At 37.3% G+C, this 72,089-nt stretch overlaps 1 protein-coding gene and 1 non-coding gene across 6 annotated transcripts; one reads left to right on the forward strand and one right to left on the reverse strand.

The window, feature by feature from the left end:
* Window positions 1-23,109: 23,109 nt before the first annotated feature.
* On the reverse strand, window positions 23,110-55,257 carry Vstm2a (V-set and transmembrane domain containing 2A). 5 transcript variants are annotated; one of them, XM_069995967.1, is made up of 5 exons: window positions 54,831-55,256; window positions 52,788-52,954; window positions 51,491-51,541; window positions 48,102-48,438; window positions 23,110-24,850 (listed from the first exon to the last, which is right to left on the reverse strand). In XM_069995967.1, the coding sequence occupies exons 1-5, from the start codon at window positions 54,907-54,909 to the stop codon at window positions 24,762-24,764; spliced, it is 723 nt and encodes a 240-aa protein (XP_069852068.1). In that variant the 5' UTR covers window positions 54,910-55,256; the 3' UTR covers window positions 23,110-24,761. The 5 variants fall into 5 exon arrangements, with proteins under 5 accessions (XP_069852068.1, XP_069852069.1, XP_069852072.1 ...); XM_069995968.1 differs by having other exon boundaries at window positions 24,758-24,972; window positions 54,831-55,257; XM_069995971.1 differs by lacking the exon at window positions 23,110-24,850 and adding an exon at window positions 24,997-25,032 and having other exon boundaries at window positions 54,831-55,257.
* LOC138810303 (U6 spliceosomal RNA) lies at window positions 41,792-41,895 on the forward strand. The gene has a single exon (XR_011367100.1). It is a non-coding gene; the product is annotated as a U6 spliceosomal RNA (small nuclear RNA).
* Window positions 55,258-72,089: the final 16,832 nt, after the last annotated feature.

The following is a 72,089-nucleotide window of genomic DNA, read 5'->3' on the forward strand; positions in this document are numbered from 1 at the left end:
TGGATATTAGAGTCTTACCGGGATTTTTCTACATGGGCTTGTTTCAAACTGTGGCTCTCAGATCTCAGCCTTTTGAGTAGCCGGGATTTCAGGCATGAGCCACTGGCATCCAGCTTCCCTTAACTTATATAGTGCAGGTTAGTGTTTTACCATGTAAACTACAGCACCCCCCTTTTGGACTTATGGTTGTTAATTAGAGATGAGAGTCTCACAGAATTTCCTACTCAGGTTGGTTTTGAGCTATAAGCCCTCAAATTTCAGCCTTCCTGAGTAGCTAGGATTACAGATGTAAGCCCCTCCTGCCTTTTTTGGTAAGGCCTTTTTTTGTCTTCATATATATATGAAAAAACATTAATATTAAATGAAAGTGTTCATAGTTTCCACATCAGTGTACCAGAACTACATATGTGGCTTTGCTTTCTCTTACTGAATTCTCTCTGCTTATGTAATCAAACCCCAATTTCTATTCTGTCTTTGAGTCAATCACACACTTAAATCATCTCCATTTTCAACAAAAAATTATTTCTGTTTCCCTGTTTGTTGGACCATCCCAATATCATACACTCATAATTTTTTTTTTTTGGTCGGTCGTGAGGCTTGAACTCTGGGCCTGGGCGTTGTCCCTCAGCTCTTCAGCTCAAGGCAAGCGCTCTACCACTTGAGCTACAGTGCCACTTCCTACACTCATAATTTTATGCTTCAAAAAAGAAATCAATTTTGATTCTATGTCCCCCTCCAGAGATGCATTACTTCTCTGCTCAGCTTTTAGCAAAAATTTTTATGATTCTTACATGTTACATTCTCTCATTCATTTTTAAATTTTTTTGCTGGTACTGGTGCTTGAACTCAGGGCCTGGGTATAGTTCCTTAGATATTTTTGCTTAAAGATGAGCTTTAGGCTTGAGCTTGAGCCACTATTTCACTTCTGACTTTTTTGGTGGTTAATTGAAGATAAAAGTCTCATATCTGGGATGTTTTAGGATAGAAATCTTCCAATCTCAGCCTCTTGAGTAGCTAAGATTATGGGCATGAACCACTGGTGCTTTGCCTCTCATTTCTTCTTGAACTCATTCCCACTCTTCTTGTTCTACTGTGACCTTTCTTAACTGACTGACCTGTGATCTCTGTGCTTCCATATCTAATAAGAAGTGTTTCATGGTCATCTTCTTTGTACACGTGACACCAGAATGTAACACAACTCAATCTGCTGTATTCTTTAAGAAGTTTCTTGTCTTCTGGGAATCATTCCAATTTATTCCCTTGCTAAGGTGTTTCTGCTACTGTAGAATCTCTTGGGAGAAAATGAAGTCATGTACATCTAGGGAATTATTAGCGAGAGGTTATTTTTTAAATCAATTATTTATATTCATTTAAAATGGAGGAGCTGAATAGCTATTATTTTTGCTTCTAATTACATCTTCTCGCCCATTTATCCATGTCTGTTAAGACTTCTCTATTTAGCTTAAAATGTTCTCATTTGTATTAAGACTAAGAAATTTTGTGGGTAGGTAAGATTTCTGTTGCTTTACCTGTGTACTTTTTATAGTAAGAATTTATAGTGGCTGGAGATATTACTCAGTTCAGTAGTAAAAGACTCACCTCCCATGCTGAAGGCTCTAGATTTGATCCCCAGCACCACAATAAAAACAAAACAAAAATCACTTAAAATTTATAAATGCATAGGGTGGCTTCTAATTTATTGTTCAAAAAAGATAGGTTCTAAATGGTTGAAGAGTTTTGGGTGTACACTGTGCTCTCCTTCAAAACAGCCACTTGCTGAAACATTTAATTACACAAAAGATTAGTAGCAATTTACAACTAAAATTAAAATCCAAGAAGAAAATAAATGAAATAAAGAAAGTGAAAGTGACAAATGATAATAAACCATGGTGAAAAAAATGGCATCAGAATGGAGGCAAAGTTGAATAAACTGGACCAGCCACAAACTATCTAGGAGATAAAGCAAAAAAAGAAAATCTGTCACTTATATAACTCTGCATACATGAGCTAAAAGTAAACTAAATTTTCATAAGATGTACAGCTAATTTTTGTGAGCACCAAAGAGGACTTCCTCTCAGGAGGAATTACTGCATGATGTACATAAAATTATCCTTGACGGCATCATTTACATAAGCTCCATTAATGTGCTCACAGCTTCTTCTTTTTTCATATTTATAGGCAGTGTGACATGGGGCTAGGTACCTGCTCCCTGCTCTGCTCTGACTAAGATACGAAGAGTTATTTTTCAGGGGAAGACAGCAATTCTTTCCTGGAAATGTGGGTTATAGCAACAAAGTTTTTGATAAGTACTAGGAACCAATGTGCTTAAGATAATGTTTCTTGTCATACAGCGTGACTGTGCTAATCTGCATATCCCAGTGGCTCCGGTCTGTAGAAAGACAGATAATAATGTGTGGGTAAAGTTGGAATTGTTTTTGGAACTTTGTAAGTAATCATTTACTTCAAGGAGACTATCTTTTACAGATGGGAAAAGTATTCAAGGAAATCAGAAGGACAGAAGGAGCCAGGGTCACTGAGTAAGAGCAAAACCTTAAGAGCTGTGTTAAGAGCTAGGAATGCACAGGCATGAGGTACATACGTATAATCTCAGCTACTCAGGAGGCAGAAGGAGGACAATCACAAGTTCAAGGCTAACCTGCACTAAGAAGTGGTAAGACCCCATCTCAAGAACAAAATAAAACAGAAAAGCTGAGGGCATAGTTCAAGTGGTAGAATCCTTGTCTGGCAATGCAATTAAAAGTTGGTTGTCTTTTCTGCTGGTGCATTTTCCATTGTCTCATGTTCCCTTCTTATTTTCAAATACATGCAAATGGTGGCTGCGGATATGTATTTTCAATATTGGAGTCTTCTAGATTGTGTTCAATTAAACAAATCACCAGTGCATAACAAACACAGCCTCCAATCACATAAAATCACTCCTGCCTTATTAAAATCTCATTTGTTACAGGAACTCTTAGAAAAAAATGTAAGGCGCCTCCAAGGAAAAATTATTACTCCTCCTATTGCAACAGGAAATAATGTTCACTATAAATCAAGGCCAGCAGGGATGTTCCTGTTAAAAAGGGATCCACAGGTCAATGGCTAATTTTTAGTTGACAGTATAATTTAAAAAGGCATACCCTTATCATAGCTTGCAATCATCTTTAGAAAAGAGCAGGAGTTGTTTTCACCAGGGTCCACTAGAAGCAATTTGTAATCAAAATAAAATAGAGTCAAAATTTTAGGCCATAACGTGTAGGTTTTTTTGTTTTATTTATTTTCAGCTTTGGAAATGTGAATGAACTATGAGAAAACCAGTGACAGTGACAAACCAGCGATTGTCTTGTACAGGCCAAGTTTTATTGAAGGCATATGATTCTTGGACTCTTCAGAGACCTAGAAAAGAGTACAAAGAGCTAGGGCACATGGTCCTGGTTTCTGACTTGAGGAATTTAGGACAAATCACTTAAGAACCCACAGTTTTTATCATCTCAGACACGACTCAGATTCATGTCATTTTGCTCCTTGGGAGAGAGCCTGTTAAAATACAGACTTTGATTCAGAGTTGTAGATATTTTGAATTTCTGAATTTCTAAATACCAAAGAAGATGCTGTTCACCTAAGTGCATTTTGAATAGAAAATTAAACTCTTCTTTAATCATCTCATTTTTATCCAAGGCAGCCAGCCCTTTGTCCACAGGAGCAAACATTGTGGAAAAGGGCATACATTGTTTCATTTCCTAAAATAACAGTAGTTAATATCACTTGAGCTCTTACTATGTAACACATATCATTCAAATTAAAAGCTCCATACTGACATGACCTGTTACTTGTATGACACCTCATGGAATCCCCTGACCCAGGTCTGATGATCACTTAGCTTAGTGAGGAAGGTATTGATATATGGAGGTTAATAAATTTGTCCAGGACATCCAGTCAATGGTAGGATCTAAAATTATTAGCCTGTATGTACACAGTTAGTGGTTTTATGGGCAAACTCCTAAGAGGATAGTTTAGGCTTGTAATAATTACATAATCTTGAAGCACTATGTATACTATATTTCCTCTCAGTATTGACATCGTGTTCTACTTAATTAAATATTATTATTGACTGTATGTTGATTATATTTATTCTTTCACTTTTTTTTAAACTTTTTTATTGTGAAAATACCTTGCAGAGGGGTTACAATTACATGAGCAAGGTAATGAGTACATTTCTTATGAAGCATTGTTGCCTCCTCCTTTGCTTCCCCTTCCCATCCCTTTCCATCTCCCCCTACCACCTTACTTTATTATTGATTTTTAAAATCTTCTCTGGCTTTAAAAATTATGCTGCCATTATCTCACTGATACTGAGAACTTCTATCTATCTATCTATGCATCAATTTACCTGACAATTTAAAATTATAATTAAAGAAATAAAGAATAAAAAGAGTAGCAACATAAGAATGTGAGTCACCTAAGGTAGATGGTTGGCAACAGCCTATCACTGAACAAACATATACTCTTGTAAGAAGAATAAAATCTCAGTTGGGCAACACGATTACATGGATTTTTTTTAACATGTTTTACATTCACCCCATCAATCATACCTACTAAAATGGATGGTAATATTTTTAAAGATAAACCACTAAAGTCATTACTATTTTAGAAGTAACAGAGTTTTATAGATAAAATTGATTAAATTGTAAGGAAAGCTCTAAATCTTTGGCTTAGTAATATTATGTCATAGATCATCCTAGACTTATACAACATACCTACCCACACACACGTTGTGTTGTTGGTATATATTAGTGTTATCATAAGTTAGGAATCTTAAGTCCTGAATCTGTTATATACTGTCTTCATGATAGTGAGTAAATTGACCATTTCCTTAACTTTTTTGAATCTAAGTTTCTTCAAAAAACTAAAAAACAGTAGTGTCTATTAATAAATCATGGAATAAAGCAAGTTTATAAGTCTAATGCCATAGAAATATGCCTAGCCTATGGTAAATGTCTATTTTGAGGACCATTGCTTAACTCTCATTGCAATTTATTTAAAATCTCATATTTAATATCTCTGAAAAACATTTGATATGTTATAAGCAGTTCTTTTACATAGGAAAAGCACTTGGTTATATAATCATTGATATTTGTTAATTATTTTATTCATATTTAAAGTTATTCATTTTGGGGCTGGGAAGGTGTTTCAGTGGTAGAGTGCTTGCCTAGCATGCATGAAGCCCTGGGTTCAATTCCTCAGTACCACATAAATAGAAAAAGCTGGAAGTGGTATTGTGGCTCAAATGGTAGGGTGCCAGCCTTGAGCAAAAGCTCAGGGACAGTGCCCATGCTCCGAGTTCAAGCCCCTGAACTGGCAAAAAAAATGATTCATTTTGGAGTAGACTATTAAAAATGTCTGCAAAAGATTAAATACTTTATGTATTATCACACTTATTTAAAAGTGACATTTATATCTGATTGATATTGTGACCCACATGAACTCTATTACATTCCACTAGTTTTGGTTCATTTGTTCTCAATTTATTTATACACAAGAGTTTTCTCCTTTTTGAAAAATCTGAATTATATGAAGCACTCTATGAACACTTGATATTTGTTTTCAGGTTATATAATTTGTGCTTGGACCTTCTAATATCATTGAGATCTCTCGAACATTTCAATCTCTATAATCTGTAGCTGTCCAATAAGACATTCAAAAAACCTGTATATAAATAACCAGGGATGAATCTACAGTGGTTTTTTTTTTTCAATAGGTCTATTTTCTATTATACATTAGCTTGAAGGCCTTTGAAAACATAAAGATACCACTAGTGGATGAATGCATATGAAGCATCATTCACTATTTACAAAGGAAGGAAATAGTGTAATATGTAATCATGAGGTTGAATCTTTCCTTTTTAATGATGTTCTATGCATGAAGTTTCATTTATAGTTATTTCATGTTGGTCTTGAATATAGCATTCACCATATACTCAACATATTAATACAGGATATATATATATTTCTAATAATTATTTAAAGGTAAGGTATTTCTATTTCTGAATTGCATATATTCACATATTTCTTTATATTTAAAGGTATATTCTTTTGTGCAAATGTCTGTATCTGAATTCTTTTATCTAAGATCAGAAATTAACATCTTTTATTTACTCAGTAAATGTGACACACAGGTCATATATTAAAAAGCCATATATCATAATTAGTGGAAACATTAATCAATTCAGAAATAACCCAAAACAGAATGCAAACATTAGATAGATCTTGTTTTTTTGATAGAATCTATTCTTTTGACTGGGGAATTGAGTCCATTAATATTTAGAGTTCTTATGGAGAGATATATCATGTTTCCTGCCATTTTCTTGATTTCCTGTATTTTGTTTCTTTCCTCTTCCTTGAACCTATGATAGTTCTGATGGATTGAAATAAGATTGTCCTTCAATATCATCTTGGTTGTGTATAAAAAAACCCAAGATGTGGTAGCAGAGATGTGACCTGTTGTTACCAGATAGGCTTTAAATTGGACTTCTTGTCTTCCCCTGACCTAGTCCTTTGATTTGGGATGTCTGTTTCTCTGGCAATGTCAGTAGACACGTTTCATCCAAGGCCTGGCTGCTTTTTACATGAAGGCACAGCTATTGTAATTTGTGAGCCAAGTCCCTGAAGTTTGGAGAGATGTTCTGTTTTGTGTGGAAAGACTACAGAGAACATATCTAAATCCCGCTAAACATAAAATACCTGTAACTTCTGGCAAGACACCAACCATCAATCTCTGCTTTTGAAAAATGGTATGCTTCATTCATTTTAGATAGCATCTTGGAGTTTTCTAAGGAGGTTAATCTAGGCATCATCAAGTTTTCTTTCTCAAAACCCTACAGCATATACTTGTTGGGAAAATAAACTTTGCAAGAATTCTTAAACACGTAATCTTTCTCAAATTTACTACTTCATTTGGCATCCTAGAAGCTATTTGGGTTGGACATTGGGGAAGTATGAATTGGCATCCGTTTCATACAAAGGTGGACTGTGTGTTCATTGTGTGTTCATTTTGCTCAACATTTTTGTTTCAAAGTTTGGAACACTATTCAGTCACAAATGTGTTCATTATTTGCCATGGCAACCAAGGTAGTAAGAGGTTAAATCTGGTATTTCAAATCCCAGAGCTTCTTCTGTTATCTATGTGATAGGAATAAAATGATACTTTTAATTTTTTATTAGCACTTCAGAAATGTCTTCACATTTATGATCTTTCTTATTTGCTTCTTGCAGCTGCAAATGAGAGAGGCAGAGCAAGATTCATGATTCACAGTGACAGATGAAGAAACTGGGGGCCAAGGAGGTTAAGTGGCTCATCACCGTCATATTCCTTCCTTAGTGAAAGGCATCATTTTTGGTATGAGATAGGAGTGTGTGATAGAAGTATGGGCGAGAGGGAGACACCTGCTCAGAAAGCCATGACTTAGAATTCTGTCTCCTCCTATCTTCTGTTCTGTCTTTTCGCTGTCATTTAAATTATCTGGAATCTGTGTTATTAAATGAAGCACACATCAAGTAACAGTAGCACTAAGTATAAACTGGCATGGGTCATTTGAAGCTCAAGATAGTGATAATGATGAACATGGAGTGGTTACACAAGGCAAAGGCTGGACCAGGACAAGGACAAATACTGAACTGAAGTAGAAATGTCTTTGTTGAGACATGTGTCTGGGTATATAATTGTTTTATGTGTGTGCTGGTACTATCCCTTAACTTTTTTACTCAAAGCTCTATCTACCACTTGAGCCATAGTTCCACTTCAAGCTTTTTTGTTTGTCAATTGGAGATAAGAATCACAAGATAGGGACACAAGAGGTCTTATTTTTCTTGCTGTTGTTTTTAATATATTTATAATGTACTATGTGATTTTTCTGTTTCTTTTATATGTTCTTCCCCCATGGTGTCACCCCTGTTTTCACTGTATTTGATTCCGGTGCCCTGCATTTTGTATATACATTTTTTTCTAATTTGGGGAGGGGAAGGGAAATAAAATGCTGAAATAAGGATACAGGTCGACCCATTGCAAAAATGAGATGAATAAGAAACTATGTTGAAAATGAACTTTACAACTTTGGAAGGGAAGAGGGAGGAGTTGAGGAGGTGGAGAGCAAAGGGATGGTGGGGAAAAACAAAGGCGGGGTAACAATGCTTGACAGGAAATGAATTCATTACCTTGCTCACATAACTTTAAATCCTCTGTACAGTATCTTTACAATAAAAATATATTAAAAAAAGAATCTCACAGTCGTTTCTGCATTGGTTGGTTTTGAATTGTGATTCTCAGATTTTTGCCTCCTGAGTAGCTAGAATTACAGGTAAGACTCACTGGTGCCTGCCTTTGGGTATATCATTGGTCAAAGATCCAATGTGTTTTTAGTAGTGAGAACATGTGAAACTTGACTGGACATGATGACTCTTTCTATACCATCTGCCACTACGTTGAAAAGATTTAGATGAGTGGGAGAAGATACTAAGGTAAGATACTAAGACTCTAAGGCTTACAAAAATAAAACAAAAGCAAACAAACTAAAAAGCACTTAAAATAGCCTGAAATGTTTAGTGATGCTTGACTCATGTATTACTGGTTGTATTAATAATATTAAAGTGCAACAAATATGTTTTTGGGGCCTGGAATGTGGGATGAGGCTGAGATGATGGGTTAATTCTAGGCTTGGTGACTTCTAAAAGTCTACTTAGGTAATTTATGCTCACTATGCAAATTGGAGTGATTTTTCTAGGAAAATACTGAGCAGAATTATATTTTGCATTTGTTAGAGAAATTTATGGGCTTCTAACAAGATTTAGAGGGTTTGGAGTATATGCCACTATAATTGTGCGCATATCCACTGATCATTAGATGTTTACAATAAATATGTAGATATGACAAAGAATATAATACCTTATGGGAGTTGTTCATGAACATCTTTAATATATTTTCTATTGTAAATTTTAAGGAGAATAGCAATAGTTTGGAAATCAATGGGAGTGCTGTTACTTCAGATTCTAATTTTTCTGAGAATTGAGAGGTGACATTAATAACATTATCTCTTCTATTTCTACTATTAACATTATTAGTATTTTTTGGAGATTTTTGATTGAGTTATTTCCTATAATACTTCAAAATTTGTCTCCTAGAGCTGTTTTTACTGTTGCCTAGTGCCAAGAGTACATGCTTTTCTGTGAAATTTTATTTCTTTGTCCAAATGATCATGCATGTATTCTTTCAAATTTAAGAGAGTTTCTGCCTTCCACCTTTCCACTCTCTTGTAGAGACTGAAAGAAAAAGAAAAAGAAAACAAAGTGGATGATCAAGTGTAGCACTGGTGGCTAGAAGTATTCTAGATATCCAGAAAGCTGAAGTCCAGAGAATCATGGTTTAAAACTAGGCCAGGAAGAAAATTTCACAAAACCTTGACTCTAAAATAACCAGTTGAAAGCTAGGCTGATCATGTGTTTTATGTGGTAGAACACCAGCTTCAATAAAATCAACCAAATAAGAAGACAGGACAGAGGAGTCTAAATCCTAGAATCCCTTTCCAAATACTAATGATCAAATTGCTATGCAACAGAACAATAAATTACTGTCATTTCTAATATGGCAAGAGTGTATATATATTATATAATATCACTAAAGCTTATATAAACTATTATATCAGAGCTTACATAAATTACTTCTCTACATCACAGATAGTAACATGAAAGATATATGTAATAAACATCTAAAATGATGTGACAATATTGTCAATTCTGACTTACAATATTCTTATGCAAAAGGGAGCTAGTATGTGTAGGGCCAAGAAATAGGAAAATCCATGTTGCAAATTTAAAAATAAAATACAGTTCTTGTTTAAAAAAATAAGCCTTCCTGTCTTAGCTCATTAAAATCTTGGGTATGCCAGCTTCATACTTAACTGTCATTAAAGCAAACACATAAATACATACATACATACATACATACATACATACATACATACATACATTCAGGCTTTACAAAACGCCTGAATGTGTTACAGGGAAAATAAGTTTAGTATCCAGGCAACCAACAGTGCACCTAACAATTCCTGATGTCCTTAGAAGTTTTAATTTATTAGTCAGATGCCTAATAGTGTAGCTTTATGATTCCTCAAAGTTTATAGGATGTTAAAAGGATGGTGGTGTAAAGAATTAGAATGATCAGAATCCCACAGAGCTTAGACAAAAATTTGGGCATTTTCACACACAATTCATAAATCTTTTTCTAAGCTCCTCTTATTTTCTGTTTCTTTACTGATCTGAATTGCAAGGGCGCACACTGCTAGAAAAACAAGAGTTTAGGAAATATGTCACTGGCCTCTGCTCACAAACCCATGATTCACATTTTAAAATTGTTGCATCTAGATGCAGGTACACGTAATCTTGTAGAAAATTAATTCCTAGCCAAGCACAGGTAGAAAATATGTACAACGTTAAGCTTTAAGGGCTCATTGATTTTATTATAGCTTTCTTTATATAATCTACATAATGACATTTTAGTAGTATAAGGTCTAATGTATACTTTGCATGTTGGAGTGTGAAGATTTAATTATTGTTTTTCTTCAATTTTAGTCAAAATACTGACCTTTAACCTATTTGGTAAGCCTAGCATTCAATATAAAAAGCACAATAATAGCAAAGTGATTCTTACAACTCTATCAAAATTCTTGACTCAGATTCAGATAAGTCATTGGAGTAGCTCCAATATATTTTGGAATAGAGCAAAGAATTCTGATAAAGTTTTAGCATTCTAGTCCTTTTATTAAAGTAAACATTATTTTAGAGCATGTATAGGTTTACAGAAAACATGAACATAAATTTGAGTGCTCTGTTATGTCCTCATACACACTTATTTTCCTTCATGTTTTTGTAACAATTGATGAATTAATACTAATAATAATTATTGTTAAAGCCAGTTTATTTCTCTCAGCTACATAAATTTAATAAATTCATGTCTTTTTGGAACTTTACAGCTCATTTTTTCTCATTTTTTAAAGGAGGTTTTACTTTTAGGTTGACAACAAAACTGAGAAGTTCAAACTTTTCTATACCTTTTAAGTTCAAAGTATTATACATTTGATCAAATATGTACTTTGAAAACAGTTTCTGTCTATGACTTAGCCTTTTACTACTGCCATTACAATAAGTAGAAGGTTTGTTTTGTTGCTGGTACAGAGGCTTATACTCAGGGCATACTTGCTTGGTTTTTTTGCTCAAGGCTAGAGTTTTACCACTTGAGCCATGCCTCCAGTTCTGTTTTATGCTGCTTAATTGGAGATGCAGTATTTTGGACTTTTTTGCCTAGGCTGGAGTCAAACCACAGTTCTCTGGGTCACAGCCTCCTGAGTCAGCTAGCCTGAAAGAAGTTTTTTTTATGTTAATAAAGTTAACTTGTGTTATATGTAAAACCCATAATTAAATCCCAGATTATCTAGCTTTTTCTTTTCTTTACTTCTAGATGTTTTATTGTTTTGTATATCCTAATTCAGTCTTACACTGAGATAATTGAATCAGTTTTGTCAGAGAAATAAGTTAAGTGTAATTCATTTTTTAATTTTTTGTTTGGTCGTGGGGCTTGAACTCTGGGCCTGGGCGTTGTCCCTCAGCTCTTCAGCTCCAGGTGAGCACTCTACCACTTTCAGTTTCCTGGTGGTTTATTGGAGATAAGAGTCTCACGGACTTTCCTGCCTGGGCTGGCTTTGAGCTGTGATCCTCAGATCTCAGCCTTCTGAGTAGCTAGGATTACAGGCTAGAGTCACCAGCGCCCAGCCTGTAATTCATTTCTTTTTTTTTTTTCCTCTTTTGGCCAGCAAGTTTCCAATTGTTCCAGCATCAAATGTAGAAAAAAGATTCCCTTTCCCTATTGAACTACCTTTCTTTGTTAAAAGATCAGTTCACCATAATTGTATGGGTCTCTTTCTGGGTTCCTTTTTCCATTCTATTGACCTTTTTGCCTATTTTGCCAATACAACACCAGCTTGGTTCTTATCACCTTATTATGTCATGAAGTTGAATACTGTAAGTCCTCCAAATTTACTCTTCCCTTGAGTGACCCTTCTGTTCATTTGTGTTACATGGATCTGTCCATCATATCTGAAGATGATCCTTATGTTCCACAATGTGAGTAAAAACTGTTACATGAAATGATCTTGTGTAAACAATGCCACGCCTGGGTTATGTTGATGAATTCCTTATTGTTAGTCGGGTGCTTAATTGTTTTATGATTGATTGTATAGGTTTCTGGATACAGAGTTTTCTGCCTGCTTTAGTCAATTTTGCATTTCTGTCACTGTTAATTTCCCCCATGGTTCTGATGGCTGGGAAGTCCAAGAGCACTGCATTGGCATCTGGTGGGGCTGCTTCCCCCTCACAACATGGAAGACAGAATTAGAAGATGAGAGAAAGCAAATAGGCCAGAAGGCACCCCCTTTTAGAACAAAGCCACTTCCTTAATAGAACAACAGTCTACAAATGGGTTAATCCATTCATCAGGGCAGAACTTTCATGACTCAAGCACTTCCCAAGGTCATACCTCCACCTACCATTCATAAATGAACCATGAGCATGAAATTTCTCACATATGAAATTTGGAGACACATTCAAAGTATTGAACCATCAAAAGGTTTTAAAATACTATATTTCATAGCAAAAAAAATGACAAAGTGAAGAGATTTAACTGAAGATATAATAATTTGCATGAGGAGAGAAATATCTTTGCAAGAATATTTAATCTTAAGAAATAAATACCACTTGTTAATGAAAGAGGCACTCATTATAGCCATATTATAGTCTCTCATATTATCTTATTTTAACTTAAAGTACTTGTCTCAAAATACTACATATGCTTGGGTTCAGTGGTGGGGACTTTAGTTAGTTCCCAAGGGATATATGCTTCTACCAAGTGCACAAGTAGTTTCGTTGAGTTCCAACCTGACATTGCTATCTGCCAATTGTCAGCTTTATTCTATGTTAGGTCTTTCAAATTTTCTATTAAGTATTTCTGTTAAGTACTCATTCTTTTTGGCTCTAATGTTATTGTTTCTTACCTTTTGTTTCATTTAAATGATAATTTTACTTGTTGGGTTGAAAACATTTTTACACAATTTCTTGTTTGCTATCAAAGCACTGAAGAACATCTGCTTTCTGAAATTGTGATTGGCTGTGTTAATTCATCTGAGTTGCTAAGGAAGCACAGACTTGGTGAGTTAAACCACAAACATTTATTTACCACAGTGGTGGAGATGTGGATGTTGGGTATCAGAATAATGGCAGATTTGTTGAGGGCTCATTTTTTGGTTCTGAGATGGTTCTTCTCTTGCTGTGCCCTTATCTAATTAGAGGAGCAAATGCACTCTCTAGTGTAAGGGCACTAATCCTGTTTATGGAGCTTCACCTCATTGGCTGACAACAACTCCCCTTCTAAATACTCTAAACTGCAGTTAGGATATCAACATACAAAGGTTGGAGATCACAAACAGTGCTCTAGACCTTAAAGTCTTGTCTTAATTGCTTTCCTTCATTTTCATTGTACTAAGGTTGAATATTTTCATGCAGTTTGGTTATTTATACTACTTTGTACAAAAGTAATTTTTTTATTTGTCTGGTGGCTTATTAGTTAGTGAACTAACTTTTTTAATTCACACCAGCTAGTTATACATTAGCTTGAAACGTCCTATATGCATACAACGTATCTTGAGCAGGTTCACACTGTGACTCTCCCTCACCTCTCTCTCCTTTCCACACCAATCTCATCAAGCTTCATAATTCCATTTTCCTACGTGTACCTAAAGGGTTTTGAGCACATTCATCCTTCTTTATTCTCCTTGCTTGCCCTTCCCCTCACACTAGTACTCACATCCTGGGCGGGCTCTATTTTACCTTCCTGATATGCATTTTTATTAAAGTGCATATTAATGGTTCAGTGTTTTCACTATGACATTTCATAGTTCATAATTATGTATACATATATATATAATACTTTAATCAGATTGGTTTAAAATGTTCTAAACTGTTTTTTTAAATATTCAGGTTATTGATCCTTTACAATTATTCATTGTGTAGTTGGTTTTACCTTGCTTTATGTTGAATGCTAATCCTTACCTTCATGGAACTTATTTCATGCTATGATTTCCTCTTTCCTCACTTAGATTTTTTTTTGGTCGGTTGTGGGGCTTGAACTCTGCACCTAGGCACTGTTCTTCAACTCTTCAGCTCAAGGTGAGTACTCTACCACTTGATCTACAGTGCTACTGATGCTTTTCTGGTGATTAACGAGATGAGAGTGTCATGGACTTTCCTTGCCTGGGCTGGCTTTGAACCATGATCCTCAGATCTCAGTCGCCTGAGTAGCTAGGATTATAAGTTTGCTTGATTCCCCACCCCCACCAAATAGTCAACAACTTACTTTTCAGTTGCTTACAGAAGGAGTTTCTCAATCATTTGCAATGAGGTCATTATTCTTTCCCCCATCCACCCACATACTCAATGTGTACCATATATGGATGGTATATGTGGTATATGTAACATATATACTATATATATATATATATATATATATATATAACTTAGATTGTTGAAGATCTGCTGTTGAATACTTCAAAGTCATATTTTACAAGTCGTTTAGATATTTGCAAAGAAGGAACTTTTCTGGTTGCAAGGGCATCCACAGGTCAAACAAACTATTTCCTCCTCAGAGAACAAATTCCTGTGATTGTATGAGGTGGAAGAGGACTGACATTGGAGCAGGAAGAGAGAATGTGAGAAGTTTGACATTTTTTGTGTGAAAAATGACTTGCATCTTCAGAGTCAGCTGCTCTCTTGCTTTTACTTGATGGTGGACTTTTGTAGCAAATCTGAATTTATGGATAACACTAGTTCTGGGTAGGCTGCATGATTGCCTGCCATCACATCGTTATTTCCTTTTCCACAAAGGGCCAATGGTAAGCTAGTCATTTAATTACATCAGTTATTCACCACAGAAGGCATGGCTGTGCTATTAAAGTATAGTGACCTTCATAGTGATTTTTCTACTAGAATTTTCAATAGGTATCACAGACATTTCTTAACACGTTACTCTTTGATTCCACTGGTCCTTCAGGGTTAAGTTAGTGAAAGGGGAGAACTAGTTTTATTACAACCCGAGACAGATAAAATACCTTATTTTCCCCTTGCTACTTAAACTTGAACTCTGCAAGTGATTCAATAAATAAATCAGACCACTCATCTGACTGTACTATGTGTGGCTGATGTATTCCAGAGAGACCCATTAGATGTGGATTTCTCTTTTTCTTGTAGAGAGGATGAGATATCATGTATTTCTTCATTGGGAAGGACTTTTCTAACATTCTTCACACACTGATTCAACTTTGCTTGTTCATAGATTCTTTTCATAAAAGGAATCTTATTTTACCTATGGCTTTAGGATTTACTCATAATGCTGTAAGTTGCCATAATTTAATTACCTTGCTTTCTAATCTTCTGTGAACGCACTAAATATTCTCCTATAAAGGTCATTTGCAAATTCTATTTAATCATGGGTTATTAAGTACATCTGACACATTTTTAAATGGGAGATAGATATGAAACATGCACACCTTTGCCTGTTCCTTGCTCATCCTTATGAAAGAACATCATCTTATCATAAGGGGTATTGAATTTCATCAAATTCTTTTCTTTCCTTCACCAATAATCTCTTCTGTTCTGTGAATGGTTTTACAACAGAGACTGCCTTGGACCTTATCTGCTTCAGCACTCCTATATTTTCAAGCCTATTTCCTGCTACCAGCATCTTCATTTCCTGAAGACTGTCATTGAAGTTGAGGAAAGCTGCCCTGCCTCTGTGAAAGTATGGCTTTCAGTATGTGGGAGTCAACCCAATGGCCAAACACTATCTGACAGGAGTTAGTCTTTAAGTAAATCATCTCCTTTGGCTGGGGATAAGTTTGATGTGTGTGTGTCTTATGCTATTTAGTTTTGTCATGTAGTAAAGTGCCAGCTCCTGGTATTGCTAGTTACATTCTGCCTTTTTTTTTTTTTTTTTGCTTCCTCTGCTGATGGATTCTGAAGTTTCTAAAATCATTACTTAGAACCAAATTTTTATTTTGTGTCTGCTCTTTAGGTAATGAACCTAGAATGTGAGAATGTCATTGTCAGTCTTACCAAATTTGTGTTCCCGGAATAAATCATGTTTGTTTCATCTGCTATATTCTATTTTGCAGGATTTAGTTTGTAGTATTATTTTGTAGGTGAGTTTTGTGCCCATAGTCATGAGTTTGGTTAGCCAGTACTCACTCTTTTTCACACATTGATACTGATACTGTCATTTTTCTTTAGCAAATTAATATTAGTTCTATCAAATATACAATACAATGCTCAACAAGAAATGTACTCATTGTTTTATTCATGTAACTGTAACCCCCCCTTTTTCTTTTGATTGGTCATGGGGCTTGAACTCTGGGCCTGGGTACTGTCCCTCAGCTCTTCAGCTCAAGGCTAGCACTCTATCACTTGAGCCATAGCTCTACTTCCACTGTACTGCTCTGTACAGCATCTTTACAATAAAATAAAACTTAAAAATATGCAATATTGCCAGGCGCTGGTGGCTCACGCCTGTAATCCTAGTTACTCAGGAGGCTGAGATCTGAGGATCGTGGTTCAAAGCCAGACAGGGCAGGAGAGACCGTGAGACTCCTATCTCCAATAAACCACCAGAAAATCGGAAGTGGCACTGTAGCTCAAGTGGTAGAGCGCTCGCCTTGAGCTGAAGAGCTGAGGGACAGCACCCAGGCCCAGAGTTCAAGCCCCTACAGCCGACCAAAAAAACAACAACAACAACAATATTTTAAACATTGGGTTAGTTTGTGAAAGCCTAGAATTAGTATGTCTTTGGCTGATAAGAGGTATGTTTGACACTATTCATGCTTCATAGTTTTTAAAGTTTATATCTTATTTTGTAGATATTATAGTGTGTCTATCAATTTATCTTTCTATTTATCTATCTATTCATCTATATCTATATAATCTGTTTGCCTCTTCTTTCTCTCTCTCATATATACATATATATAATTCTGTATCTTATAATCCTAACTACTTAGGAGGCTGAAATCTGAGAATCGAGGTTAAAAGCCAGTCCAGGCAGGAAAGTCCATGAGATTCTTGTCTTTAATTACCCAACAAAAAGCCACAAATTCCCTTATCAAAGATTAGATGGCTATAGGTCTGTAGGTTCATTTCTGGGTTTTCAATTCTATTCCATTGGTCCCGAGGTCTGTTCTTATGCCAGTACCAAGCTGTTTTGATTACTATGGCTTTGTAGTAGAGTTTGAAATTTGGTATTGATATTCCTCCAGCACTGTTCTTTCTGTTACGGATGCCCCTCAGTGGATGAATGGATCATGAAAATGTGGTATATATACACAATGGAATTCTATGCCTCCATCAGAAAGAATGACCTTGCCCCATTTGTTAGGAAATGGAAAGACTTGGAAAAAATTATATTAAGTGAAGTAAGCCAGGCCCAAAGAAACATAGGTCCCATGGTTTCCCTTATTTGCAATAACTAGTGTATATCTGAGACAAGCAGACAATGTCAGATGAGTTGATGTTAGGTGAAATGAACCCCAAGATAAGTATTCAAATGTTTTTTTTTTCTTTCATGCAATTGTTTCTAACATATTTATAAGATGATTTCTTTGTTGCTTTGTATGTCCTTGCTCTCACTGTATTTGATGTTGGTATAATTTCTGGAGGGGAAGGGTAAAAACAAGTCGTTTAAATAGGGATACAGGTGGACCCATTGCAACAATGAGATGTACAAGTCGTTATGTGGAAAAACGGGCTTTACAACTTTGGCTCGGGGTGGGGTTAGAGAGGTTGGGGGTGGGCAGGGTGGGGGAGATGGGAAGGGATGGGAAGGGGAAACAAAGGAGGAGATGACAATGCTTGTAATGTTTGTAACAATGCTTGCCCATGTAATTGTAACCCCTCTGTACGGTATTTTCACAATTTAAAAAAAAGCCACAGGTGGACCTATGGCTCAATTGTTAGATTGCCATCCTCAAGCACAAAGGCTCAGGGACAGTGCCCAGGCCTCGAGTTCAAGCCTCAGAACCAGCTCAAAAGGACAAAAAACTCAAAATATTCTGATTGCAATAAAGAGACAGGTATCAAACTGTGCATTGCATGACAGGTTCTAGACATCCTAATTTTCTCCAGGAAGTATCCCACATGTGACCCAGCAGCCACAACTGCACTCAACACTAATGATGCTCATGATTATCCAGACCCAAGACTCAGCTTCCTTCTGTATGATCAACAAATGAGGTAAATATTTCACCCGTGTGTGACAGTGATCACTGTTTCTCTCTATGTACTCTAGGCTTAGATTATCAAAATGGCACAGTGGAAAAACTCCAGGGCTCTTCATAGACTTGTAGTTTCTACCTTACAGGAGAGAAAAGCAATGTGGAATTCATCTCCTCCATAAAGTTGTGCATTTAGAATCTGGAGAAAAGATTACAGGTGGGTACAGTATCTCATCAGGCCTATAATGACTCTGAAATTCTGTCACCTGTCCTCTAAGCCTGTGAATGGGATCTCCACATATTTAATCATAGGAATGAGCATTTCATTTCCTCTGATTTCTCCAGCTTCATTTTGAAGAAAGCTAGTGGTAATATTTTCAGTATGTCAAAAAATAATACTGACTCTGGAAGTGGGTTTGTATTATGGTGGCTTAATACTCTGTTTTCAGGGAACAGAGGAAGGACTTTTCTTATACAGCCATATAAATCAAGTGTGAGTTCATGAAGGAAATTCTGTTTCCTCCCTCAAGACTCTATGGTGAATCCTCCATTAAGACTGAGTCTGAACTTCTCTGGGTGCCAGGAAAAAACTCAGAAATGAGGCTCATGTTCTGACATGCCCCCGTGTGTGTTTCTCAAAGCTGAGAAGAAGGAACTTCAAATAATAACCCAGAAAAGAACGTTATGATTTGGAATGAAACACAAAGATTATAGGCATAAAAGACAGCCCATTGCCTCTTCAACCCTGGCCACTGCTACATGATTAGAAGATAATGAAAATAGTTTGTTCTTCTTTGGCTCATCCTTTAATCTTTTTTTTTTTTACTTTTTTTAACAATATAATAAGACTTTAGAATTAAATAAGTTATATTTTATATTATATTGTTTTATATTACACACTTCCATTGAACTTACGTTTGCTATTTGTATTATCCTGTGGAATAAAATACATCTGCAATTATTTTTATCCCCAACTGTGGGTTGGAAATTTAATGTGTTGTGAAAAGCATAAACAACAAAGAGTGAAAGAGTAACAAAACAAAATAATAAAAGGCATTGCATACCAACAATAAGAGTGTTGTTTTGTGAAGCTTTACCTTTCATATGCAGTAAAATGCAACAATACATTCCGCCATTTTTTAGATTTATCGTAACTTTAAAGCCCACATGATAGACAGTTTAGAGTATTATTTATTGATACCTCATGTTTATTCCTCTCTTTCTTGGGACAAGAAAGAAAACTGTTTTTCTCTGGACCTGTCTACCTCCCTCAGAATAATTTTTATTTACTTATCAATGAACGTTCCTAAGTATCAAATGAGTTTGCCTCAATCTACATGTGTGAATACATGATTATAGAAAGAAATTTCCCTTTTTCTATACTGTTCATTCAAATATACAGTGTTTTCCATACAATTTCTGGGAGTGAGTCTCTTTTCCTCTAATCTCTTTGCTCTTTCATTTCAAAGAAAATAGTCTCCACTTATTCACAGGAGGATTTGTTATAAATCTCCCCTAAAATCACAGGCAATATCATACCCAATATATACTATGTTTTTTTACACCCTTCAGGTAAAATTGAGAATTTTTGCCATTTCAGTGAAATAAAGAACTTTATGCTTTCTGTTTGGAATATTTGAATTGCTAGTACCACTACTCTTGTGCTTTGGGGCCAGTATTAAGTAAAACAAGAGTTACCTGAACACAAGCACTGTGAAAGTAGCTTAGTCCATCTTACAACCAAAACAGTAACTAAGTCACCCAGAGGCAGGTAGGTAGCATATACAGAGTGGATACACTGGACAAAGGGTGATTAACATCTCAGGTTGATGAAGCAGAATGAATGAGACTTAGCACATGAATCAGGACCACATGCACTTTACAACTTATGAATTATTTATTTCTGAAATTGTTCACTAAATATTTTCAGAGCATGGTTGCTGCAGGTAACCAAAAGCAGAAGAAAGCAAAGAAACATAGGTAATGGGAAAATGACTAAACTCCAGCTTTGATTTTGAATTACATTTGTAATTATTCTTGCTAGTTCCATTACCACATTCAGAAAAGTTCCAGTTATCTTTACCTTATCATTTCTACCTCTATTGTTCATCAAGTTTATCCCGACTGTCAATGAGCATGAAAATGTGGGTTTATTTCTCATGCCTAGCACACCAGGGCAGCATCGATACAAAAGTGAAACTTCACTGCTAAGTTTCAGCATCATTCCTAAAATCTGAGCTTCACCTAAGAGTTAGGCTCGAGAAAGACCACATGGCCTGATTTTACTGTTGTTCACACTGGAATTTTCCCAGGCTGTTGTTCTATACTGTTTTCTCTTCTAGCCTCAGTCCTGTCGGATGCCACCTTGCCAAACTGAACTTCCGCCACTCTTCCTGTCCCTTGAACATGCCTACCTGGACCTACCTTTCAGAAGTTTAGATCAAGTTTTTACATTTTCCTGAAACCTCTTTTCTCCAAAAGCTCTTCTTTTGGCTGGCTTACTACCATTGATTTGCTGGTCTTGCAGCTGTAAAGCAACAACTTATTGGGTTTTCTTAGAACTTTTCAGTGCCCCACATTTTCTTGCTTTTGTTTACTCTCTCTCTCTCTCTCTCTCTCTCTCTCTCTATATATATATATATATATATTATATATATATATATATATATATGAATATTCAGGAATCTGTTAACTCTTTCATGGCTGAAATCCTTAAAATTTTCACATTGTCCTAGAAGACAGTGTTCCTTTATTAAACAGTTCTAAAAAGAAAATTATTTGGCCTTACTACATGAAATTATGCACACACATACTTTGTAAGTTCATATTCATAACTCCATGATACAATTATTAGACTTTTAATACAAAGATTATAGATTACATTTACCTCCTGCAATTATACTTTCTTATAAAAATGAAGTTATATTTAATGTGTTTTAATATAAGATCAATGCCAGGATCATTCATATGAATGGTATTTGTGTGCCCTTTGAAGAGTTAGATTAAACTCAGTGTCTGTCTCTCTGACTCTTGACAGGCTTGCACTATGTTGTCTAAGTTGGCCTAGAACTCATGTTCTTCCTATCTCTGATACTCAAGTGCTTGAATTGTAGTGGTGAGCCATTGTGCCTGGCTTTGTTGGCATCTGTTACAAAAATTCAACAAACACCATCTCATATCTACTCCATTTCATCTATAACAAATTTAAAGGATATTTCAGATTTAAAAATATATATTTTTTCTTTATGTGTGTTTCCCAATATATGTATTTCCCTGAACACATCTTGCTTCCAAGACTTTTAAGGCAAATCACTTCAAACATAATAGTCAGAACATCTTAGTTTTCCAGAAATCTATCTACTCTTTTCTAGGCCAGAAAAACCATAATTAATTCACTTTCAGGATCAATGAATGTGAAGATTCACTTCCATAGAACAAATAACACACATGCAACAATAGACATGGATTGCAATCTGCAGTATTTGCATGACTGGCTCTATAAACGCCCTTCAATATCATATCTGTGGATAATTTGCTCTTACACAATGGCATATATAACACTTGTATACAACATATACACATCTGTTGTCTACTTTATTTTGCTTTATAATTTTGTGTCAGTACTTTGGCTTGAACACCAGGCCTTGAGCTCTTTCTCAGCTTTTATTGGCTAATAGCTGTTGCTCCACCATTTGGGCCACACCTCCATTTACAGCTATTTTGCTAATTAATTGGAGATAAGAATCTTAGGGAATTATCTGTCTGGAATAACTTCAATCCCAGATTCTCAGATCTTTACCCTTCTAATACCTATGATTATAGAGATGAGCCACAGGTGTCACCTTTTCCTATATACTTTAAATTGTCTTTAGATTACTCATGAAACTATACATGATGTAAATGTCAGGTGGTGTTAAAGGACATGAAAGGTCAAATGTAACTTCAGTATGTTCTTAAACTCTACCAATTTACTAATCCATATTAAGTGAATAAGATAATTTTGTTGTCTTGTGTTTTTCTTAAGTGTTTACATTTGTATTGTTCTATTTTTAAGCAGACTGTAGATCTTTAAGAAAGAATGAAGGATCAGACCCAAATTCATCTAAGCAATTCATTTTTTAAAATACTTCTGTCTTAGAAAAGTCAGTAAATCATAGCATAACCTTGGAAACAAAGTTCCAAAAGCCAGATAAACGATTTTCCTACCTTTATTTACTTTTATTGATTGTCATGATTAACTACAAAGTTATAGTCCCAAAGGTCTAGGAGGTAAAAACTCTCAAAGATCTCCTTAATGTAATATAGTTCCAATATTTAAGGTTCAATATTAGTTTTTTGAGTTTGGAGCTAACAGATTTTGCTAAGTTCTTTCTCAAAGTGCTTAGTGACATGGACTTTTAGCAACATAGTGACAAATCTTTATTATTTTGGATGCTGATACAATGAATCCAGTAAGTCTTCTCCCAAAACTAGCTAGCACATATTCTTTCATGACAAACATGTGTACATCATTGATAAAGGTACAAATCTGTCTTGCATTAGACTTGACTAATTTCATTATGTGGACCTCAAGTGAAATTATATTACATGATGGATTTTCCCAGCTTGATGGAATTGTACCTTATATACTAATTTTCTACTCTATGTTTTAATGTGTGTTATCTTTAAAGTTCATATAGATTTAACAAATGATATTTAACTTGCTATAATTTTATGCTTCTTAAAACTTTGAAAAAATCATTTCTAGGTTAGCAAAATAGCGCAATCAAAACCTTTATTTTTTCATCAGACTCAAATAATAAACCAAATGAATAGGGAACATGGCAAGGAAAGATTTAGCATGAAACATTATTTCTCAAAAGATAATGCTAAGAATATTATGAAAATGTGCATAATGGCAGAAAGTCAATGCATTTACCTTTGAAAATCAGAGGTATTCATTACCTTCAAGCTTCAGTCTAGGACCTTAGGCTTGGGGTAGATGCTTGCCACAAGACAGAGGATCTTCTGGCTTTGTAATGAAAGAAAATGGAAGAATCTCTGGAAGGAAAACATGTCATTTCTTTCTCAAGGCATATCTATTCCATAGTGTAGGTGGAACACATTAATAATTCTTTCATTGCCAGAGTATAGAACATGTCCTAAATAAAATAGTCAAAATAAATGCAGAGTCCAAAATAAGAATGGAATATTTAGTCATAATTCATTTAGTGAAAGTTGAATATGTGTCTTCTTTAGTTAGAGATTTGCAGTCACCATGTTCATATTGTATTTAGCCAGGAACTTTTCCCTCACTCACCTCTAGGGCAGAATTTCGAGATGTGACATTCTCTTATGGCCATAGAATAAGAACAACAGAGGAACAGTTTCAAGACCAGAGTATGCATTCTGCATTGTCTGGAACCTCAATAAATACCATACATAAATGAACATAGCAAATCCCAACAGAGCATATGCATGACAAAATTAATTCATTTATCAGAGACAGGTACAATTTTGAATATGCATTTTCCCAGAAGGGAGCAGAGGACAACAGAGGCCACCAGCAGCTGTCAAACCTGTGAGAGTCGAACAGTGAACTACAGAATTCATGTAGTGCAAGAGTTACGAATGAAAAATAAATGCTTTATCCAAAAAAGCCAGTTGGTGGCCTAACAGATATTTTCATGTTTATATATCGAATGATAAAAACCAGCTTGCATGAGGGTCATAGTATATCTACCTCGAAGTTATATCACACATACTATAAGCAATTTACAGAATTTGTCGGGTTTGCATATACAGGAATTGCTCAATGACTTAAAATACATTGAAATATAGAACACTCAAAATGTAATGATATAAACCTCCCAGGATTGACAGGGATTGGCCGTAATCAGAACTTGCCACCATCGAACAAGAACAGTACTCAAAAAAAAAAAAAAAAAAAAGAAAAAAAATAATCCAAGAAAAAGGGAGTTTTTGTGTTCTCTTTTTGTATGAAGCACTTTCTTTGATTATTCCTTATGTAAAGTAGTGTTCTCCTTATTGATGAGCAGTGCTGATAATTTTGTTCTTGCCTCCAGATGGGATTTTTCTTTGATGGTAGTTTATGCTCTCTAGGCTTTTGATCTCCATTTGGTTCCTCCAGACAATGGTTCCCTTAGTAGGAACTCTGTGGTATCCATAGTGGAAATTTATTTATGCCGGTGACTTTCAGGCCAATCCCTGAACAGTCAGTCAGATGATGATTCCGTTTGCAGAAAGGAAACAAAAAATAAATCTTGCTATTAAAAAATGTCCCTAACACTTCACACTAACTTCTCTTGAAATAAAATATCAGTGATTTGCCAAAGAAAACATTATCAACAAAGCGTGTGATAGCTTCTTCCTTTATGCTTCCGGAAGCAGATGCTCCTTGTGTAGGTAACTAGAGTACAGAGGGTGCAGAATGGTGCTTGGAGTTTAGGGTCAACTTTGCTGTCCGCTCCGTAGATTTTACAGGCGATTTGCTCTTTGCTTTAAGAAGAGAAAGTGATATTGGAAAAAAGTCAGCACTTTAGATTAAAGCAAAGCACCCTTCACAAAGCCACAAACAAGAAGCAGGACAGAAAGTCCATGGCTTGTAGCTATCCTCGCACCTGCGGAAGAAGTTATAAGATATTCGCTCATCTTGAAGATTTCCAATGCTCCTTATTAGGCTGTTTTAAACACATACATATATATATATTTAATTAGCTTGCCAGCTTGGCTCTGGTGCTCATGAATGTCTTGGCATGCACTGTAAATAACAACACATACAAAGTATTTCAGTCCCAGGAAGCTGGTGGTGTTTGCTTTCAAACAATGCCATCCCATAGTTGGGAACTCGGAAAGGAACAAACCCAGATGCTTTTCCTCAAAGAATCCTTGAGAGTCAACCCCTATAACCATATAGATCATGCCCTATTCAGTGGTTTCTATATTGGTACCTAAACACCACAGGCCCTGCAATCAGCATAAAATCTGAGGAAACCCTGAGACTTCAGACTTCTCAGAGATGTGGAAAGTGTTTGAGGTGGGTAAGTATAGGTATGTCTCACCATGTCCTTTCAGTGTGAGATTTTTCTCAGCATTTCGTCCTTCAGATCTCAGGACGAATTGGTGCCATTAAGAATTGGAAATTCTTGGAAGAGCTCCAAGACTATTGAAAAGGGGGATTAAATGGTATTTGTCCATTTCTTTTGCTTCATCTATGTATTCAGCTTATAGCTATGAATGACATATTTAGTACCTTATTAGGAAAATTACTAAAAATGTGATGAAGCCCAAGACATTTTTCTTTCTCCTGTTTTTTTTTTCTTTTTAAATTGGAGATTGGTTATATAGATTTGAAAGAAAATAAAGATGGGAAAAGTCAATTGTGTCAATATTTCAACCAAACTATATTTGGCTTCATAGTGAAAACAATAACAAAAATAGCAGCAGAACCATAGTTGCTCATAGTTGCTCACTCCTGTAATCCCAGTGCTCAGAAGGCTGAGAAAGGCAGATCACAAGTTTTAGGGCAGCCTGGGCTTTCCTAGTGAGACCCTGTGCCAAACAAATCAAATTTGAAGTGCTGAGACAGAATATTTATCAATCAAAAAGCCACTATATAGTAAATAATTGGGGCTTTACAATGGGCATTTATTTAGTGGATTCACATGGCTATTTTCTGGTAAATTTCTATGGGTTGTATCGTTGGTTTGTCTTATTGGTAAGTGAGCTGTTTATGTAACACAGTATTTCTTCCTGGAGTCCTAAGGACTGGAGACTTTGAAGCCAGTGAGAATCTCTAAGGATTCTCCCATATTCAAGCTGGTGACAAGCTTCAGATACACAAATACCCTTCTGTCCACATGCAGCAATCATGCAAAGAAAACAAAACATGACCTATTCAGAACAATTAGCTATCTATAACTGTATTCGTGTTAGGTTTTGAAGAGGGTTTCTTTGGTAAGGATTCATTTGATTTGGTGTAAAAATAAACACAAAAACACAGTGACAAAGAAATTTTTGCATGGCTCCCTAAATAGCCATGGAAGTTAGCTTAATACAAAATGTGTAGCAAGGAAGTTAAAAAACAATGCTGAAGGCAGCAACGCTCGGTCAGATATATTTTGTGAAATGGTAGTTTCCTTCCCATTGTGAGCATAGTAGATGAGCTCTAATTGGCTGTAATTGCATCGTGTTTTATCTTGTCTCTTTCCTAGTTAATTGGTCAACATTTCTTAGGACATAAACCTTGTAGTATATTAAGGAAGCAAGTACTTCCATTTGGCCCAACATTTCCCGTCATATGTCTAGTATGTGCAAGTTAAAGCATATTTGACAGTATGTGTTACACTGTTGTGAGTATTTTAAGGTCACTGAAAGTTTGAGCAGCATTGAGAAATACAGTCAACCATTACAACATAATACGCCCTCCAAGATTACAATCTTTAATCCATCCTAGCATGCATCTACTAGCATTTTAAATAAATGTAATCTATTCTGTAAGACAATTATAATTTTTTGTAACTAATCATAAATTGTAAAGCTACTCTATCTCCCCACCAAATCACCAGAGCTTTTTCACGTCTTTCAGTTTTGTATTTGTGTCTTGAGGGAAGAGTCATATTTCTTCCTCATTGAAGTCTCCAAAACTTTTAGACAACAGTGAGATCTCACAACCTAAAATGCTATAATTTACCCTTTAACAAATAATTACCATTACCATTGTCACTCAGATTTGTATTATTTACATACAATGTTACTGCTTACCAAATGTCCTATGATTTATTAAATAGAGATAATAAAATTCTTTTTTGTGTGAAGAGAAAACTTAGGCACTCCTCATGCTCGAATCTCATTTTATACTCGTAGAAACATTTCATTTTCGTGAGATCATTAGAGGCAAGATTGCTACGAGGCGTCCTGAGTTCTAATTTCTCCCGTTGCCACACAAATTGGAGATCCCAAAGAACATACTGATTTCTGCTTTCTAAAATGTCGTAACTGTGTAATTTCATATTAGGAAGTCAGACCTTGCCATCGAGTAGGTTAACCTGTTTGATTTTTATCTGGTTTCACTTATTCTAAGTCAGGGACATATAGACAATCTACTACTCCCCTAATCATCCATTTAAGCAACCACTGTTCTCTGATAACCTTAAATCCATTTGTGCCATCTGTCCAAGGGGTGGGCTTTCTCTTCTGTGAATGCCACAAGTATATTTTGGGTGTCTCCTCTTGGGGCCTTGACCTGGATTATTTTCTTTGTACTTTGTTAACATTATGTTTTATCTCATCAATTACACAATCAGCTCATGAAAAGCAAAGACTGCATTTTCATAAGATCTTTTAAAACTAATTTATCAAAAACAAGGCTTTGAGTGTTTTAATCCCCTTCCCCTGCCCCCACAGAAAGTACCCTGTGAAGATAAAAGGGAGATGCAATTATCTTGAGTAGCTGGGGGAAATGGGCAGAGAGCTTGCCTACAGGGAGAGTAACCAAAAGACTTTCCATAGACTTAGAAGATCACGATATGATGTTCCTCAGCGTGTCATGAATCATGATGATGCTTGCTTGATTTTGTGTGTTTGACTTTCTTGTGTGTCATTGGAATATTCTGCCTGCCTTGGGCAAGGCAGAGGAGATACTTTCTCCATTGTGTAAAGGGAAGAGTCTAAGAAGTCTTAGAAGTGTGAGTAGGGTAGAATCTCAACTCCTCCTTCCATGACTGGAGATAGTATCACTTCCTCTGCTGTGTAAACAAGTAGGCATGTCTCAGGAGGGTGAATAATAAAAATCTGACCAAACAACAATTGAAAAAAGCCTCTAAGATGCGATCTCCACTGCCATCATTACTTCAAAAAATAACACAAATTTTGCTTTCATTTTCTTTTTTTTGGTCGGTTGTGGCACTTGTCCCTGAGCTCTTTTGGTCAAGACTAGCGGATCTACCACTTTGAGCTACAGCTCCACTTCTAGTTTTTGAGTGGTTAATTGAAAATAAGAATCTCAAGAGGACTTTTCTACCCAGGGTTGGCTTCAAAATGCAATCCTCAGATTTCAGCCTCCTGAGTAGCTAGGATTACAGGCGTGAGCCACTGGCGCCCACCTACTTACTTCTTAGTCAGGAGGCTTCCAAGGGTGTAACCACTTTGCACAACTAACTTAGAGCTTATCAAAATGAAAACCACAAAGCTGGAATATGTGTAATCAGGGAAGGAGTGTGGGGAGGAGGTAGACACTTGGAGAGAGGAAGGGTGAATGGGTACAGTCATCACATTCAATTGTAGATATGTGAAAATGGAACCAGGTACATTGACCTAAACTTCCCAGACTTGAAAGTCTGCCACAACAGTTCCTAGAACTTCCCTCCTTCTGCTCCTTGCCCCTCTCCTCGCCTGTTGGATTTCAGCCTTAGCTCTCTTTCAGTACTTCTCATTTCAGAGTTCCACCTGTGCTGCCAGTTAGCTTTAGGCAGGAAGACAGTGCATGTACCGAGCAATCTTTCTTCCCTTGTCTTTCTCACATTATCTCTGGAATGTCTAAATCTGCTATGCACAGGCATTATGCAAGAGATACTCGGTGTACATCATCTTAGCTCCCTCAACCACCCTGGAGAGAAATTTTTCACATCAAGAATCTGTAAGACAGGAAGTCATACACCCAGCCTGCATGGAAAACACGGAATGGAGCAAAGACATAGAAATGACACAGCGTGGAAGCATGGACCTGCTTCTTTCTGAAGTGCAAAGCAACAGTGCTGTTCAACTTCCTCCTGTTAAGTTTGTTTGTTTGTTTGCTCGGAATGTATACAAATATTTGCAGAGAAATATGTGTTGGATAAAAGGTGCCTCAGGGAAAAACTTTACAGAAAATTTAACTTTTTGCCAATTCTGAGCTGAATAAATACTGGATATGAAGCCGAGTTTTCCTAAGAGCTAATAAATTAATGAAGTTTGTTTTGCTCCCCATAATGTACCAAATGCTTAATTATATAACAACATCTTGAACTTTTCCAATTATAGATTTTTACAGCTTACCAACTGTGCTGAAGACATTTAAATATTTGACTAATACCTAGCTCCATTATTGTTCCAACTTGCCCTCTTCTTTCTAAGAATTTCTCTTGTCCAAGCTTTGAATTGAGTCTGATAGCTAGCCTGGGACCAAGAAAGGTTGCTGGCGATTCACTAATAGCATCATGAGTTATGAGATGGGGAGTCTGCAAAGCAAACTTGGTAATTAGGAAAACTCAGTAAAGATCATGAGTATTTAACCCAAATACTCTACCTGAACAGTTTATCTCCTGTCAATTTTACTTGCAGTCACTTTCTATTGGCTTTGAATACTTTCTGATGCATCCATTTCCTATGTGAGCTCAACTTTACTTGGGTTAGATATGGCAACTACTACTGGACGTCAGGTGACTCACATGTGTATTTCAAGTTAATCAGGAGGCTGAGATCTGATGATCACAGTCCAAGTGAGCCATAGCAGAAAAGACCATAAGATTCTTATCACCAATTAAACACTAAAGCTGAAAGTGGAGATATGGCTCAAGTAGTAGAGAGCAAGCCCTAAGCAAAACCACCAAAGGACAGGGAAATACACAAGAACCATGCTTTCGACATGCCTCTTGCAAAACCTTTCTCTTTCTTATTATCTGAGCACCCAGTGAAATCAAAGGGAACAAGGAAAACAAAAAAAAAGAAAGAAAGAAAGCAATTTCCCTCCCCTTGTGGCACTGCGTTCTGATTTCAGAAGCTTTGTTTTATAAAAGTGAATGTGTCCATGACTATCACATGGACAAGCTTATATAAGCACACCCTTGCAATACCAAAGCAAATAGTCTGATCACTTTGTGATGAGGTTCAGCATCTGAAGAACAACCCACCACCCATTACCTCTCCTGTAGCAGACAGACCTCTCCCGCAACCCCTTTTTTATTACCCATGTCTGCTCTTAGAAATGAAAATAACTGTGTGAGAACATCCGAGCTAGCTTTTAATGTATTTTTTATTCAGGTTTGCACATTCTAATCACCATAGCAATGGGAAAGGTCAAATAGTAGCATGATTTTACCATATAATTTTTTTCAGAAGAATATCTTTTCATTAGAATTCTTAAGGCCCAGTGCCAATTTCTTCCAGAAATCTTTTCTTTCTTTTAAAGAAATGTGCTTTATTTTGACCTAATGTATAAATCACTGAGGCCCAGCATTTGGGCAACAGCTGCTTAAATTTCTTGTCTTGCTTACCTTTGGTTAGCAAATTCATAGGTCTGTTTTAGTTCCAGGACCTTTTTATTGTAGCTGAGGGACAAAGTCTAGTTGTTCATAACACCAGATCTAAATGATGCTATAAATAACAAGATACCTCACCACAGAAATTTCCAGACTTTCTTTTTGTCTACCAGATCCCCTACATTTTTTCAAGATAGCTACTCATGGCAGTTCCTCCAGAAAAGACCCAAAGAAAATGGCTATCTTCTCCTTCTAAGACGACAGAGAATGCTAACTCAGCATATCCCACCTGGATAAAAACCTGATCTTGCATAGACAATGTGATAATTATAATAGAAGCAGCTTGTAGTTTGTAATCTTTCTTGTTTCTTTTCATCCATCAATGACCCCATGAGGCTGAAATAATCCTTTGTATTGCTAGGGAACTACAGCTGAGAGTGTTTATAGACGTTATTTGGCTTTACTCTTCAGGTGGGTAATTCAGCTGAGATTCCACCCTTGGTTATCTTGGACTCTAGAACTATGGTGCTACAAATTAATTTTGTCATAATTTCACCTGGAAAATTTTTGTAAATGAAAATAATGCCTTCTCAACTCCGTTAAAAATATATATGGTAAAACTGGACGTCAGGTGACTCACATGTGTATTTCAAGTTAATCAGGAGGCTGAGATCTGATGATCACAGTCCAAGTGAGCCATAGCAGAAAAGACCATAAGATTCTTATCACCAATTAAACACTAAAGCTGAAAGTGGAGATATGGCTCAAGTAGTAGAGAGCAAGCCCTAAGCAAAACCACCAAAGGACAGCACACTGTCCTTAAGCTCAAGTCAGCACACACACACACACACACACACACACAAACTATATACATATATACAATATACATACATATTTATATATGCATATGTATATATAATGAATGGCTTTAATAAAATAAAAAGGAGAATATGATTTGGTGGGAAATAGTATTTCTTTCTTTTTTTCCTTTTTTCATTTTATGTCTGTCGAGGGGCTTGAACTCTGGGCCTGGGCGCTGTCCCTCAATTCTTCAGATCATAGGCAAGCACTCTACCACTTGAGCCACAGCACCACTTCTGGTTTCCTGCTGGTTATAAGAGTCTCTTGGATTTTCCATGCCCGGGCTGGGTTTGAATCGTGATCCTCAGATCTCAGTCTCCTGAGCAGCTAGGATTATAGGCGTAAGCCACCAGCACCCAGCTAAACAGTATTTCATAGGAGGAAATTTTCATTGTACATACATTTACTGTTTTAATTTACAAGTAAGAATGGTTTATAATTAGTACTAGATGTACTGGGCATGTAATAAATCTGGTGAAAATACTTCAAACTGTTTAATTAATTTATACATGTTGTCTTTATATGCGCTATCACTGTGAATTAGCAAACTCCTTATTCATAATGTAAAGGTCAATATTAATCTAGACTTTTTTAATAATTAAACTCCACATTACACCAGCTACTTGTGGCTTACTTTTTTAATCCTAGCTACTCAGGAGGCTGAGATATGAGTATCACAGTTTCAAGGCAATCTGAGCAAGAAAGTTCGTGAGACTTTTAGTTCCAATTGACCATGATTAAGTAGAGCTGTGGCTCAAGTGGTAGCATGCTATACTTAAGCAAAAAAGCTAAGGGACAGTGCCCAGGCCCTGAATTCAAGCCCCAGGACTGGCTGACACCTCTCACCCCCTCCACATTAGGAATTGTACATATGTCATTTGCTGCACTTACAATTTTCAAAACAGCAAACATCACGAAGGACTTAAATACATTAAGGTGACCTATGAAATGAAGAAAATGACAAAGGTTTTAATCGAGGTAGGATGAAGTCCCTGCAGGAATTGTGCACTTAGCCCACTTTTCTCAGGGAGCAGGTTGTTTGCCTGTATAAGGAAGTTTGTACAGAGTGCACCATAACTAGAACTATTTAATATTACATAAAGCTGACAGAGAGATGTATTGTAATAACTCCAATGCTGAGGAAGTAGGAGTCTGTTTTGCTGAGTATTTGAGATATTGTTAGAATATTGCTCCCTAATTGGCGAAATAAAAAAAAAAATCTCTTCTCACCCCACTCTTTCTCATATTGTCATAGATTTCTATCTCCAAGGCCCACAGAGGAAATTCTTCATTAAAATAAAAAAATATCAGATTTAAAAACATTTAGCAACTGAAGAATTGAATCTTCATAAATATTTAGCACTATATATAAACCATAGCATATATTTTAGTCCCTAAGCATTTATTTATTTAATATTTATGTAAATATTATTTATTTACACGTTAAGCATAGCATTTGGTACTGTAATAACATCAAAATAGCAAAACACATTCCTATTTCCGAACAATTTATAGTTATTCTTAGGTGGTTTGGAGCAAAATGAGATTTTTAAGTTTTGCAGTTGTTTTGTACTTAATAGTTGTGATTCTACTACTTGTGCTCCATGCATAGCATTTCTCAAATTAACTATTTACAATGCTAGAAATGAAAAAAATGCTTTTTAACCCTATTATTTTGTATAATCAAATAAATTAAAATATTTTACAACTGGCCAAAGAAGGTGGTGCTCAGGATGTGTGTGCCATATACAGCATCCAAACAAATAAGAGCAGATTTGATCTGATTACGTGAACTCCTTCAGTGCATAGTAGCTAATATTAGTATTTTGAATTTTGGGGTTTCTGACTACATTATTTAATTTTCATTAAAACTTTTGTGACTTCCAAGAACTGGTGGTTCATCCTTGTAATCCTGGCTATTCAGGAGGCAGATATCTGAGAACTGCAGTTTAAAGCCAGCCTAAAGAGAAAAGTCTGTGAGACTCTTAGCTCTAACCACTTTGGAGCTGTGGTAGAGACTAGCTGGCACACTATCCTTGAGAAGAAAAGCTCAGAAACAGCATGCAGGAAATGTTTGTGATGAAAGACAAGATTCTGTAATAATTCTCACTTTCTTTTATATTTTATAAACAACTATAGTTCTCTACTTTATAAAAAGAGAACTAATAATGCTTGGGTTTTAGAATTTGCTTTATTTCAAGAATGTGGTTAAGTAAGAGTTCACCTACAATGGATCTGTTTTAAATTTTTCTCCCAGAGTCCTTGCCCAAGCAATTGAGTAAATAAAAATGTCCATTATTTTTAAGCCTTCCTGTATATTGATTTTTTTGATATTTGCACTGATGATGCATTGTTCATTATTTTAATATTACTGAGTTGTGGGCTTTGTGAGTCATAAAACTGAGAAGATAAATGATTATATACTATATTTATGAATGCTATATGTACTTGGCTTATGTAATCAATATAAATCATCAAGATTACTCTTATCTGCTTAGAAAAGCAAAAAGAATAATTGATGGCCAGATTCTCCACTCAACACCCAGAAAAAATATATATAAAAATTTATATTTAATGTCATATATATGTTTATGACATTCTATTTATAATATTCCTAATTTCATTCTACAAGCATTCTTCATAAGGCTATTTTCAATCGTTCTTTATGTATACATGTATATATTTATGTGAACATGTATATATAAATAACTTGTATATACTTCAAACTTTGTTATGCACTCTGTAATTACACACCATTATTTTGGCTTGCTTCTTTTTATTGTTGAGATGCTTGCCTGTCATTTTTAGGACTGAATATTTTAAATGTTAAATGATTGTTTTATGTTAACAAATGAATGTTATTGTTTGTAAAGGGTATACATACAAAATTGTGGATATGTTAAAGAATAATTAATTTCTAACTTTAATATATTTTTAATATCTAACTTTATATACCATTCTTATTTTCAAAATTTGTGGTGTGTGTGTGTGTGTGTGTGTGTGCATGTGTGTGTGCGTGTGTGTGCGTGTGCGCGCGCATGTGTGTGTGCGTATGTCTGTGTGTGTGTGTGCGTGTGTGTGTGTGTGTGTGTGTGTGTGTGTGTGTGTGTGTATGTGTATGTGAAAGTCCTGGAGCCTGACCTCAGAGCATGGATGTGATTCTTGAACTTTTTTTGTTCAAGGTTAGTGCTCAAACACTTGAGCCACAGCTCCACATGAGTCTTTTTTTTTTTTTTTTTTTGGTGGTTGATTAGAGATAAAAGTCTCATGGACTTTCTTGCCCTGACTGGCTTTGAACTCTGATCCTTCGAACTCTATCCCCTAGGATTGCAGATGTACATCACCAGCTCCCTGGCTTTTCTAGTTATTTTTCTATAACAATAGTACAAGTTGATGTAAAGTTTTGTTGGTCTGTATTTTCTCTTACAGGTTTTGTATTTTATATGCATGTTATATTAAGTCTCTCCTAATGTCATTAAACATGGTTTTTGAAAACATAGTTCTACATGCTGTAAATAGTCAGTGTATATAACATACAGTGCACTGTGTAGTTTTATGAAAAAAATTCTGTGGGACTCAGGTCTCATCATTGTAATTTTCTCCCACAACTATAATTTCAGGGACTTGTGGGTTAATAAAGCCCCATGAATGACTTTTGCTGCCAAATTCTCCTTGTAAAAGTTCATAACAGCTCAATGCAGGTGAAAATGTAACAAGATGACTGACTTACTGTGACCCTGATGATACTTGTAGTCTTAGATAGTATTTACCAAGATGACAAATTTTAGAACTACTAAGGATTTTAACTGAGCCTGAATCAATCACAAAAATACTTATGTGAAATCTGACAATACTGTGTATTCTGAACACAAATCATATTTTGTTATATATTCAAACCTAAACTTCCTCAATAAGTTGTCTGGAAGATCTTCATATTTATACTTCTTGCTAATACCTTTTTACAAAATGCTTATGCCTTTTATATTTTTTCTTTTTGCTGCTACTGGAGATTCTATACTATGTATGTGATTTTTTGTTTTTCTATTTGGATATTGCTGTGATAGATAGAGAACTGATTTAAATGTGTACATTTATTTTGTTTTTATATCACACGGCCACTTTTATTTCCCCTAAATCATTTGGAGTGGAATATAAAATCACTTCATCTTGAATATCAATAAACTTATTTTCCTAAGGCAGACACAAATACTTCCTTAAATTTCCTTAAAATTCCTTAAATTTTACTTTCATTAAATTTAACTGAACAATATTTTAAATTACTTATAGGAAAATTTTGTTTATTTATTTATTTACTTACTTAGTTAATGCCAGTACTGGTATTTAAACTCAGGTCTTAGGTGCTGTCCCTTAGCTTAATGCTGGTGTTCTACAACTTGAAACACACCTCTACTTCTGTCTCTTTGCTCATTCTTTGGAGCTAAGACCTTCAGAGCTCTTTTGCCTGGTCTGGCTTTGAACCATAAGCCTTAGATCTCAGCCTCCTGAGTAGCTAACATTATAGGCATGAGCCACCAGTACCTGGGGGAAAACTTACTTTCATTTATAATATTAAACTTTCCAAGTCTCAGGTACTTAGTTTTATGATAATATTCCTATATTTGATTTTTAAAATTCTGTTTTGCTCTTTAATTGGAGTTCATTTGGATATATATATATATATATATATATATATATATATATATATATATATATGGTAAATGGCAACGATTTTTCTTTTCTTTCTTTTAGTTAAATAAAAAATTCTTTTCCATAATTTTTTCACTTATAACTCATCAAGTATTATATTAATTCTTTATTTTTATAACTGTTCTTTTATTATCCTCTTAAATAATGGCTATTTAATAATATATTTCTTATCTAACAAGTAAAGAACAAGAGAATAAGAATTGCCTAGCTAACTCAAATGCTAGTTTATTCTGCTAGATGTTTAGAATCTATTATTTCACTTCTGGATTAATATGCTCCTTAGGAGATAAGTATTACCATATTAACTTTATAAAGTAGGGCTCCCTTAAGGTTCATATAATTTGTGGGTAACTCATTCAAAGTGACAAGAGGCCAGTTATGAATCTAAGGACTGAATCTGTACCTCTCTGGTATCATCGACCATAATGTGTGTTTGTCTCTGTGTGTGTGTGTGTGTGTGTGTGTGTGTGTGTGTGTGTGTGTGTGTGAGAGAGAGAGAGAGAGAGAGAGAGAGAGAGAGAGAGAGAGAGAGAGACAGAGACAGAGACAGAGACAGAGAGACAGAGAGACAGAGAGACAGAGAGAGACAGACAGAGAGAGAGACAGAGAGACAGAGAGAGAGACAGAGACAGAGAGACAGAGAGACAGAGAGAGAGAGAGAGAGAGAGAGAGAGAGAGAGAGAGAGAGAGAGAGAGAGAGAGAGAGAGAGAGAGAGAGAGAGAGAGAGAGAGAGAGAGAGAGAGAGAGAGATGGTCTTGAGGCTTGAGATTTGGGCCTGGGCGCTATCCCTGAGCTTTGTACTCAAGGATACCACTTTACCACTTGAGCCACAGCTCCACTCTTCCTCCTCTTCCTCCCCCTCCCCCAGCCCTCTCCCTCCTCCTCTTCCTCGTCCTCCTCCTTCTCTTCTTCCTGCTTCTCCTCCTCTTCTCCTCCTCCTCCTCCTTCTTTTCCTCCTCTTCCCCCAGCTTCTTTGTTTGATTGGAGATAAGAGTCTCATGGACTTTTATTACTTGGGCTGGCTTCAAACTGCAATCCTCAGATCTCAACCTCCTGAGTAGCTAGGATTGCATGTGTGAGCTACCAGCGCCCAGCAACACTGTAACTTTCTGTTGTTGAGATTTACTCTCATAGTGTTTTTCTTTTTAAGCCTTCTGAAGTCTGTATATTTTCTATGTATTTATAATTATTTTGTGACTTAGACAAAGCCCAGAAGATTTTTTTTGAAAGCTTTAATTCAATTTTAATAATAGAGTTCACATAATCCTGTTTTCACGTTCATGTTGCCTGTTTGGTTGAATTATTTAAGATCTTTAGAAATATTTATTTACTTTTTTATTTATTTTGTACCAGAACTGAGGCTTGAGCCCTAAACTCTCACTCAGCATTTTTTTTTTTTACTTATTTTTTGGCACTCTACAACTTCAGGCATGCCTCCAGTTTGGTTCTAATTGTATTTTGCAGTAAGTATACATACTAGATGCAGCACTGGTCAAAGACAACTAGTGATTGATTCAGTGTTGTTATACAGAGGAAAGACAATGGTATTGTAAATAAAGGAGAAAAAATAAGAAATTGTAAGACATAAGCCAGAGTAAAATCAAATCTTCCTCTAAATTTTCACCATTCCATGTCAAACAAAGAAATATCTTTATTGTGGAAGCCTTCTCACTTCCTATCATATAAAGTTATATTATTTTTCCATATCTGTTACCAAGGCCAATCATTGCTCCTGTTTCTCCCTCAACCTTGCCCCCCCCATTGTGTTTTTTCTATCAAGAGAGACATAATCCCTATAACTTTTATTATGGCATAATTGTTCTAATTTCATAATTAGTTATGGATTTCTTCCAGTATCTAATTTGCTTGTTTTGTTAGTCCCAAGGCTTGAACTCGGCCTGGGCACTGTTCCCTGAGCTCTTTTTGCTTAAGGCTAGTGCTCTACCACTTTGAAACACAGCTCTACTTCCAGTTTTCGGGTGGTTAATTGGAGATAAGAGTCTCATGGACTTTCCTGCAGAGGATGGCTTTAAATTACATTCCTCAGATCATAGCCTTCTGTGTAGTTAGGGTTTCAGGCCTGAGCTACCAGCACCTGGCTCTTGTACCTAATTTATAAATTGAATTTTATCATTCGTATGTAGATAGAGGGGGATAAATCAGTAGTTGTCTTTAGGGTTCAAGCAGCCACTGGGGAGTCTCAGGATAGGTTGAGTAACTGTACTCTCACCATTTAATTGCCATTAGTAATACTATCTAAGCACCTTAAATGGTAGTCATATTAATAAAGTAACTAATTACCAGTTATTAAGGATTTTATTAAGTGTCAAGCTTAAAATCAATATCATTTCAAGTATGAGTCTTGGAACTCTGAGAATTGTATTGGGACTCACATGTAAGAAGTAAGGAAACAGATCCATCTGTGGGTGCTGGAGCAGAGATGAGAACTATCCTCCCCATCATACTGCATATGACGGAGCTGATAGCCTAGTCAAGGCTCTACAGAGCATCTGCCATCTTCCTTATGCCCTTTCAAAGCTTGGGCAAGCAGTAATTATCAATCCCTCAGGGGCATAAAGGGTCCTGGGGCTGGGGCGGGAGACTGGATTGGGAGGGAGGAGCTCCTGCCTTTCTGTCTCCTTTAGGATGTGTGTTACTTTGACCAATCAGGAGACAACTTTCTGATAATCTCTTAACCCTTTGGTTATATATCCAGGAGTCCATTCCCATCACAGCCTCTCAAAATCACAAGGGCTGTGACGCCATCAGAGACAGGTGCTTAAGACATTGGCAAAACCTGTTTTGTATTTTTTTCTGTTATCGATAACCAAGTGAACCATCACATGGCCAACTTTGAATCAAAAAGTCTGTGCAGCCAACAGATGAGCTTGGATGTTACAGGCCCAGCCAAGGAAATGAGCTTCAGTGAGGAGAGTTAAACAGGGCTTGCTGGAGAACTTAACAAGTATGGACTCTGACTCTCCATAACTCTGGTTCAGATATGACCGTGACAAATTCCTTGACCAGTGTTGTCAAAATCATTGCCTCAAATGTATTTCTTACTGTACTCATAGGCACTTGGTTTGCATAGTGGCCGTTTAACTGATGAGATTACAATGATCAAATTAATTTAACCTGTGTAAGCAGCCAAGTGGGATCATTTAAACCAAAATCAACATGAAGGTCTAAATTACACGATGAGCTCTCTACCTCAGCACAGTGCCCATTTATTAATATATTAAGCAGAAGTATCAACATTTTGTAAGAGACTCAGCCCTTCACTATCTCTCTCTTCCCTGAATTCTGTTTGCAGATTGTTCCTGCAGAATCTGGCCACGTATGGACAGCTGCCATGTTTATGGGAAGCAGAGGCGCTCCAGTGAGCTCTGAGCTTCTTCAGGTTCGTATCATGGAGAAAACACAATAATCATGTTTTGGCATACTGAGAGTCAGCCTTCCTGCTGAGTGACTGAAGGTTCTACACATGAAACCTTAAAATGGCAACTTTAACCATGCCAGCTTTCTCACAAAGACCAGCTATTAGTCACAAAGCCTCACTTTGCAAACGTCTACCTCAATCCTCAAAAACATACTAGCCAATCTCTAAAAGAATACTTTGGAGCAACACACACCCACACCCACACACATTACACGCCATACATACACACACACCATATATACATAGTGAAGAATAATTCTTTGTGTCTTAAACAACAATAAAAGAGACAAAAATGTTAATGCTAGTGATTCCTACAATTTATGAACATAGAATGCTTATTTCTGGTCCTTCAATATCTGACAGTGGATGCTAAATGTAGTGGTTGTCTGAGAATACTTCATAGGCTTCCTGTAAATTCTAGCATGGCATTTTGTACTATTCATTTCTTGGGAAACACTTTTGGGATTTTTTTTTATCAGGTTTGCAATTGCGGCAAAGTTATCTGTTTATGAAAGCAGAATGATAAGAAAAAGAATATAGCTGAGGGCTGGAAGCTCTCACTTGTAATCCTATCTACTCAGGAGGCTAAGATCTCACAATTGCTGTTCAAAGCCAGCCCAGAAAGAAAAGCCCATCTCCAATTTACCAGCAAAAGTCATGTTGCAGATATGACTCAAGAGATAGAACACCAAGAGCCGTGAACAAGCAAGCTGAGCAAGAGTGAAAGGCTGTTGTTTTCAAGCCCTGGTACTCCCCCCACACAAAGAAACAAAGAAATATATAAAGAAGAATATAAATTGTTCTTCTCTCTTTTTCTTTGTCCTTCAGATAAGATTTCCATTTGACCTATGCATTTAGATTTCTCTTCGATTCTTGCAAGTATAAATATCAGTATCTGTAGGCAAGTTACAGTTAGGATAGTCCTTATCCTGGCTTGTCTGAAACTGAGGAATTTCCTGGAATGTAGGATTTAAGGCACTAAGAGTGAGAATTACAGCCAGGCACTCTCGTGGCTCATGCCTGTAATCTTAGCTGTTCAGGAGGCTGAGATCTGATACGTGTGGTTCAAAACCAGCCTAGGCAAGAAAGTCTGTGAGAATCTTATCTCCAATTTAAACAAAACAAAAAGCTAGAGTGGAGCTGTGAGCTTTGAGCAGAAAAGCTAAGGGACAGCATGCAAGTCCTGAGTTTAAGCCCTAGGACAGGCACAAACAAACAAATGATGATGATGATGATGATGATGATGATGATGATGATGATGATGATGATGACCAGGACGACAACAACAACAAACCACCCTAAAGCGGCAATCACTACAATGCAGGGCACAACATGGACTTTTAGGAAGCAAGAATAAATTGCTGCAGGAAACTTGGATGGGGAACAGCTTCACAAACAATTTGCATTTGAGTAGAATTCAACATGGGAAAAGACTCAGAGGAACAGCGTTTATAGAGTTGCAGAAGCAAGGCATTACCTAAAACTACTCAGGAAATAGCAAGCAAGAAGAATCAGTGTGAACACAATAAACTCTAAAGAAACAAGAAATTCAACTAGAGAATTTGTGGTGTTGTTTGGAAACAGTAATTATATTATAGATGGGCTAATGTGAAATGTTACTTATATTGGAATTGAAACTGAAAGAATACTAAGAGCTATTATAAAAAAAAAAGCAAACAGGATTTATGTCAAGAATAAAGCCAGTGCCAGGGAGAAAAAGATGTGTGGGTTTTTTTGTTTGTTTGTTTTCTTAAGGATGCTTTGGGGAAAAAAAAAATCACCAGACCGAATGGCTAATTCAGCAGGGCAACTGACAGAGAAGGAAAGGAGATAAGAAGAATTTCAAGGTTTCCACAGGAACTGTAATTAAAAGTTTGAGAACCGAAGAAGGAGGGTGTTTCTGTTTTTGGTGAAAAAGCTAGAGCGATAAATTCAACTTTGAATATCTGCATTTTCTGTGCCTGATCTATTGTTATGAAACAAGCACTAATACCCAGTACCTATCGATGAAAGGTAATTATTTTGACCCACACAATTCTGTGCTGTTTGGGCTGAGCTGAACAGTAATCACTGGAGATAGAACAGAGCTGAACTAGATGCAGGTTGGAAAAAACTCCAAAGTGATCCCCATTCTCCTACCTACAGCATTGGCAGGGTCTTTACTCAGGAAATTACTTTAAGATAGTTACAATTCTGTGCTCGCTTCGGCAGCACATATACTAAAATGGGAATGATACAGAGATTAGCATGGCCCCTGCTCAAGGATGACACGCAAATTCGTGAAGCGTTCCATATTTTTTTGGTATGTCCCTCCCCCATGGAATAACCCTTGTTTTCACTGTATTTGATGTTGCTATAATTTGGGGAGGAAAAGGAAAAAACAAATTGTTTAAATAGGGATACAGGTGGACCCATTGCAACAATGAGATGGACAAAATGCTATGCTGGAAAATGAATTACAACTTTGGGGTGGGGAGGGTAGTCGTGGAGATGGGAGGGCAGGGATGGTAGGGGAAAAACAAAGGAGGAGGCAACAATGCTTGATAAGAAATTACTTAATACCATGCTTATGTAACTGTAAGCTCTCTGTATGGTATTTTGACAATTAAAAAAATAATAATAAAAGATAGTTATAATTCTTGTATGGGCGTCTAACTTTCTGAAAGCTCATGGCAGAAGCCGCCAGCTTCCGTGAATGACAGCATTAGCACAGCATCATGTCCTCATACCTTGTTGGCCAAAGTAGTCCCAAAATAGCCTAAGCTGCAGGGGAAGGATATCAGTATCTTAAGAGGTGGAGTGTCAACAATTGTATGGCCATCTTTAACCTTCCACAGGACTTGCAGGAAGAATAGGTGGGGCTGTTGAGGGGGAAAATAATAAATGGTAGTCTGCCGCCCCAAAAAGAAGTCAGTAAAAATAGATAGGTGAACTAGAAAATCTCCTAAGGAAAAGTGAGGCATTAAAACTATAGGAAAAATAGTATTAGTGAATCAAGAATGAGAAAAGAATGATATTGATATTAAATAGGAATTGAGAACTAGGCGCCGGTGTCTTACATCTATCATCCTAGCTAGTCAGCAGACTGAGATCTGGAAGATCTTGTTTGAAACCATCCTGGAGGAGAAGTCCTTGTTACTAATTAATCAGCAAAAAGAAAGAACAGCAACAAAAACAACTGGGATGGAGGTATGGCTCAGTAATAGGGCACAAACTATGAGCAAGCAAGTACAAGGCCCAGAGTCAAACTCAAGTTCTAGCTAAAAGTGAAAATTAAAAAAAAAATAAAGAGGGGAATTTAAGAAAGGCAACAGGGACATGGTAAGAGGCAATAACAGGCAATCAGCTTAAGTAGACAAAAGAGACAAGAAGGCTAATGCCAAACATAGTGTTCAAGGAAAATACTGTCTTGTATCAGGGGGTATGGGAAATGGGAATTTAGTAGACTCCAGTGACTTGAAGGAGAACATTTGCCTTGGACAAACCAGAGAGAAATGTCGTGAGACTGGGACACAAAGAAGGAGCAACAGAACACCATGTGGCCTCTCCTGGGGGAGGAGGGGACACACACACCCTGATGTCTGACTCAACCAGGATGGAGATGGAGAACGCATTATGTAACCATGCTCTCAGCATTGTTAGCTTGTTTCTGAGTAGAAGAAAAGCCAAAGAGCAGAGGAAAATTGTAGCAGAGGTCTATGCAGGAGAAATATAGCTTCTGAAACAACTGGGGATCTTCAATGAGAGAGAAAGAAACAAGTAGGAAATATTTGGGGGCTGTCACTGAAGGTCTCCAAGCTCACTGTGCAAAGTCAACTAACTCATCTCATACTGGTAGACACCCTGGGACTTCCTACATCCAGCTGAACTCATGACTATAAAGATTCTTCCTTCTCCTTGTCTCATCCAATCCAAGAAGCTAGAATTGGGGATTCCTACTCCCCAGAACATGTACAGAACATTTCTTTAGCTTCTATTTCCATGTCTGGCTTTTTCACATATCCTTTTTATTTTATTTTCCACAGAGAAAGAATAATACCTTTATTTGTCCTACAAATGTATAGCCATGGTCATATAAAAGATAAAATTACATTTGCAATACATTAATTTTATCTTGCCATATAAAGTATGATGCTTCATAATACCTCATATTTGTGTAGTACTTTAGGTCTCCAAGAAGTTTGTGTATTATCTCCCTGTATTAAGGCTATGGAATAATACAGTTTGTGGATCATTTTAAATGAATTTTACTTTACTTGTTTTGTGTTTCCTTTAAATGTTGGTATATAGCTAAAATATAAATGTTGGTATATAGCTAAAATATGGTTTATGATATCATTATGGTAAAATGTGTCAGAAACACACACTTATACACACACATGTATTTTTAATTTTGCAAGATCGAGTTATTCAACCTTTACTACATTTCTGTAGCTCTGAATTCCCAGAAGAGAATGTAAACTGAGTGGTCTCTTTAGGATAACTATTTGTACAGATCTAAAACTCACTGAATTTTATTTTTGGCTTTATTGCATGCAATTTACTTTTTCTCTTATATATTTTTTCAAATCATTACTCCTTCAGAAGAGCATCCAGGCCGTAGTTCAAGCACCATGACAAAAAAAATAAACGAAACAAGCAGAAACAACAACAACAACAACAACAAACCCCACACTTCTTTGTCTTTCTAAGCTTTCAGTATTTGCTAATAAAAACAAGGGAGGAATCAAGGTGTATCTGGAGATAGTTCAAAAACTTGGGAACAAGAAACTTATGAAAGCCAAGTTTTATTTATTTCTGCTTTACTATTTTTCTATTTTATTTTGGTTGTAATTATTGGTTACAAAGTGGAAGTAGAAGGAAATAGAAGTGTTTTTAAAAGTTAAAAAGTTATCATTATTTTCCATTTATGAAGGAATGTATAAAGATAAATGAAATAGTTCCATGAAGGAGGAGACATTCGCATGCATATTATTGGACAAAAAATGTGAAAAAAGAACATGAGCCATATTAAATGATAGTTTAATCTTTCTTGTGACAATATAGGTCATAGGTGATCTATTTGTTTTAGAGGAGATATTTTAATTAATTTTATGGCAATTTGAAAATTCTATGTGAAGTTATTTTCAGCTAATATTTTTCTTTGCTAGGCAAGTAAATTACTTGACAGGAAAATAGTATGAGTTTAGAATCGAGTGTGTTAGTCTTAATAGTCAACTATGTGAAAAATATGATGAAAAGAAAAAGCCAAGTAGATCACTTTTTTTTTTTTTTTTTGTCGGTCATGGGGCTTGAACTCTGGGCCCGGGAGCTGTCCCTACGCTCTTCAGCTCAAGGCGAGTGCTCAAGGTGAGCACTCTACTGCTTGAGACACAACGCCACTTCCCTAGATCACTTTTTAATGACGCAGTATTATAATGTGAGCTGGTCACAGATTATATCTGTAATCCTACCTACAGGAGGTTGAGATCTGGAAAATCACAGTTCAAAGCCAGCCTGGGCAGAAAAGTCCATGAGTTAACTAGACAAAAACTAGGTGCGGAGAGTGAAAGCCATGAAGAAGAACGCTGAACATATTAATTTTTATATCCACACCATGTCTTGCTTCTAATAGAATTACAAAAGTATGATTTACAGAATTCACAAACATTTTGTCTTCTCACAAACTAAAAATATAAACCCCTGGAAGAAAATAAGTATCTTCCATTTTTCTGTCTCTGGGTCTCACATATAAGCTCCTAACAGGTTGGAGAATGAAGAAATGAATGAATAAATGAAGCATGGGCATCAAAATAAGTTTATTTGAATATAATATGGAAACTTGTAAAGCAAAATTATAAAGCAGGATCTTAGTATGGAAGTGAATGTAATATATAACTAGAAAGCCAGATATGAATATTATAATGAATGTAGTGTGAAGATATAAAGCAAAATATGGGTATCTATTAAATATAATATATAAATGTTTATCCCAGGTACTGTATTATATGTGATAATTTGCAAGCAGAGAATGAATAACTGCTTCTGAAAGAGAGTTTTCAGAGTTTTGATTAAGGGAGACAAAATGTTTTACAGTATCCACTGGTGGAAAGGAAAATATTAAATATTTTGAGATATTCCAAATTATTAATTGTTCTGAGCATGCTAAGTTTCAGTGCAAAAGATTTTTTAAAGGATTTCCATGAGAAAGCATTCCTTTTCTCCTTTGACTGTAAAATCTAGAAAGAAAACAGTGTTGTCCATAGAGCAAAGCTAGCTGGGAGATAGAAACCAAGTAATAACTTGTGGTTGAAAATTATTTGAGGATTTCTAGAGTTTATCATTGAAATCCATTCTCTAAAAAATATGTTAAAATGCAATATACTTTTATACTACATTGTTTAATCGCATAGGTAAAGAAAACATTTTAGAAACAAAATGTTTCATTCTATGATTAGATTCTTTCATTTGGAATAGGTCCGCTCTTCGATTTTATTCCACAGAAAGGATTTATGTTCTCTAGCTTAGAATATTCAATGCAGGCTAATAATTTCACTTCTATGATTTGGAGTCCTAACTAATTAGGTAGTAAATTCTTGGTGGAGGCCACTCTATAATTCTTCATGTAGCTTCTAGCTGCTTTTATTATTTTGTAGCATGAAAAAGAGATACAGAAGATTTCAAGACATCAAATCCTTATCCAACAGTGGTTACAGAATTGTAATGGAGGTAGGAATGACTATATATAACTTTACAAACAATAAAATCATTGCTAGCTCTGGTGTTTTTTTTTTTAATTTGTGGAAAAAGGAGGTGATAACAAGGAAAATAAGACAAAATCTGCTGGGTGTTGGTTGACTCATGCCTATAACCTTAGCTACTCAGGAGGCTGAGATCTGAAGATCATGGTTCAAAGCCACCCTGGGCAGGAAAGTCCCTGAGACTTTTATTTCCAATTACCCACCAAGAAACCAGAAATAGAACTGTGGCTCAAGTAGCAGAGTGCTAGACTTGAGCAGTAAAAGCTAAGGGAGAGCACTTAGGACCACTCTTCATAAAAACCAGACCAAAATTTAAAGAAAAAAGGAAGGAGAAGAGAAAAGAAAAAACAAGAAACAAGCAAACTGGACTTGTGAGAGGCTCAGACTGAGACATTGCCAGGTCCAAGGCAGGATGGTGAACTGCCGGTCCACATTAAAGTTAATGCAAGCTCTTGGGGACCACATCCAGCACCCTGTCAAACCTACAAATCACACCCTTTAGAGGAAAAAGCATAAAGAATTAATCTATGTTGACAAACATTAGTTTATTTTATTTAGGTATTCATTTTTTTTTGCCATGCTTGGATTAAACTGAATGCCTCAGCAAACTGAAGGAAATGCTGTAACAGTGAATTCTACCCAGAGTCGTGACATACACTTTAGAAAAGCTTTGTCCATGAGCAAGAATGTAAAGACATATATGTCTATGTATAAATGTATACATTCCATATATATCAAATAAATATTGATTAGGATGATTTTTGAGATGTATACGTATGGGTTTGGGGGTGGATGACTGGTTGGATGGATAAGCCGGTATAACCCAGTGAGATGGTCAATTTTTTTAATAGCTGAAGACACTCTGAATATCTGCAAAATAATCTTCTGTTACCAACAGTAGTATCTGTATAATTCTTCAATGATGTACTAGTACAAAAGGCAAAACTTAAAGGATCGTGAGTTATATGCTTTCACACTTCCTTTAGCCTATAACCTTTTAAATCTGTTTGTAAGAAAATCAGGACATCCATAGGGCCCCATAGAAGACTGCTGGTTCCAAGCAGCCTTTATCGCACATCAAGGTTAAAACGTCAGTGAGCTCCCATTGGCCAAGTGACTGTATAAATCAATGCCGCCAAGGAGACCTGCTTTAACTTGCACAGCTGATCTAGGAAATGTGTGACTTAGGTTCCAAATCGAAGTCCCCGGCACATCAACAGGAGTTGCTTTATCTCTGCACCACTCCCTGCCTTTCATCCCTTCTCACTTCCTCTCAGCATCCTCATTAATTTCATCACAGGCAGCTGAAGTTCCTGCTCCAAAATTAAAAGCCCTTGGAGAATAGTCCTGCTTTAAAGTGATGGGTTGCTAAAAATGTGCATGATGTGGTGGTGACTCTTTCATTTCCATTTTGATTAAGTAAAAGGCTCTTAATTTAGGTCATTATTGATACATAAATCTGCAGAGAGAATGAACATGCATTTATAATGTAACCAACATCACATGATTTATTGTTCTTATAATGTATAAATACCGAAAGAACAAAAGAGTCCAGCTCTTAGATCTCCTGAGTGAGAAGCACTTGCCAGGGACTAATGGGGCAAACACATCCTCTGAGCGGGCCAGCCTTGCGCTCTGCATGGCTCGGGTCTCCTTATTTCATCTTAAAAGCCATCAAATGCAAACGTGTCTACTCTATTTCACTGAACTTTCTGTGGAGAGTTTGTGAGTGACCAAACGAAAGGCTCAAAATGGCTTTCCATACCTGATTGTGGACTTTGTTTGGGGATTTTGGCTACCGCTTGAGGGCTGGAGGTGGAGTGCGTTCGTTGGTTGGCAGAGCTGTGGGTGCGGCTGGGGATTGCTGCGGACACGTTCTTGCGAGGTTTCATATCTTGCAGCCACATGGGCGAGGCTTCAAAGGCCTGCATCCTCCGAGCATGGCTGTTGGCATTCACTTTCAGGTAGGCCTGGGCCTTGTGTTCTTGCAGCTCCCCGTAATTGGCGTCAGTCACCCTGCATTCATATAAACCTTCATCCTTTTTCCTCACTTTTGAAATCTGAAGCTTGTGGGAGATGTCATTGCCTTGGACTTTCACTGTCTGGAAAATTGCAGGGAAAAAAGAATAAAATGCTACATCAAATCATTGTGTTCCCCTTGTTTATCTTGAGCTTGCTACTGTTGGAAAGTCAAAGGGGTTTTTGGTGTCATGGACACTGTCAAGGTCTTTCTATATCTTTAATGTCAGATATGAAGGTCTTATTTATCTTACTCCTTATATTACATTCAATCTATGGGGATAATGAGATCAATTCAGCAAGTGCCAAGCAACCAGGCAGTCAGTGTTTCCCAGATCCCAGTAATAACCCTTTCTTGTCATGAGATTGGCCTCTGCCTGGTTAACTCAGCTGAATGTACCGGCCAGGCCCATTGTACAACTGATAGAGAATTTTCTTCACTGGAGGCTATAAATGAATCCCTCCCTCAAATGTGAGAGATCACATTATTTTATTAGTCTTAACAGATTAGATAGGGGTCTTCTTTATCTTTACATTGAGATGACTACTAAAGGTACAGTTAAGATAGAATTGGATATTAGCATTTTCCTTCTCAAACTTGTGTGTGTGTGTGTGTGTGTGTGCACACGCACGTGTGTGCGTGCATGTGCACAAGTATTGGGGCTTGAATTCAAAGGACTTTCATCCTCATTTGGCTTTTTCTCTCAAGGATAGTGCTCTACCACTTGAGACATGCCTCCTGTCTGGGTTTTAGCTGATTACTTGGAGGTTAGAATCTCACTGATTTTTCTGCCTAGGCTAACTTTGAAACAGGATCCTCATATCTCAGTCTCCAGAGTAATTAGGATTATAGGCCTGAGCCACCAACTTCTTGTTTCCTTTTTAGACTTTTGATGCAGCCGATCTGTAGTTATTAAATGGCAGGGCTCAGGTACAGATAATTCTATAGCTGAATTCTTACAGCTCAGAGCATTTACCCCAAGCTATCACAGGAATTTGGGACAGCCTCATTTGATTTTTCAAAATTGAAGTTGATTTTTTAATTTCTTCCAATAATTTGAATCCCAGATTTATGACAAGATACTTATCTAATATGTAATGAGTATACAATGTAATATATATGTATCATCACAACAGATTTATCTCATATGCTATTATTGACAGAAAGATAGATTTCATTAGACATTCAGAACTTATAGATTTGGTTGAATTTGAAAGAGAAAACCAGTGAAGTATGAGGCAGAAATGTACTTATTTTTATACTTATTCTGACAAGAGTTTCAAATGGCCATATATGATTACAAATACCTGAGAAGCATTCATTGATTTTTTTTTACATATAGAGATGTGTATAGGTGTGTAACAAACAGGCTCTAAGATTTGGACCACCTCCATAATTATTTATGTGGATGCAGAATTACACATAAATCTACTAATGCTATGCTAGAGGTCAAGTCAACATATTGTCTAGGTTAACACTCCTGTAAAGTTTAAGGTAATCAGAGTACTTCTGATATTATTACCTCATTTTACAGTAGATTGAAGCTTAGAAGGTTTGAGCCAGTGATTCTCAACACTGACTGTACATTTGAGTCATATGATAGTTGTTAAAAAATCATTTCTGCTCAGCTTAATGCAGAGATATTTGAATCTTCATATGAAAGGGGTATGACCTTATTGGTATCTTATAAAAAGTTCCTCAGGAGCTCTAAGTTAATAATTAGGAAATATGTTCAAGATTACTCAGTGGGCACACTGGAGATGAACTATATTCTGTCTCAGTTTGTATGCAGAACTGTTTTAATCTTGCTGCATTTTAGAAATCATGCCACAGCTCATGTGTTAGAACTTCTGTACATCATATGTCTGTGGTTTCATAGGTCTGTCACTGGGCAGACCTATGATAGACATGGGCAGAATGTAAACATTGACTATTCAACCAGCAATGTGTCCAACTATATGTGCATGCAAAAAAACAATGAAGTACTTATGGAAAGCAGTTATTTGACTTTACCAGTATAATGTTGGATAAAAATGACCATATCTGATACAAGAAAAATTCAAAATGAGATATCTTGAAAAGCTGGTGATTTGGTGAGTTATAAATAGGAGTTTCTGGCTTGTATTTTTATCTTTTTTGAAACTTCTTCCTTGTTGAGATTACACATTCAAAGCAGATTTTGATTCTGTGTACAGTGTGTTTTTACACTTTTAGTTATGGAATCCCAATTTTATATGTTTGTACTCTTATGTTAGTATAAGAGTTTCAATATAAATTTCCTTTTGGAATGTAGACAGATGTCAGATTTTTAAATTTCTATGACCAAATATAAATAACATATTCATGTTCGACAGATTTCCTCCTTTTGCATTATATAATTATTTATTTTATTTCCAGGAGTTAAAATACCTTTACTAATCAAGATTATTAATATAAAATGACTCTACCTGGCTTCATTTAAGGTATAGTAATAAAACATTGTGTCCCTCATTTTACAAAAAAAAATTTACTAAACGTCATAGCCAAAGGTAGAACTACATTTTAATATTTCCAGTAAGTCAACTGCTTTTCCTAAAGGATTTGGATGTGTGGTTACTTTCATCTTTTTGTAATTTTGAATATCAGCATTAGAAACACATTAATTGCACTGTGAATGACACCTAAAATTGAACCCCTTTATTGAATCACAGTTTCAAAATCCAGTTACTGCTTATGTTTTCCTTCGTAGGAATTTTTGTATACTGCTATTCGGCTTCCTATTAAATAATAATTATTTCCATAATGCTGAATGGATCTCAACATTGCAATTGGTTACTCATGTTTATGTGACGGGTTCAAAAACAAGAGGAGAATCATACAACCTCCTAGGATAGCAAAAATATGTCTCTAGCCCCCTTAGAGACCTATTTACACGCTTAAAATGTAATTTTATGTATTGGACTCTCCATTTCCTTCCATTTTTAATGTATCTAACGAAGTAAGCAAAAGACAGCCGGGTGTCCCCTCGCATTTGCAAAATTGCCCTCTTCAGGGAAAATAAATTCAAAGGCGTTGACCCCTAAAATCCCCTGGCTATTAATGGGCGCTCACTGGAGCATGTGCCCTGGCCCCTGGCCAGTCCCTGTGACACTCACACTGATCTTGGTCCCTTCGTTGTCCGGGTCTCTGTCGGGTAAGAGCTCCACCTGCGGGACAAGGATGCAAATGCTTAAGTTCTCCGGCAGCCCGGGAGTCCCTGGCGCGTGGCACCTCAGCGTTCAGCCTGCCAGGCAAGACCCAGCCTTTGTTGGGGTGACACTGACATAGGAATCAGAAAGAGAACGAACGCGACCTCATCCACCTCGAATCCGTTGGTACTGTCTTAGGCCTTGCTGTCTCCTGTTCCCTCACGCACACCCCGCACCTCCTCCCCAATTCCTGTAGTCTCTGTGCCTGGCACCCCAGCACCCCAGCCGAGATGGGGCTGGGTGTTTCCAGTCTTCCTTCTAGTCCGATCAGGACTGCGAGTTGCAGCAAGGGTAGGGACAGACAGAGGCAAAGGTGGGTGGGGCGGGAGTGTGGGTGAAAGTTTTCACCAGCCAATTTCTGTCTTTTTGTGGGGGCTCTTGAACGGACTTTTCCTCTTCTCTCTATGTTACACCAGGCTCTTGCTCCAAATGTCTCCGCTGTGTGTCCTCACCCTCTCCCGCTCAGCTTCACCCATTTCCCTTCTCCTGTCCCCACCTCCTCTTCTCTCTCCCTTCCCATTTCCAGTCCTGTCTACAGCCTCTTGTCTCTCTTCTCTTCCCCTCGGCTCTCTTTTTCTCCCCCTTTTCTTCCCTCCCTTCTTTCCTTTCCCTCCCCATATCTCCTCTCTCCCCCCTCCTCTTCTAATTTTCTTTTCTCCCCCTTCCCTTCTCCTCTCCTCTCTCTTCCTCTCCTTTCCCCTGCTTTTCCCTTTGCCTTCATCTCTACTATTCTCTTCCCTCCTCTTCCTTCTCCCTCTTTCCTACATTCTCCTTTCCCCAATCCACCCCAACTCCCCTATTCAAGGGTAAGATCCAAAGGGCTGGCCTAGAAGAGAGATAGAGGGGCAGGGTGGGGACACCTGGAAGCTTCCCTTCCCCCACCCTGCTGTCTGTGAAAGTAGTGCCATCCTGGACATCTTAATGATAATCAATACTAGTAGTGGAGCAAGAGACTATGCCCAGAGGGAACCAAGAAAAGCCCAAAGGGTTGACTTTCCTGGTGGTTTTGGCTTACTGTCCCCAGGACAAATCCAGGCTCACTCTTTAATATCCCTGGGTGTTGCTCATTATCGATGAGCCAAGGGGCTTCCCTAGGGGGCTCACAGGGCAGTATCTTGGGCAGTGGTCCTTGATTGGACACCCAGAGCACTGAAGATCGAGTGGGACAGGCCTAGGGGCCCTGTAGACTATTGGGCTGCACTACCTGTGCTCCGGCTGCCTCAGTCCCAGGCTCTAGGTCCTCGGGTCCTCCCAGGAACCACCACTGGATCTCCAGGTACACCGAGGCTGAGCCGCTCTGGAATGCGCACGACATCTCCACATTCTGCCCCTCGGTTGCCGTCACGTTCCTCGGAAACTCAGTAAATTTTGCTGCAAAACAAAAGTGCATGCTTTTGGCACATCTGCATCCCTCTCGACAATGTCGGACTTAAAAGGAAAACACAAAACCAAACAAAATGCAGAAATAAACTAGCAACAACAACCCCTGGATGATATTCTTGATTGTTTGGGCTTCCCCCTCCCTTTCTTTGCATTTTGCTTGTCTTATTTTTGGTATCATGCCTGAATCACTTTGTTGATGATCAAGTCCAGATAATGGAAAGGTTAACAAGCTTGCCAATAACTCTCTTGGCCAAAGCTGCCCAGAGTTAGATCCAAACACCTTTTGTCAGATTGCAGTATTCTGCAAAACTTACTGGGGGAGATTCAGTGAGGTTCAATTTAGACCATCTGTCACGTTGATATAGGAGGACAGCTTCTTGCCTCTAAGTCGCTAAACAATCTATGACTAACTGGAGGGTTTGTGTTGCAGAGTGGATTATGATTATCTGTCAAAATGCACATTCCTGATTTATCAAAAACAGTGGTTAGCCACTATGTTCCCCAAACAGTTGCGAAACAAATTGCACACTTGGTGAGCTAAACATACCTACAAATATGCATGTATGTATGTGTATGCATGTTTAACTCATATGTTCCCATGATACTATTGTGTACTGAATTGTCATCTATCTTGGGATGTAACACAATCTTATGCCCAGATTCAGTTCGGATTAAAGATGATCTAAAAGTCACCCCCAGAGAATTTGCGAATTTGTTTCATTACCAACCTTACCATTGTTAGTTTGTAAGATTCCCTTACATTTATGGTAAACAGAAAAACTCACAAAAATAAAATGTCCCCGTTTTCCTTGCAGGCATTTCGTGAATCAGGAATACTCTTATCCGTCTAACAACACGGTTGGGTTGTGCGTATCTTGCCTCAGGGATACTTTGCAAAGGGCTAATGGTTCCCTAAAAGGATGTGGAGGAGAGAGCTGGGGGCACTGCAGGCATGATTTGGGGCGGAGGCGCAGCTGCTGGAGCTTCTTAAAGATAGCTGCCATCAGTATCTCTTTAGAATTTTATGACAACTAGCCTCCGGGGTTGAAGAGGGGCGGGAGCGGAGACACTGTGCTGGTGCTGTACGGAAATGGGAGCGATGAGGAGGGCCAGTCTGATCTGCAAAGGACTCTTGTGCTCACACTGAAAGGCGGAGCAGGGCGTTTGTGCCGCCGAACGAAGTGATGCAGTTTTCTGGCATCTGGGATGTGATCTGTTCGTGGTGCTGAAGAGGTCACTGCAGCCTGCGAGGTCCCAAACAACTGGGGTCCGGGTTCAGCAGGCGCCCCCTCCCCCACTGCTTGTAATGAATGCAAGTGCAATCTTTTTAGAGGTCCTTAGATAAACACACATGCAAACGAAGACAGGGACCCGGGCAAAGGAAGACCCCAGAGCCCATTCTGCCTGCATGGGAAACGAGGACTGTCAGCGGAACCCCCTCCCCCTTATACCCAGCTTTGTGTTCGCGATGATTATGTATGCACGAGCGGTTACTCTGTGCTTGCACACACACACACACACACACACACACACACACACACACCTGTGTTGGTGATCACTGAGGAACTCAACTCCTGGCCAAGCACTGACTGGCAATGAGAAATTGAGATGGAGATTTTCCCCTCAACCCTAGCTCTTTTACAATTAAATAAACTTTAAAAGGGAAATTAAAAAAAAAAAGCCAAACAGAACCCTATTCATACAGCCTCATCCCACTGTCACTTGCTGGGAACCGGCTCTACCCCTGCCTGTCCGTTCCTTGGGTGACACACACACACACACACACACACACACACACACACACACACACACCCCACAAGCAAATGTACATTCTTTTTTTTTTTCCTAGTGAGCACAGACTTACCTTGAGAAGAAAGCCCTTGTTGTACATATAGGACGGAAAAGAAAACAAATCCAACATACGCCAAAAAGATCCCCATCATTCCAAAAAAGAAAAGGGAGTTACATCAGGGTAACAGCCCCAAAGCACACCCCTCAAAGAAAGAAAGAAAAAGATCCCCCCCCCTCAAAAAACAACCCCCTCCCACAAAACCCCACGATCCAACAGCAACGGCCAGACGTGTGTATCCGAGGGGGAGTCTCAGAGCCCCGGGCGCCCCGAAGCACGCATCCTGCGGCCGGCTGGCGGGACCAACAGCGCTGGCTCGGGGAGCGGAGGGGGAAGGCGCGCGGCGCGGAGGCTCCGGGGCAGCGCGGGGAGGCTGAGCCTGGCGCCGGCGGCCGCGCGTCGGGGCTGGGATCGGGAAGTGTCTCCGCCGCGCGGCGGGCGCTGCAGCCTGGGCTGCCTGCCGCGGGTCCCACGTCAGCCCGCCCGCTCCTCACTGCCCGCCCCAACGCCGCCGCCGCCGCCGCGGAGCCGGCTCGGCGAGTGGGGAGTGGGCCAGAGGGCGGCGCGGGGACTGCGCCGCCTGGACTCGCCACGCGCCACCGCAACTTTTCCCAGCGATGGCTGCGGTGGGGCCTTTTAACTCTCTGCGCGCCGGGCTCCTCTGCACCTGCGGGGCGCTCAGGCTGGCCGCCTTCCCGGAGGGAGGTCCCCGCCCCCACCTCGGCGGGGGTGGGGTGGGGTGGGGAGGAGGGCGAGAGGGGATGCTAGGACCCCCCCTCCACCACCTTCCCTCCCCACACACCCCCACACCCCAGCCCTGCTGTCCAGGCACGGTGCACACACAGGGACCTCTCCCACACGTGCGTCTGGCCCCCAGCGAGCGCATCCTGGCGGGCTCCATGGGGCGCTTGGAGGACTCGACACAGGTTGTGTATACAGGGCTGGGCGAGACCGATTTTCAGGAGGAAGTTGAGGCACGGAGGGCTGGCAGGGGGTGTGGGGGGAAGGAAAGAAATGGGATGGGGCGGCAGAGATGGCTTTGGGAAGGGGCCACGAGCAACAGCCGTTTGGGGAACATGTCGCTTAACCAGTTATTAACTGCGCTAACTAGAAGATCACAGGCTGTTATTTTGCAGAGAGAGAGAGAGAGAGAGAGACCTGATCGCGGGGCTGCCTCCAGTGGAGGAGTCTTTCTTGCAGACAACCCTGGTTCTCCAACCCGGAGAAGGGAAGAGGCAAAAAGTAGGAAAAAAAAAAAAGAGTCACGAATGGAGGGAATTTTTCAGAAAAAAAAAAAAGCCCACCCTACATTTGCACTGCGGCTTTTTATTGATGTGCTTCCCATCCTTGGGAGCAGAGGAGGGACTTTATCTATTTTTGTTTTGCTCAGTTTATTTCTTTTTGCATAACAATAATTACGTAATGTTCCCCAGGAATATATGAATAAGAAGCATTTAGACGCGCGCGCGCGCACACACACACACATGCACACACAGAGTAAGTTTTAGAATCTGGAACAAATCTAGTTGTCTTGCTCTCATGAAACCTGAGATAGGCATTCTTTTTTTCTTACTTTCTTTTTTTTTTTTGACTTTTTTAAAAAACTAAGACACTAAACAACTGTAGACAATACACTAAAGACTGTTTCTCCTTGGCAGATTTAATCACTAGTCAAAGAATTGAAAGCTTTTCAGCAATGTTAAAAGCATTTTCCATAAACATAGTGTTATATTTAAATTTTTTCCCTTATTATCTCAATGTAACTATGTCTTGAATGGTCGATCCTAGTTGAAAATATGAGTTAGTCTTAACGGTGCTACCAGGACTCCAATACAGTATGTGAATTTTCATTCTATAGATAATGTGTAATTGGTTAATGCATTTCCCAGCCAGGAAAAAAAAAATAATCATCTCAGCTGGATTTTTAACCACTTATCTTCCACTGCTGAATGCTGCAATAAGATTGTCAGAAAACACTCAATGACTTCATAACAGTACAATTTATTTCCTGAATACATATTTGTTTCCCACCATGGGTAGAGCAGAGAAAATAACCGCTTTGGAGACAAGTCCATGGGGAATATTTTCACATTTTACAATATTGTGCATATTTAGGCAAACTAGACTCCACATCATACAAAAACAGTTTTGAAGTTTGCCATTCCCAGAGGTCACTGTAACAAAAACTCTCTTGGAAAAGGAGTTCACTACATAGAGATACAATCTAATTCAAAATACTTGTACTGTTATCACTAACTATATATCGTTTAGAACACAAACCACACATTACAGGGATTATAGGTATTATAGATATCCTTAGTCCTAAATGTTATGCTTATCAGAGTATGTTAAAAAATTACATTCAACTTAAACATGAGTATGGCCCATCATGAAAACACTCAGACTTGACCTAGACTTATCAGTTTTTAGAAGAGTTTTCACTATGAAGAAAAAGCATCTTCTAAACAAGAGAAGATCTGAATTAACTTGGCAAAGCAATTCAATGATCTTAAATGGGGGAATCTGAGGACTGGAACCATAAAAGTAAAATAAAAATGAGTTTAAAAATGTAAAAAGGAAGTGTGAGAAACTATACAAGTATTTCAAACAAAAGTTCTAAGTATTCAAAGCAGGAAAGAAGAAAGAGAAGAAAGAAGGAAGAAAGAAAAGTAGGAATTGAAGAAACATTTTGTTCTTAGGAAATTACTTGATAGGTTAGTCTTGTAAAGTTATGTCAAAATAATTTGTTTAAAAAAAAATATCTGTTACATCTTCCCAAAAGCTGGATAGTGCCTGAAATCACATTTGCATTACATAACATTTGACTATGAAAGACAAAATATTCCTATATTAACAGTTTGAAATAAGAAAATTTAATTTAATATAAATGTATCCAGTATGTCAATTGGTACTGACATAGACAAAGTAGCATTATTTTGAAGTATTTGTAAAACACTATTTTGTTCTACTTTGGAGGTAAATTACTAGGAAAAATGACTTGCCTGAGTCCAGATAAAATGATTACTGATTCTAATCTTACAAAAATAACTGCAGTTCAATTCTTTGAGAAGTACCCATTTATGAACTATCTTCCAAAAATAAAATCTTACTATGTCACTTAAAAAAAAATCATCTTCTTGGGCTGGGAAGGTGGCTCAGTGGTAGAGCGCTCGCCTTCCATGCTTGAAGCCCTGGGTTCGATTCCTCAGCACCACATAAGCAGAAAAAAAAAGCCGGAAGTGCTGCTGTGGCTCAAATGGTAGAGCGCTAGCCTTGAGCTGAAGAGCATGAGGGACAGTGCCCAGGCCCAGAGTTCAGGCCCCACGACTGGACCCTCCCCCCCAAAAAATTCATCTTCTTGTTCTGCATATAGCTTCTGGTTATTTCAATCAACACAGTTGTTTTTTCTTCTAAACTATGGTCGTTTCTCAGACATAATTCAATCTATTTGAATCCTTCAATTATTTTCCTTTCAGCATCTTGACTACATTTATTCACTTTCTGGATATTTAAACTCTCTTAACTTTCTCTCTCAAACATCCTTTGTGAGATGTGCAGATTTTCACATAAGCTTTCAGAGTTATTGATCCATCAAGAATTCAATAGGAAAGGAAGATTTTTAAAGTTTTCTCTCTGAACTATTTCTTTTTCCTGCTAGGATGAATGTGGGTACATTTCCCATCCTTTTTTTTTTTTACATTTCCCATCTTTAACATGAGTGAACCACCGTAATCACTCTCAAAGGCTCAGAAAAGGGTGACTTCAAAATTTTTCTAAATTGAGGCTCAGTTGCTAAATATAAACCTATTTTTTCTGAATGGGTGAAAGACACAAAGATACATTTCCTTTTTTGTGTGGATCAGTTGTTTCTCTTTATATATATATATATATATATATATACATATATATATATTATAATGATGATGTGCAGAAGGATTACAGTTATGTAAGTTAGGTAATAACTCTTTGGACATTTTTTTAAATTTAATTTTATTGTAAAGATGCTGTACAGAGGGGTTACAGTTACATGATAAGGTAATGAGAACATTTTTTGAGCCTTGTTATCCCCTCCTGTTTTTCTCCTACTATCCCTCCCCTCCCCCATCCTCCCAACTCTTTCCCCCACCTCCCAAGTTGTAAAATTCATTTCCAACATAGTGTCTTGTGAGTATCATTGTTGCAATGTGTCATCTGTGACCTTGTTTCAGGATTTTGTTATTCCCCTTCCCCTCCCCAAATTAGATAAAAGTATATACAAGATACAGGGTACCAAACTCACATACAGTGATAACAGGGGATATACATAGGGAGAAGAACATATAAAAGAAACAAAAAAGATCACATAGTTCATTAAAAATAACAACAAAGAAAGACATATTGTGTCCATATCTTGGGATTCATTTTGCTTAACATCATCTTTTTTTTTTTTTTATTGTGAGAATACCTTACAGAGAAGTTACAATTACATGAGCAAGATAACGAGTACATTACTTATCAAGCATTTTTGCCTCCTCGTTTCCCCTTCCCAGCTTAGCATCATCTTATATGGTCATATGTGTACATAGCTTTTGAGCTTTTCTGCTCATCTGATAAGCTTATCCTAGACATATACTAATTTCTAGTTAGACAGTGTCACTCCTTCCCTCACTTTCTCTCACTTTTCCCCTCCATCGCCCACCCTCAACAGGTCTCTAGGCATTTACATAGTGAAACCAAAGGAGGAGACTGATTCTTAGGAGATGAACACAAAGCCAGAATGCCTGTGTGGATCTCATCATACAAAATAATATTTATTAAAATGAACTCCAGGAAATGGAAACAAGGTTGGTTTTTGTTCTGTTTGTTCATTTATATATCTTTGGAAGTGTAAGGAGAGGCACAGAAATGGAGGGACAAAGAGTGGAAAAAATGCAGCAATGGTACTCACTGGACACAGTGGAAAAGGATATATTTTTCTTTACAGATAGTCTTTAGACAATGTCAACATCTACCTACAGAATGGGAAAGATGGTCATTGTGGATGCAGAAATGTTTATATTACCATTTTTCCCTCCTCAGCTTAGAGAACTATGTTATATTCTTCCATCCATGCCCCAAGAGGGATATCTTTCTGTGTTTTGAACACATTCTGTGGAGATAATCAAAACCACATAAGAAAGAATATTTCAGGGCACAATTTATGTCTTGGTTAATTTATTCCTTTCACTTGGGAAAATAAATGAGAACATTACAAACTCCCAATGTTGAAGTAAAATAAAAATTCCAGAGAAATTTTATTTTAATGGAAGAAAATGAGTGGAATAGAAAATTGGTCATATTATTTTTTATTTTATGTTTTGGGGGGGTCCGGTCGTGGGGACTGAACTCTGGGCCTGGGAGCTGTCCCTCAGCTCTTCAGCTCAAGGCTAGCACTCTACCACTTGAGCCACAGCGCCACTTCCAGCTTTTTTCTTTATGCTTATGTGGTGCTGAGGGACCAAACCCAGGGCCTCAGGCAGGCAAGGCAAGCACTCTACCACTGAGCCACCCCCATCATATTATTTTTTAAAACAGTAAATGATCTTAAACCAGGTGCTGATGGCTCATACCTGTATTCCTAGCTACTGAGAAGGCTGAGATCCAAGGATCATGGTTCAAAGCCAGCCTGGGCAGGAAAGTCCATGAGATTCTTACCCCTAATTACTACCAAAAGCCAGAAGTGCCTCTGTGGCTCCAGTAGTAGAATGCTAGCCTCGCATAAAACAAAAATTCAGGGACAGCATCCAGGCAATGAGGTCAAACCCTAGGACTGGCACACATAAAAATGGGCTTTTAAATTTTGTTTTCAAATGAAATATAGAAGCCAGTGCGTGTCATGTTTATGTTTTCTCTTCATATCTCAATTTCACAGAGATGATAAAGCCAAGAATACATGGTAATGACAAAAGAAGCAGGGAATTTCCCTTTCCATTATGGTGGACAATGTATTCACAAAATGAGCCCATTTCAGAAAAGCTGTCGAGTCTACTAAGCATTAACCCAAATCATTCAGATTAACTATGATTGAAACAAATCGATTGCCATTTATGTCACAATAGCAAATTAATTCGTTATTTCTTTCAGATCCTAAGATAAATAATGTTTAGAATGGAGGTCAGATGATTAAGTATTTTAAGGGAAGTACACAAAACTTGTTCATGGCTTTAATTCTGTAAAGTGAAATGTGAAAATGCCCATACAAAAAAAGATAATTTCATTGAAATTCTTTCTGAGACACTGGTAACCAATAACATGGATTCTCAAACTCTTAGATAGTCTTTGACTTTCCTCAATACAGCTTCTTGATGTCTTATATCTTGAGATTTGTAAAGTTAACCATTTATGCTGGGAGAATAACTGGTGATATTATTGGTGAATCAGTGTGGCTATCTACCTCAGTCCTTGGGTCTCAACTGAGAAGAATTCAGACAAGATGTGGAAGTGACAGGAAAGATTATTAAAATGACACTTTAGTTAATTCTTTAGCCACCTTCAGAATATTGACATGAATGTTAAGGGGAGAGAGAGAGAGAGAGAGAGAGAGAGAGAGAGAGAGAGAGAGAGAGAGAGAGAGAGAGAGAGAGAGAGAGAGAGAGAGAGAGAGTTTGGGGGGCAGGGGAAAGAGGTATATATAGTTACATAGACCTAGCTACAAGTGTGTGGTAGTTAGCTGTAATCTCAGTTCTGGTTCTTATCACTTGAAGGGAACAATCTAGTTCCTGTAAGATGATTCTTCCTGCTCCAGGGTGAAACCTTATCTTTATTGGTGGCTGGTGTCCTTTGTAGATGGTCTGCTCTACAAGACTGCTAATCCTTAAGGGGTACTTCTAGTCACTTGTTAGAAGATGCTATTGGTCAGACCAGTCTTTCCAGGAACCCAAGGTGACTGCACAGTCATTGGAGAAAGAATGGCATAGACAAATACAAGATGAGGGTGAAATACCAAGATTTTCTCTTGCTTTTAGTTAATTCAGGACAGCAAAAAGAGTAAATACCTGTTACAGTAGCTATCTGTTACTTCAAATAGACTGAAATTGAATTGTTTCTATGGTAGGAACAAGAGCTTTAGCCTATGAATAATTATGAGTTTGAATAGTATTGAGATTGCCTGTGCGGAATTCCTAACCCCAGGTCTTGTCCACAGGACTGATGCCCCCTGTGAGTTGGGAAGTTTTAATGACAATACAAGGCTATTAAATTGTGGTGTTTCCCTCAGAGGTCTAGGGATCTCATCCTTTGTTTTAGGTTTCCGTAGCATTTCCCATTGCTCCTGGCAAACTGCTACTACCAGTCAAAGCAATCAAACTTCTTGTTTTCTGGAGTCAGGTTCTCCATTTGCAGTCCAGATTGTCTTCAAACACCAGATCTTCCAGTCTCAGCCTCCCAAATGCTGAGATTACAGACAGACCTGGCCCACTATGTCAGATCCATGATCAATTAAAGTCAAATGGCTATACGGACTCTTAAGTGCCTGTTGCATGGTCAGCTATACAGTTAATTTTAATCTTCCAGATGGCATGTATCCCTTTATCTTTTCTTTTTATACATGACTGAAATGTAAATTACTTAGATCTGGCTTTTATGCTTGGGAACTCTTTGGAACTTTGTAATTGAAGTTCATGAAGTTAGAAGTCAAATTATTCATGAGGTCTTGTTATGTCATCTTAAAACTGTAATGTCTGGCCTAGAGGTGACCTTCTGAACAAACAGAAGCTTCACATTTTCTGTAAAAGTTAATGTCACAAATTTGCTCAGATGTCTGCTACAAATTCATGGACCTACCCATTCACTATTTTCCCTTTTACAAGGAATGTAAATGGGCTTATAGCCAAATACAGTAAGTATCTGCTAATTTTTACATTAACAAAAAGTTAACAGCATCTACTTAAAAGATATCTAGATGCTATCAAGAAAGAAAATCTGGAGATTTGGATCTTTGATCTCAGGGAAGTTTCCTCTTGCTTCCAAATTTCCAACTTCTGCTGCCATAAATTTCAGGTTTTGTGATATTTATTAATGTCACTATATGTTTTGTAGAGAATTAGCTATAACTGCCTTCTACATTTATTTTTAGGCAATAGAAAATTATATAAAGAGTGATAATACAATAAAAACCCAGTAACTTTATCATTTCTGAGCTTATCCATGGTTTGATGCTTATATTTACAATTTGAATGAAAACAAATAACAATATTAATAATGGTTTTGAAAAGTCTTTCAAGAAAAAAGAAAAATTTAAACAAATAACCAGCTTTACTTTTTTAATTTTTGGTAAGTCATGGGGCTTGAACTCTGGGCCTGAGCATGGTCCCTCAGCCTTCAGCTCAGGCTAATGCTCTGCCACTTGAACCACAGCCACTTCTGGTTTTCTGGTGATTTATTGGAGATAAGAGTTTCATGGCCTTTCCTTCCCCAGGCTGGCTTTGAACCTTGATCCTCAGACCTCAGCCCTTCTGAGTAGCTAGGATTACAGGTGTGAGCCATCAGCACCTGGATTTATTTTTGTTTTTAATGTTACTGGAGGTTGAATGCAGGTCCTGAAACTTTTTTTTTTTAGGTGGTGGTGGTACGGCTTGATCGCTGGGGCTAGGCACTCTCCCAGTGCTCTTCAGCTCAAGGCAAGAGATCTATCACTAGAGCCACAGCACCACTTCTGGTTTTCTGGTGGTTAATTGGAGATAAGAGTCTCATGGACTTTCCTGGACTGGCTGGCTTTGAACCACGTTCCTCAGATCTCAGCCTCCTGAATAGCTAGAATTACAGGTATGAGCCTGGGAGGCCCTGATACTTTTAGGCAAGTGCTCTAATATCTTCAATTCTTACTCTTACATTTTTTAATATGTAGGTTTCCTAATTAAATGTTTCCCCCCCCATCTCTCTCTGTCTCTGTCTCTCTCTTTCTTCTGCAGACCTGGGTTTAAGTTTCCTTTCAGTATTTATTATCTTCTGTTAAGTGGCTAAAATTGTTCAGACCTTATCGAGTTTCTTGTAAGTAGGCATCTCTTTCATACTTAAACTTTATGATCTTGCTGTGGGAACAATGAGATAACGCATATAAATGTCTTATCAGTGTAGGATAAACAAAGTGCAAAATAAAAGCTGACACTTTATTTTTTTCTCTTTCTATTATATTTGACTGCATGAATCTGAGGTTTCAGAAAATTCAGATGGAACAATGAAAAGAAACATCTCTTAACACTTTATAATTATTTTTTTTTCAGGAGAGATGTATAGGAATATTGGGCTTCTCCAGGGATGAACTAAGTTAAATTGTAATTGGTTGGTCTGACGTAAGAAAGGGGAAACTGGGATTAATATAAAACAGGAAGACTAAATAAAACTATACTTGGGTCTTGAGTATGAATGAATGTGAAGGGCTTAGGCAAAAAATCTAGCCTTGTGTCTGATTTAACCTTGTGTAGAACAGAATCATTGGGAAATGGGTGCTTGTATAACTATGGAACTAATGGAGGTCCCACTGACCCATAAGTAAACTAAACCAAGTGTGCCACTTAAGTATCTACTAAATGATTATGTGTAGAAGACTTCACTGAATTAGTCTGATCATAGTAGGAAAAGTTCAGTGGCCTAGATTAGAAATCCTTCTTGTCATTGAGTTTCATCAAATTCCAAGATTTAGAGAAGCCTCCTAGAAACCATAGATTGGTTATAAACATGCAGACCCAAGCAGAATGGTGCTGTTTCATGTCAACTGTACCTCCATGATTTTTTGAAATCAATTATTCAAAATAAACAACTTCAAAATGACATTTTCTTTCTTTTTAATTTAGTTTTCTTGTCAAGGTGATATACAAGGGGTTACAGTTACAAAAGTAAGGTAATAAGTACATTTCTTGTCAAATTTGTTATCCCTTTCCTCATTTTTTCCCACTTTCCCTCCTTCCAACACATCCCCCTCCCAAGTTGTACAGATCATTTCCAACATATTATCTTGTGAATATCACTGTTGCATTGGTCCCCCCTTGTCCTTTGTCTCACCATTCTGTTGTTCCCCTTCCCTTCCCTAATTCAGATAAAAGTATATACAATACCAGGGTACTAAAAGCAAATACAGAGACAACAGGGGATATACCATGGGGGAAGAACATACAAAAGAAACAAAAAAAATCACATAGTACATTAAAAACAACAACAAAGCAAAACTTTTTGTGTCCATATCTTGGAGTTCCTTTTGCTTAGCATCATCTTATATGGTCATATGTACATAGCTATTGAGTTATTCTGCTCATCTGCTACGATTAACCTAGATGTATGCTATTTATTGCAAATAAGGAAACCATGGGACCTATGTTCTTTGGATCTGGCTTACTTCACTAAATATGATATTTTCCAATATCATAAATATCAAAATATCACTAAAAATGATATTTTCCAAGTCTTTTCTGTATATGTAGTTTAATTATATCCACTTACCCCTCTCTGACTCCTGCTGTTGGTTGCAGTTGCTCCTTTTCCCCAAAGAGTCCCAGATTTGCTTTCTTGTCTGTATGTAAAATTCTAGGTACAACTTATGAGAGAAAACGTATCCTATTTGATTTTCTGACTGGTTTATTTCCTTCAGACAATGATCTTCAACTCTATTCATTTCCCTAAAAATGGTATAATTTTGTTCATAGGGCTGAATAAAATTTCCTTGTTTATACATATGACATTTTCTTTATCCATTTATCTGATGATTAGGTTCTAAGTTGACTCCATGACTTGATGGTTTTGAATAGTGCCACAGAAAATCTACCATAATTATTGGTACAAACTTATGACTTCCAGTGTCCTTCTTTGAATAATGATAATGAGTCTAAGGGCTTCTTATTCCTTTCATTAAAATACTCATCCAAAGATTGTGACTGGGGAACTTGTAAAGTAGAAGATAAAAAATAATTTTAGACTTCTTTAAATGATCAGGATTTATTTGTGAGGTTATTTGAGGTTGGATGAGAGAAGATTTTAATCCCAAGTCAGAGTGTTCTAAATTCAGAGAATAGGAGTCAACTCACTCTTTGGAGAGACCCACAGGTCCTATGGGAGTAGCCACTGATGGCTGGGTTGAATCATCAATTAGTCTTGGTAATTGCTAAGCAGGAACAAAAATACTTTATTAGACTTAAGGAAACATGAGTACATGAATCTTCTTTTTGGAAAATTGCATTGTGGTTTAAGGGACAAAAACAAAAAAAGACAAAGGATGTACTGTATTTGGAAGCCCGATTACTAATTATCCAAATTATTATGCTCATCCTTACAGTCTACGTAGAATAATGTGTGTGTGTGTGTGTGTGTATATATGTGTGTGTGTGTTTGGATGTGTATGCAACAAAGAATTTCAGAGATGTGGTGGAAGGTGAGAGGAGAAAACATAGGATAAGGGAAAAAAATTGCAACTGATCCTCATTCTCTTGTAATATCCAGCCTGAGAACTTTACTGGCTCATAGGCTCTGGATAGATTTGCTCCTTATGCAAGATGTACAATGATCTAATGAAGGATTTGGTACTTTATCACCGAATCTTTTACCTATGACCTGACCCACACCTTAGATGGATGATGTTTTCAAATCTCACAACACAGATTGGTGATTTATTTTCTTTACACAAAACTCCCCTGCTTTAGCTATCCATGTCATTGTCTCATCATGGACTTGACCATTTCCTATAAGTGTAACCCTGTGGAAATGATATACTTGAACAAACATGTTTTACCAAAGCACTTTGTCCTTTTAGTGATTTTTGTTCTTCTATGTCTGAGACATTAGTCAGTCAACTGTTTCACAAACTCAATCCTACTTTCTCTTCTGATATTTCCACATATATTATTTTTGCTCCTTTCTTTTTGTCTTCCTCCTATATAGATTTTGTGTGCACTCACTTTGATCTATTTTGGCCACATTGCATATGTCAAGGAGCTCTATTGCCTAGGTGAGGAGTTTGTAAAAGTTCTATAGATATTTATATATTCAGAAGCAAAGAAAACAACACCAAGGAGGATCTACAGACCCATCAGACCCCAAATCCCATTGTGAGTTGATATTCCTCAGTGTTTATCCTGTAACTGTGCTGACATTTTAAGACCCCATGCAGTGGTATATCAGGGAACATTCTGAAGAGGACCCACATACTTTTCCAATCAGGAAGTTTTATGGTAGATTAAAGACAATGTATTGGAAAAACATAAAGAACTGACATTTGAGTTCTGAACTAGAATTAGTTCAAAACAAAACTAAATACACACACACACAGCACAGGGCCTTGAGAAGATATTCATATGTCTATAAGAACAGGCTGAAGTCTAGCTACCATGTGGAGTTCAACACTTGATTTAACATAATTTTAACATATTCTAATTAGAAATATATTTGGCATAGGACTTTGAAATGATGACAGTATGTGAAAGTTATTTCTTATCTAATTGTGTCTTGTATGCAAGTTATTTCTTATCTAATTGTGTCTGAGAATAGGATGAGAAGGGTTTTTTTTGTATGTGTGTGTGTATGCAATGATGACTGGCATCTGTTTATGAAAGCAAAAGTTTTGTTGTTATTTTCCTACTTGTATAGATTGGTATTATCTCAGAAAAAAAAATCATTTATTTACTTTCTAAGATCATTGTAACCTATCTTTGTACTCTGACCAGAGATGGATCCTTCTCTCTCTCTCTTTCTTTCTTTCTTTCTTTCTTTCTTTCTTTCTTTCTTTCTTTCTTTCTTTCTTTCTTTCTTTCCTTCCTTCCTTTCCTTCCTTCCTTCCTTCCTTCCTTTCTTTCTTTCCTTTCTTTCTTTCTTTCTTTCTTTCTTTCTTTCTTTCTTTCTTTCTTTCTTTCTTTCTTTCTTTCTTTCTTTCTTTCTTTCTTTCTTTCTCTCTTTTTTTCTTTCCCTCCCTCCCTCCCTCCTTCCTTCCTTTCTTTCTTTCTTTCTTTCTTTCTTTCTTTCTTTCTTTCTTTCTTTCTTTCTTTCTTTCTTTCTTTCTTTCTCTTTCTCTCTTTCTCTCTCTCTTTCTTTCTGTTCTCTTTCTCTTCTCTTTCTCTCTCTTTTCTTTCTCTTTCTTTCTTTCTCTCTCTTTCTCTCTCTTTCTTTCCCTGCCTTCCTCCCTTCCTCCCTCCCTCCCTCCCTCCCTCCCTTCCTCCCTCCCTTCCTTCCTTCCTTCCTTCCTTCCTTCCTTCCTTCCTTCCTTCCTTCTTTTTTTCTTTCTCTCTCTCTTTCTTTCTTTCTTTCTTTCTCTCTTTCTCTCTTTCTTTCTTACTCTTTTCTTTCTCTCTTTCTCTCTCTCTTTTCTTTCTCTTTCTTTTTTCTCTCTCTTTCTTTCTCTCTCTCTTTCTTTCTCCTTCCTTCCTTCCTTCCTTCCTTCCTTTCTTTCTTCCTTCCTTCCTTCCTTTCTTTCTTTCTTTCTTTCTTTCTTTCTTTCTTTCTTTCTTTCTTTCTTTCTTTCTTTCTTTCTTTCTTTCTTTCTTTCTTTCTTTCTTTCTTTCTTTCTTTCTTTCTTTCTTCTTTCCTCTCCCCCCCTTCTCTCTATTTGTTGGTTGTGAGGCTTGAACTCCAGGCCTGAGAGCTGTCTCAGAGCTCTTTTCGCTCACTTTGAGCCACAGCACCTCTTCTGGCTTTTGAAATGTTGATTAGAGATAAAAGCCTTGTGGGGAACTTTTCAGGTCCAGCTGGCTTTGAACCCTAATTCTCAAATCTCAGCTTCCTGAGTAGCTAGAATTACAGGCATCAGCAACCAACACCCAGCTTGACCAGAGGTCTTTGCATGGTAAGTTTCTGATTGCCACTGTATTCTTTTGGCTTATATTGCCTTTCTGTAGTTAGTAAAGTACTGTCACCAAGTCAGCATCCTCATCAGAATAGGAGCCTCTTACTAGTGGGAGCTGGTTTCATGGAAATGGTAGCATTTCTTTGTAATACTTCCTTCCTTCCTTCCTTCCTTCCTTCCTTCTTTCCTTCCTTCCTTCCTTCCTTCCTTCCTTCCTTCCTTCCTTCCTTCCTTCCTTCCTTCCTTCCTTCCTTTCTTTCTTTCTTTCTTTCTTTCTTTCTTTCTTTCTTTCTTTCTTTCTTTCTTTCTTTCTTTCTCTCTCTCTCCCTCCCTCCCTCCTTCTCTCTCTCCCTCTCTCTCCCTCTTTCTTTCTTTCTTTCTTTCTTTCTTTCTTTCTTTCTTTCTTTCTTTCTTTCTTTCTTTCTTTCTTTCTTTCTTTCTTTCTTTCTCTCTCTCTCTCTTCTCTCTCTCTTTCTTTCTCTCTTTCTTTCTTTTTCTTTGGTTGGTTGTGAGGCTTGAATTTCTGGGCCTGGGCACTGTCCTTGAGCTCTTCAGTTCAAGACAGGTGCTCTACAACTGGAACCACAGCACCACTTCCGGTTTTTCTGGTGGTTGATTGGAGATAAAAGGTCTCATGGATGTTCCTGCCTGGGCTGGCTTTGAACAACAATCCTCAGATCTCAGCCTCATGAGTAGCTAGGATTACCAGCATGAGTCACCAGCACTTTGCTATAATATTTCTTAATGACTTGTAGAATTAGGATGTCTTCTGAGCCCTCTTGGGATATAGAGAGAGCAATAATGAGTTTGCATAAAATCTTACAACATGTCTTTGCTTATCTTTTTATTCTTTGATTATTATCATTTTATTTCCACTGTTGAAATTTATTATTTTGAAATCACTAAGTGTTGGCTATGTTCAAAGCCAAGTTTTTTGTTTTGTTTTGTTGTTGTTGTTTTTCTTTTTCATTGGCCTTGGGGCTTGAACTGTGGTCCTGGACACTGTCCCAGAGTTTCTTTTGTGGTCTACCATTTGAGCCACAGCACCACTTCCAGATTTTTCTGAGTAGTTTATTGGAGATAAAGTCTCATGGACTTTCCTGCTAGGGCTGGATTTCAATTGCAATCTGCAGATCTCAGCCTATTGAGCAGCTAGGATTATAGGCTCGAGCCACTAGTGCCTGGCAGAATCCAAGTTTAAGTCATCCAGCCAAGCAAACTTTTAGAGCCAATTTCAGCATTTAGTACTAGCAAATATTGAATCTGAAATTTCATTTGGTGAGACTCTTTGAGAAATTTATAAAACTGCAACCAAATTAAATATCTATTTGTAATTATTTAAAAACTCACTGGCAAACAACTATTCTAAGAGAATGTCCTTAATATTATAAAGAACAATGATGAAATGGCAAAATATTGATATCTGTTTCAGAGTATGTGAGCTAGAAAATCAGTTAGACAACCTGTACATTTACTATTGTACTGGAGGTAATATCTAATGTTTTAAATAAAAAAGTAAATATGAACAAAAAGGTTGAAATAGTACTTTATATAATCTACTTATCTAATCACAAAGAATATAGCAAGAAAGGAGGAAGGGAACAGAGGAGCTATAAAAAAGCATAAAACCATGAACAAAATTGTAATAGTAATTCTTACATACCAATCATTACTTCTGCTACAAATAGATAGAAGTCTTCTGTCTAGCAGCATACTACCTATAAAGACTCATTTTGGCACTTGAAGCCAAAACTTGTCAAGATGCCAAGAAAATTATTCTACAGTGACCAAAGGTTAATGACCAAAGGAACTATTATTGATGTAGATCTACATACATAAGAGTATTTAAATATATACTGCAAACACTAATAGAAATAAAAGGAGAAATAGAAAATAATTACTGCTCAGTAATGGCTGACAAGTTAATTCCCCACTGTGCACAATGTATATATCATCATGACAGAAAACAATAAAGAAATAGTAGATTTGAATAATAGCAATACAGACAAAATGGGTCTAGATAGATAATGAGTCAGCCAAAAATAGATTCAATAGACACACACAGAACATTTTATCTAACAGTTATAGAATAAACTTTATTTCCAAGTGCATACAAGTATTTTCTAGGCCAGGGTATATATTATGTCCCAAAACAAATCCTTAAAATTTTAAATGGAAATCAAATGTCTTTTCTGACTATACTTAGAAATACATGAGAAGAGGAAAATTTAAAAACCCACAAGTTTGTGGAAATTAAATGCTGTCATGAATAATATAAAAGTTTAAAGAGAAATAAAATGGTAAATAAAAATCTCAGCTGATGAGTTATGCCTATAATCCTGGCTACTCAGGAGGCTGAAATCCAGAGGATGGCATTTTGAAACCAGTCTGGGCAGACAAGTTCACAAGACTCTACAATCAAAATAATCAAGAAAGAGCTGTGGTAGAGGTATGGTTCAAGTGGTCATGTTCTAGACAAGCAATCACGTCCAGAAAATTCAAGTCCGTGAGTTCAAACTCTAATATTAGCAAAAACACACACACACACACACACAACAACAACAACAACAACAACAACAACAACAATAACAACAAAACAAACCAGAACAACAACAAACAAAAAGAAAGTAAAAATAAAATGGAGATAATAAACTGCACATAAAATTTATGGAAATTAAGCAAACCAGTTCTTAAGAGAGACATTAAGAAAAAAGTCTCAAGTAAACAACCTAGCCGTATACCTCAAGGGGCTAAAAGAAGAGCAAACAAAACAAACATCGGAAAAAATATAGGGTAATGAAGTAAGAAAAATAGAGCTGAACCAGGTTCAGTTGGCTCATGCCTGTAATCCTAGTTACTAAGGAGGCTGAGATCTAAGGATCAGGGTTCAAAGCCAGCCCAGGCAGGAATGTCTGTGAGACTTTGTTTCTCCAATTAGTCACCTGAAAATTGGAAGTGGCACTATGGTCCAAGTGATGGAGTGCTTGCCTTGAGCTGAAGCGCTCAGGGGCAGAGCCCAGGCCCAGAGTTCAGGCCCCATGACTGACAAAAAGAAAAAAAAAGAACTGAAAAACTTAGCTAAAATAATGTAAAAAGACAGAAGAATTAAATAAATGATAAATGATAAATGAAAGACCACTTCAACTGGTACTAAAGAAATATAAAGTATTTCATAAGTTATTATAAGATACTCTTATGAATAATTTTATTTTATTATTTTATTATTTTTTTTTGGGGGGGGGTCCAGTCATGGGGCCTGAACTCTGGGCCTGGGCACTGTTCCTCAGCTCTTCAGCTCAAGGCTAGCACTCTACCACTTGAGCCACAGCGCCACTTCTGGCTTTTTTCTTTTTGGTTATGTGGTGCTGAGGAATCGAACCCAGGGCCTCATGCATGCGAGGCAAGCACTCTACCACTGAGCCACCTTCCCAACCCATATGAATAATTTTATACCAGCAATTAGTTTACTTAAAAGGAATGGAAAACCTCTAAGAAAC

The sequence above is a fragment of the Dipodomys merriami genome, unplaced genomic scaffold (assembly GCF_024711535.1).
Source record: "Dipodomys merriami isolate MVZ:Mamm:240054 unplaced genomic scaffold, mDipMer1.0.p SCAF_5, whole genome shotgun sequence".
NCBI classification, from domain to species: Eukaryota; Metazoa; Chordata; class Mammalia; order Rodentia; family Heteromyidae; genus Dipodomys; species Dipodomys merriami.

What these genes read in the sequence shown, in the direction of transcription:
- Vstm2a (XM_069995967.1), bottom strand. Translation starts at nt 54,909, where the DNA reads ATGATGGGGATCTTTTTGGCGTATGTTGGATTTGTTTTCTTTTCCGTC. An exon ending in ACAAGGGCTTTCTTCTCAAG is followed by an intron (nt 52,955 to 54,830) that starts GTAAGTCTGTGC and finishes TTTGTTTTGCAG; the next exon opens with CAAAATTTACTGAGTTTCCG. An exon ending in ACGAAGGGACCAAGATCAGT is followed by an intron (nt 48,439 to 51,490) that starts GTGAGTGTCACA and finishes GCAATTTTCCAG; the next exon opens with ACAGTGAAAGTCCAAGGCAA.